This window comes from Malania oleifera, chromosome 12 (genome assembly GCF_029873635.1).
Source record: "Malania oleifera isolate guangnan ecotype guangnan chromosome 12, ASM2987363v1, whole genome shotgun sequence".
NCBI classification, from domain to species: domain Eukaryota; kingdom Viridiplantae; phylum Streptophyta; class Magnoliopsida; order Santalales; family Ximeniaceae; genus Malania; species Malania oleifera.
In genome coordinates, this window is record NC_080428.1 from 75,647,194 (window position 1) to 75,719,282 (window position 72,089).

The 72,089-nt window shown below is 34.6% G+C and overlaps 2 protein-coding genes across 2 annotated transcripts; both read left to right on the top strand.

Moving 5' to 3' along the window:
* Nucleotides 1-1,973: 1,973 nt before the first annotated feature.
* Nucleotides 1,974-30,409, top strand: LOC131144346 (U4/U6 small nuclear ribonucleoprotein Prp31 homolog). Its single transcript, XM_058092928.1, has 9 exons — nt 1,974-2,337; nt 7,625-7,685; nt 17,655-17,720; nt 17,879-18,016; nt 24,589-25,481; nt 25,577-25,647; nt 28,557-28,659; nt 28,906-28,981; nt 29,913-30,409. The coding sequence occupies exons 2-9, from the start codon at nt 7,683-7,685 to the stop codon at nt 30,018-30,020; spliced, it is 1,458 nt and encodes a 485-aa protein (XP_057948911.1). The 5' UTR covers nt 1,974-2,337; nt 7,625-7,682; the 3' UTR covers nt 30,021-30,409.
* A 6,890-nt stretch (nt 30,410-37,299) lies between these two features.
* On the top strand, nt 37,300-52,986 carry LOC131144347 (ribosome production factor 2 homolog). The gene is made up of 7 exons (XM_058092929.1): nt 37,300-37,768; nt 46,863-46,937; nt 47,032-47,235; nt 51,401-51,646; nt 51,759-52,001; nt 52,177-52,242; nt 52,589-52,986. The coding sequence occupies exons 2-7, from the start codon at nt 46,869-46,871 to the stop codon at nt 52,718-52,720; spliced, it is 960 nt and encodes a 319-aa protein (XP_057948912.1). The 5' UTR covers nt 37,300-37,768; nt 46,863-46,868; the 3' UTR covers nt 52,721-52,986.
* The last annotated feature ends 19,103 nt before the right edge of the window (nt 52,987-72,089 follow it).

The window sequence follows — 72,089 nt, forward strand, 5'->3', positions numbered from 1 at the left end:
AAAAGTAATCTCATACTCACATAGTTCATACAAATGTTTACCAGCAAAGGCTCCCGAGAATGAGGAAATTTACCCGCTCATACAAGTAATTTCCCTTTACTCTAATATGTTATGCAGCCTACTACTACATCCGATACCTACTAGGGCACTCGCCTTTCTCAGCAAGCTCTCGGGCGAAGTGTAATGCTACGAACCCTTAAACCCGGGTCCGATGCGTTATACCTGATAAAATCCTGATAATCCTTAAATTAAAACATTTGTAGCGGAAAACATAAACATAATCTCTACATAACATTATACTGTAATACCATAATGTCGTAATACTAAAGTTTACTATTTTCTATCTATAGATCCTTAAAATCCAACTATCACCTACATTTCCATAGTTACATAATTCCCAAAACATTTTAGTATTTTCACAACCATTCTATACTCAACATCCTTTAAATCATAACAACATAAAACATAAAACACATACATCCCAAAAATATTATTAACATATACCCTTTCTCTTTACAATCCTCAAAAAGGCTAAAAACCCTCGAGCTCTCTAAGCCTAACCTCGAGGATGCCCTGAAAAAAAAATAATCATATTTGGGTGAGACACATCTCAGTATGGGAAGAAATATATATATTAAAACAGCGTGTGGCTAACGTGAGGTATAAAGATATCATTTTAAATACATTTACAAATAATTATCATAACATTGAAATCATTTTCTAAATCTAATCAATCACATGCAAAGATTTAACCCCCGAGATTACTTAAGGATAGGGGTGATTACCTGCTCATACAAGTAGCACCTCTCTGCCATGATACTTAGGTAACCATAAGGTCACAATTAAAGCATACCAGGACACTCACCTTACTCAGTAAGCCCTCAAGTATTAGATTAATCTTGTACTCACATAGTTCAACAATAATTTACCGGCAAAGGCCCTAAGGATAGGGAAATCTACCCGCCCATACAAGTAGGTTCCCTCTACCCTAATACATTATGCAACTACTGCCACATCTGAAACTATTAGTGCACTCGCCTTTTTCAGCAAGCCCTCAGGCGAAGAGTATGCCCTGCCCAAATGATAGCATATTCTACGTACATAAATACTTTTAATATCATAATACATCATTCTTTCTGTCTTTATTTAATCATATACATCCATTCATGTTCATAACTTAATATTGCATTACATTTCACTTTAAGTAACTCTTTCCCATTTGTATCATTCACGTTTCACATTTCATTTCATTGCATTATCATTTCATTGCATAATGTTTTCATTTCATTCCTTCGTACTATAGTTGGTCTTTAGCCATTATTAGTTAGTCTACATAGAAATGCGTTAGAATCTACTAACAGTTAGTCCACATAGAAATGCATTAGAATCTGTTAACATGACTATCTTTCAGTTGTTTTACATTTACATGATTGCATTTAACATATACAGGCAATATTGTCCATATCATATTTTATTTTCAATACTTTATTTGCTTAACTTGCATATTATATATTTAACATATATTTGCACAGAATCTCTTGCCATACAATTTAATAGTAAATTCATACATATTCTTATAAAGTAGGCCAACTAGACTTGACAAAATGGATAAAAATCCGTTAATTCGAACCGCATCTGACCCGTTTTAGCCGACTTATAATTATCCGTTTGCTAAACGAGTCGAATATGATTTTTCATTTTCATATCCGCCCCCTTAGCGGGTAATTATCCGTTTGCTAAACAAGTCAAATATAGTTTTTCATTTTTATATCTATTCCCTTAGCAGGTCGGGTTGGGTTTATCTAGCGGATATCCGTCAACCCGCTTACAAAATTAACCTAGGAAAGCCCAACATGCTACAGTCCAAACCCTTTAACCCAGTCAGCCCAATAAGCCCACTGCCCAAATGCCCACGCGGCCCACTAAGCACACGCCCCGCTCAGCGCCTCACTACTTCAGCCCTTCCCACTCGCAAGGCACTCATCTGAATCTTTTGATTCTTCTTTCATTCTCTGCGTTCTCACTTCCCAGTTCCCGTTCACTTTCGTTTAGGGTTTCATACTTCAATTTTTCGACGCCGTCGTCGATTGCCGCCTATCGCTCGCTCGCTCGCGGAGCCTTGTGAGTTTGACAACCCTCGCCTTGCGGTGTTGCCGTACTTTCGCCAGTTCGCTGCTTGCCCATCGCTCTCTCGCTCGAGTCGCTCGTCGTCTGATTCTTCTCTCATTCTCTGCGTTCTCACTTCTCATTCACTTTCGTTTAGGGTTTCGCTTTGGTCGTCGTCGACTGCCGCCCATCACTCGCTTGTTGCTTCGGCTTCACGAACCACGGAACCAGGTTCAATTCTCTCTCTTTTGGGGAAATTTGTCTTCTGAGTTCTGACTTCTGAGTCGTTTGTTGGTTTTTGATTTTTTGATTTTTCTTTTTCTGATTTTTAATTTTTATTTTTGATTTCGTTTCTGTAATTTTTGACAATAATACCAATCAGCCCATAAAATTTTGTCTTAAGTTGTATTTGAGGTAGTTGATTTCAAGCTTTGTACTTAGATGGTATTCAATATAATTTCACACTAAAAATATAATTCTACAACTTATTTGAAGAAAAGCAAATATGTGGGGAGAAAATTCAATCGTTGTTTAGAGTATGAGTTTTGAACTTATGATTTTAATTGTTGTGAATTTGAAAAAAAAAAAAAAAAGTCGGTGCAATTTGAGATATGTAATTTGAGCATTGCTTGGCTACTTTGTTGGTAGAGCAAGAGATGATGAGAAAATTCAATCGTTGTTAAGAGTATGAGTTTTGAACTTATAATTTTAATTGTTGTGAATTTGAAAAAAAAAAAAGTCAGTTTGAGATATGTAATTTGAGCATTGCTTGGCTACTTTGTTGGTAGAGCAAGAGATGATGAGAAAATTCAATTGTTGTTAAGAGTATGAGTTTTGAACTTATAATTTTAATTGTTGTGAATTTGAAAAAAAAAAAGTCAGTTTGAGATATGTAATTTGAGCATTGCTTGGCTACTTTGTTGGTAGAGCAAGAGATAATGAGATAATTTTTAAGAATTGAGGTTACCTTCCATTCAATCAATGTCTATTTTAAGGATATAAAATCATGATATAAGAAATTGATAGCTTAAAAAAATTAAAAGATGTTATCATAGTAATGTAAATAAGAATGCATCATAACATTGAATAGAGAATGATAATATCTTATTTTTAATATGGAAAATTGGGAATGTCTATTTTGAGAGATTCCTCGGATTTGAAAATAGCTGTGTTTAAAGAAATTCGCATGCTTTAAGAACAGTTGTAATGTTTAGATTTTAGAGAGACTCACACGAGTTGCACGGTTCGAGTTTCTATTTTGAGTTTAATTGAGACTAATTTATTATGTTTTAATGCTTATAGTTTTACTGACATGAATCATGAGTTGTTAATTTGTATAAAAGATTGAATGATTGATATAATTATTAGAAAAGTTAATACACAAACTAATTGCAAGTTGTTGTATACAACTTAAATTATTATGACACCATATAAATTATTAATAAAATTATATTTGAGAATAGCAGATTATCTGCCCATCTGCCATGAATTATCCGACCCGAAACCGCCTAATCTACCACTTAAATGAGTTGAATATGAATTATAATTTCTTTACTCGATAATCCGCATTATCCGCCACAGATTATCCGACCCGATCCGCTTTGCCAGGTCTAGCCAACTCGCATTTAACATTTATATGCTGAAAAATACATTTCATTTCTTACATAATTCCTCAAAAAATATCTTTCACTTTCATTCATTTACTTTCACATACATAGCTATATAAACATTCCTAGGCTCAGAAAACATATTTTTACATGGTTGGCATTTTAAACTCACATGAAACATATATATATATATATATATATATATATATATAAATAACACATAATCCATTTTAATTCATGAAAAATTCGATTTAATACATAAATTTCCCCCTTACCTGACTTTCGAGCTATGCTAATAGGATCCCTGAATTGATACCCACAGCGTTCATTGGACCCTGAATCAAAAAATCCTATTTAATTAAATAAATTTCAATTAACGCAAATCTTAAGAAAAACACCTATTTACTACTTCTCAAGCTCCAAATAACATTATTCATTAAGAAAATCCCAAAATAACTCGCTTACCTTGATTTTGGGATGTTTTTCAATCCTCTTAAACCAAGGATGAGCTCCTACAGCCTTGCAGAGAACAATCCTACGAACCTTGTGGTGGTTTCGGATTGTCAAACCGGGTCAAATCTGGCCTGAAATCGAAAAGAAAAGGTTGGTAGAGCCGTTTTTTAGAGAGAGGAGGCGAATTTTCCCAAGTTTTCTCGCTAAAAATGAAGAAAACTCTATTTATAGGTAGGACTTCGTCGACGAGACACGTGGATTCGTTGATGAGGCACTGTAGAGACTTCGTCGACGAGAAGATAACTTCGTTGACGAAATTCAGAGTTCCAAAATATACTCTCTCGGGATTCCTTCGTCGATGAGGAACTGATGTTCGTCGACGAGCTTTAGAAGGACACTCGTCGACGAGGACAAGACATTCATCGACGAGGCTTGCTGTTCCTCTTTTAATTTCTTTCCTTTTTCCTTATTACCCATTAATCCATTTCATTTATTATATTTCCTAATTATTTTAATCTCCGGGTCATTACACTAAGATTTGCCTCGCCCATCTAATACTAGCATGAATACTAATACTACAATAATACATTATTCTTTCTGTCATTTATTTTGTATTTCTCGTCTGTTCATGTTCTCAGCTTTGACATTTCGTAGCATTACAATTTATGTGGCGCTTTCCCATTATACATTGTTCACATTTCACATTTCATTTTCCTTTCATTTTATTTTTATTTCCATTTCATTCCCTGCATTGTAGTACTCCTTTTAGTTGTACATTAGTTAGTCCACATAGATATGCGCCATTCTGCTACTAGAGCTTCTTTTAGTTGTTCATCAGTTAGTCTACAACTCTTGTCAACAGTTCATATGTTTCCATGGTTACATTAACAATCACATGCAGCATAATTCATATAACATTTTCATTCTCAATGCATTTCCTGTATAACTTGTATTTCATACATATAACATAATTCAACACAAAATTTTCATTTGACTCATGCCACACAATTTAACAATATATATTTCAAACATTTTCTGTAAAATAAACCAACCCTTATTTATCATTCTTAAAAGAAAATATACTTTTAATTTCTTACACAATTATCTTGAAAAATCTTTCACTTTCATCAGTCCATTTTCACATATACATGTCTAATAAAACAACCTTAGGTTCAGAAATTATAATTTAAATGATTGACATTTTAAACCCATACCAAAACATATGCATATATACATAACATAATCCATTTATTCGTTTAATTCATAAAACTTGGTTTAATATATATTCTCCCTTGTTTTTTTGAACTACACCAATAAAAACCCAAAATGATGCATGTGACGCTCACTCGAACCCTGAAACAAAAACCCTAGTTTATTTAGATAATCCTCAAATAACCTACTATTTCTGCATTTCCTCGACCTATAAACCTCAAATAAGCATTTAAAACCCCAAAACTAAGAATCCTAACCCTTACTTCAACTTTGGAGCGTTTCCCGCAAAGCCCAGTTTAGAAATATGCTCCGCTAGATGTGTAGAGAATCTTCCATAGAACACTTTAGCGGTCTCCATTTGTCGATTCGGCCTGAATCCGGGCTGGATTTGAAGAGAGAAGACAGAGGAGATGATTTATAGAGAGAGGAAGCGGAGAAAAAGAGTTTTCTTTGCGAAGAAGCTTCCTTAAATCCTTTTATACGCGATCTTGCCACGTGGATTCGTCGACGAGAAAACAGGATTCGTTGACGAAACTTAAAATCTAAAATTCACTCATTCGGGATCTCTTCGTCGACGAGGGACTGAACTTCGTCATCGATCCTATGTAAACTACTCGTCAACGAGGACATGATATTCGTTGGCGAGATCTGCTATTTTCTTTCCAAAATTTTCCCCTTTTTCCCCTTATCATTTATTTATCTATTCCATTAACAACATACATCGAACTTTCTCTAGTAAAGTCCGATTTATGCGCTCTGTCACCCCATTCTACTATGGTGTATCTCTAACTGTGAAGTGTCGAGTAATACCTTCATCCTGACATACCTTCATAAATGGGTCACTCGTGTATTCACCGCCATTATCTGATCTGAGCCGTTTAATCTTTTTGTCAGTTTGAGTTTCAACTAATTTTTTCCACTTAAGGAAAATATCACACTTCATTTTTATGCTTCATAGAATACACCCAAACTCTTCTTAAAAAATCATCAACAAAAGTGACAAAATAATGCATACCACCCAATGAAGCCATTTTTGTGGGCCCCCGTACATCTGTATGGATGTAGTCTAAAATACCTTCAGTCTGGTGGATTGCAGTGCCAAATTTCACTCTAGTATGTTTTCCCATAATGCAATGTTCACAAAATTCAAGTTTGCACACCTTTGCACCCTTTAACAAATCTCGCTTAGCTAATTGTTGTAAAAAATTTTCTCTTGCATTTGCTAATTGCATATGCCATAACTTGGTTGCATATGAACCTGCATCTTTCTCAGAAACAATAGCTGCTGAGCCAATAACTATACAACCTTGTAAATAGTACAAGTTATTTTTCCTCATTCCTTTCATCACCACCAGCGCACCTGATTTAATCTTTTAGGTTTCATTTTTCAAAGTGATAATGAACCCTTTAGATTCCAAGACACCCAATGAAATCAAATTTTTTTTTAAACTTGGAACATACCTAATATCAGTCAAGGTTTTAATAGTTCCATCCTGACGTTTCAATTGTATCGATCATATTCTAGTTGTTTTACAAGTATTATCATTTCCTATAAAACAATCCCACCATCTAATTCTTCAAAATTAGAAAATCATTCCCTATTGGGACACATGTGATAGGAACAATCAGAATCCAAAATCCGCTCACCAAAACAATGTGACTAAAATGTTTCAACAAGAGAAAAATGTGACTCACTTCCATCATCATTGGCAATATTGTCGTTAGAATGTGTTTTGCCCTTATTCTTATGCTGTAATTTAGAACAATCTTTCTTCCAATGTCCTCTCAAAAGGCACATTCATCTTTAGCAGGTCTTCCATGAGATTTACTCCTTCTAAGCTTATGTCTCTGAGAATGTCCCCTTATTATTAGTGCTTCTCCGCGAACAGAGTCAATCCAAACCTTCAATGAGAGACTAATCATCTCCTTCTTTGTCTTTTGGATTGACTGGAGCAGGTTTTGGCTAAATTTTATTTTATTCATTTCTTACGTTTGAGTATTTTATTCATTTCTTACATTTGAGTAACTCCCCCCCCCCCCCCCCCAAGAAAAAAAAAAACACGCACACACACAAATGGACGGACTTTGTTTCTTTTGGTTTTTCAATGTGTTCCATACTTCCGTCGTGTTCATATTCTCATACATCGTTTCTAGAAAATATTTAGGGTTTGGTCTCTGCTACATTTGCCCAGTTGAATTCTGCAAGCAAGCCCTAAAGGACCTTTTATTGTGATTTTTGTGATCAGGATTTGTGGAGGTACTGTTTGGCGTCTTTGAGCTCAATTGTTTGAGGAAGTTGCAGATATGGTTAGTAATTTTCTCCCTATTATATGGCTGATTGGAATTCTTTATATTCTGGTAATCTACTTCGCTGTTTCTTGCATTTTCTTCAAGTTGTTTGCAATTGCAATTTCTATTCAACACACGCACATATTAATCTCCAACTTATCTTTTAATATCCTACTTGCTAATGAGTGCTAAGAGTGCTTATTGTAGAGCTTGCTTTTTATACCAATTTGATTTAACCTGGGAAGATAAAAATTAATTTTGAGAAACAAATTAGAGGAAAACGGCCAGAAAATTACTTAGTAGGAATGGGAACAAGGGGGAAAAATAGTATAACAAGAGAGTAACACTCAAACTAGGGTTTAAAAGAGAAGATAGAGAATAAGCGAGTGGAAGAGAGACATGTTGGAAACCAATGCATTCAATTCTTTAATAGCTTTAAATGATCATGATAGATAATAGTAGCAAAGGCTATTCAACTTGTAATCCAACTCTAATTTCTCATATTTGCATCATTCAACTTGAAAGTGCATATCAGTGTATCCATCACTTTAAGAAAACCTTCATCAACTTTAATGGAGCACAGATTGCGGGGAGTTGATGTGGATGCATGGGGCCAGGGGGGTTGAGCTTCCTTGAGTCAGACAAGGCACGCTGGAATCACTTGCAATGGGAGGATTTGTTCCTAAAAAATATCTGGTTGCTGAAGGAAGAGAAGGAGAAGGAATCTGCATTTTGGTGGCAGCAGTGAGATGCAAAAATATCACTAAATAGGATATTTGGAAGGGGTAGCAGCCAGAAATCCTTTAGTCAGCTCGTGAGACCACATGCTTGTTTGAATGATGAAGTTCTGGGGACAGGCCTTTTTGAGGGCTCTATTGACAATTGCTGTGGAGGTGTTGCAAAAAGTTCCCATCTATGTGAGGTTCGAAAACAAAGGACATGATTGTAAGTTTTTTCTTTGGTGTTGGACAGTGGAGCAATCTTTGCGGATGTGGTTTGAACCTGCTGTGAAACTTGATGTTTGACATTTCTGAAAAAGGAAGTAAGGAGGAGGAAGAAGAAGATAAAGTTGAAGAAGAAAGAGGGATTGCTCGTATAGAGAAGGGAGAGCAAAAACAAAGTGGATTTCTGAATCCAATTCTATTTGTAAACTACTCTACACACTTAATTACCAAGTACATATTTACCCCACAGTTAACCATAATGAATAAAATTACACAATAATCCCCCGAATAATGTAAAATACGCAACAAAAAAAACCTCTGTAGATGTGTCCTAAAGTATAAATTCTGATTAGATGGTCAAAATGGTGATAGTGATTCTCTGTCTCCCAGGTTCGTGAAATTCCTGGTTCAAGCATATAATCCGGACCAGCAACATGACTGATTCTTGTCCAACCTGTTCAGACTGGCAGGTCTCATAACCTACAAGAATTGTAGAAGGTTTGCAGTAACACCAAGTGTTATTGGAAGTTTGATCCTCACTGGTTGTGCTATATTGGTCTTCCTAGTTGTCTTGCTCATGGATGCTCGACCATGGAACCTCTTGTGTTGTGCCCTTTTCTTTGAAATCCTATTGGAGTTTGCTTCCATAATTTCTTAAGGTTGTTTATGTCTAGATTTTTTGCTTCCTTCCTATTCTTGTAATGCACAAAGGTGGTGGCAACACTTTTGGGTCTTTGATAGGATTCATCATGGATTACAACCATGTATTCTTAAGCATGTTTCTACGCCATAGCAATTACTCACATAATTTCCTTGTTGCACATTGTTGTGATCATGCTTCAAATGGCGTGGGCAAACACACTCTAATCAAGTTCCACCTCCTACACATGCAGCTATGAGACTCCATATCAACTGCATATTGTCCACTTCCTACGTACAACTGAAGCTGGGAACCACTGGACCAGACGGGGATACATCAAAGGGACTTTTCCTTGCATCAATCATGAATTTTTTAAAACGGTCACATAAATTATTTAACAGCATATTATACCTGGGGGAACTTGAGAAATGAAACCTTAAGCGTTTTACACAGCCAATCATGTCTTGGGTGATATTTTCTTAAGCTCACCCGTTCACAATGTAAATTCTTGCACATAGCTGGCCCTCTTAGCTGAATTCCACCACAACCTTTAAGAGTCTTGCGAGGAAAGTCCTTTATGAAGTTATGTACATGTGTCCAAAGCATAACCTATGTTCAACACTTGGAAACAACTCATTTAGAAATTCCTCCAATCCCTACATTTAAGAAAGGACAATGTCAGCACATAATTTACAAGGTCTATAACAATAAACACAATTTTTACTTAATTTGTGATGAAAATCCTCACTTACCTTCAATATGTTTGACACGAATGCCCATGCTTACTTGTCTCAATGTTGAAATTTTTAGGTAGCAGTGTGAGAAATCAGCCCAAGTATTTCTGTTGTTTCTTTGCACCATTGTATATGTAAAGGGGAAATGCATTCAATGGCATCTGTGCCCGCAGCAGCCAACATCTTGCCACTGTAAATTCACTCATCTTATGTTTGAGAGAGGGTCTGGATTTGACTTTGTATGGATTTGGAAAAGAATCAATGCAAAATTATATTAATTTTTTTTTTTCTAAATCCACTTAAATCCAAATACAAGGCTTGAAATCTATGCTCCCAAATGCAGGGTCAGAGAACAACTTGTTCAAGCTCACCAGGGGCGTACAGCCAGGGAAAAAACCCCTCTTTGAATTATCAAGGAAATGTAGCATTCTATAATCCAGCTGGGTCATAAATATTGAGCCAGGATTTATCCTTCTAATCTTAGCAGCTTAGCTGATGGGTTTAAGTGTTTAACATCTCCTTGTTTGCCTTCAGAACATCCAATGCAATCTTTCTTGCGGTCTAGCTCCAACTGGATCATAGATATTGAGCCAGGATTTGTCAGTCTAATCTCAGCAGCTTAGCTGATGGTTTAAGTGTTTAACATCTCCCTTTCGTTTGCCTTAAGAACATCCAATTGTAATCTTTCTTGCGGTCTGGCCATTGAAGCTTGTATACAGGTTATCTAATCTTCTGTACAGTTTATTTGGATATTTATCTGCGTATTAAAATCAGCCCTGAAAAATATACAAACTTTATGTTGGTTGTCCTATTTATCCTGCTGCACTGTGCAGACATGTTTCTAGTTAAAAATATTTTGGGATCTCAAGGCTTTGTTTGAAACTTGAAAAACATTAGGCTTTGGGTGGAACTTAGAAAGCATTAGGGAAATTATTAAAAAAAAGAAGAAAGAATCCATTTTTTTTGTTTTCAGTGTCAACACTGCCACATCAGTTACTGCTTGGGTGAACCATGGAAAGGATCGGGGTGGAGGAAGAAGAAAAAATAAATGTGGAGATGCCCCTTCATCTTCTGGAGAAGGGAGAAACGAAGAAAACCCCAATAGTCTACGAAAAGAGAGATGGGTTCAGCTGTTCAGGAGTTTGGTTATGTGTAAGAAAGGTGTTAGACACTTTACAACATTTGTTTTATGAATGGTTGCCATCAGTGGGTGGATGTTCGTCCTAATGGAAAGAAAATCAGAGGAAAATCAAAGGAAGAAAAAGGAATTTTCCGTTGTGTGCCCAAACCAAACACCAATAATGGTGTGATTTCGAGATGATAGGGATGGCCCAATGACCTTTATTGTAAAGCCTTGTGGCTTTTGAAAGGAGAATTTTGAAAAAAAAAAGAAAGAAAAAAAGAGGGAAAGAGGCCTCAAGAACCGTAATTTTGAAATTTGAAATGAAGAACAAAAAAGGGAAAGTTAATGTTTGTTTTTTTGAAATGATGGATTTGGAAAGAATAACAATTGAGTAGGATCATGTTGAAAGAAGGAAAGGTTTTTAATGTAAATTGAATGAAATGTTTTTTTGAAAAAAATCGGAGTTTTTGCAAGCATCTAAGGGCATCAAGATTTGCCAAATTGAAAGGGGGAAAGAAATTTGAGAAAGAAAAGGAAAGAAGAAAACCTAACTTTGTGAAAAAAGAAAAGATGAACAAAACCCTAAGGTTCATCTCCATGCATGATTTTTTGATTTTCTAATTTTCCCTATTTTTTGGTTTTCCTTTCTGTGTTTTTCTGTATTTTATGGGATTTTTTGGCAATATTCTAGTAAAAATAAGTAGAATAAAATAAAATAAAATGAAACAAACAAAACCTAAACTAAAATTATAATAATAACGATAACAAAGCAATAATAAAAAATAGTAATAATCTAAAAAAAGGAAATACACAAAAAACCCCATGTTGATTTTTTTATGAATTTTAATTTTGAGCATTTTTTGAAATGTTAGTTTTTTTTTTTATTTAATAAAACAAAGATGAAGAAGAAGAAAAAGAAGATGAAGAAGAATAAGAAGAATCACCCTGCCAAATCCTAAAATATCCTCAAAACCACAATGATAAGGTCCCAAAGAAAGAAAAATCGTGAACAAATCATTAGCACACCCACCCAAGAACACATGTATTTTATTCTTTTCATTAGCCAAAGAAAAAAATCTGTCATGCTTAAGCTTCACAATCTACATATACTTTATGAGCAAGCAATCTTACATTCAAAAACATTTTTTATCATTGCCAAGTTGTGATTTTTATCAAGCAAAGGTAGGCGATCATGCTAATAACATACTTTCATGGAAAAAATACAACTTTTATCATGCTTGGGTTATACCAATACGAACATAATCAAGCAAGAAAGCATGGTAAGATTGGAATCATACTATTGCATGTGCTAATGCACATTTTCATAGCAAAGTCAGGGTTTTATGAGATAAATTTGAGTACACAAAGAAGTCAATAGAATAATATAAAGATAAAGCAAAAGAGTCCTTAGATGGAGGAGAGAGAAAGCAAAGCCTTTCTTTTCACCAAAATTCTCCTATGATCGTTTCCCTCTTATCCCACGTCTAGCGCTCACTCCTTGGTGCTTTACATAGGCACCAAGGGTTGACTTGGGGGGAGGACATGTTAAATGCAAATTTTGTTTGCTAAACAAATCTCAAATTTCATGATTCTGTCCTATTTATTTGTAAAACTTGGGGATTGACCCTTAAGCACAATAAATGAGAGGATCTTTTCCTTTAAATCTCCCCCAACTATTTGTGCAAATGAGGGATTGACCCCCAAACACAATAAATGGGAGGATCTCCCTCTTTAATTCTTCCCCATCTATTTGAAAGAATTAGAGATTTATCCCCTAATCACATTAAATACAAAAATCTTTGCCTACTTTCGCAAAGTTGGGTCCCATAATTTTTAAAAGTCACCAATTGGCCTCAAATTTTCTAAAATAAAATGTAAATTGACCCACTTGGTGGCTAGGGGCATTTTGGTGAGAGTTTACTCTGTGAGTCAACGTGGACCGTGGATGGTGAGAGATCACTCTGTGAGCCAGCGGGGACCGTGGATGGTGAGAGTTCTCTATGAGCCAGTGGGGACCGTTGATGGTAATGGAGATGTGTCCTGAGAGTCGGGTTGGTTGAACGTCCAACTGATGCACAGAAGCTGTATCCGCATCCGGACTTTACCCTGATCAGCAAGACCTGGGGGCGGAGGACGCTGATTCGTAGGTTTGGTGCTGCACTAGGGGATTCGAAGGGCTCGTTCCTATGTAAATTAAAAAAGTAGAGGGAGGGAGCTCTAAGTATAAGGTTGGGCGAAATGGTCATCATTATTCTGTTATCAACTAAAGAAAAAAAGAAAAGAAAATATATAATATATTAATAAACAAAAAATTATTTTCACCCACGATTAGCATTTATTTATTTTTTCTTAATTTATAATATCATATTAGAGCAATTTTTTATTTAGTAAATTTTGACACGAAGAAAAGATAGTAGAAAATAAATTTCATTCTTATTATTATTTTTTATTTTTTAAACAAAGCCCTTAATTCAAACAAAATAATAAGAAAAATAAAAAGAGTTTGAATAATTTTTATGTCATTTCTAATATTATAAAGGAGATTCTCCCTTTGGTGTCATTTTTTTTTCAAATGTCAAATTTACCCTTATATAAATATTTTATTTTTAAAAAATTAATAATTAAGGAGATTAATGTGAAAAATAAAAAATTCAACACCATAAAATAGGGCAATTCGAATTTCAAATTTCTACCAAAAATACCCTTGTAACTATCCATAACAATCCTAAAATGCTCCTATAATTCATCATAAGTCATAGCTACTCTTTGTAAATTGTAATAAATTTAAATAACTTTCAACTCCTAATTAGTTTTTTATATTTATTTTTTAAAAATAAATATAAAATTTTATAAAAAGCACGCATAGTGTGTGTACCCATGGCTACTAATTATCAACAAAGAAAAATTAAAGTACATAAAAAACCAATACATAAAAATTGAATTTACATATAATTAATTTTTAATTTTTATTAATTTGTAATAATGTTGAAACAAAGTTTTATATTTTTAATTATATTTCCCTCTTATTTTTCTTAGTTTGACAATATTAAAATAATTGATTTTTCTTTTTTACCTCCCAAGGCTTTAGTGAATAAATTAGCAAGTTGGAATTCAGACCTCAAGAGTTGTAATTAGCTCCTGCACAAGTTTCTTTCAAACAAAGTGAATCACATTTCAATGCATTTCGTTTGTTCATGGAAGATTGGGTGCGATTGTGGAAAGCCAAATTTTTCTGGCCTATTCATTAGCCAAATAAGCTTTGACTCAGCACTCGATTGGGCCACTACATTTGTTTCTTACTTTTCTGCAATACCAAGTTACCACTAGCAAAAACACAATACTTAGTTGTGGATCTTTTATCGGAAGGTGACCCAACCTAAGCATCTATATATCTTAGAATAGAAATGTGATTTTGATCTTGATATAAGAGAGAAATCCCATGTTTACCTCTGAGGTATCTCAAGATACGAATAACTGCATCCTAATGACTTGTTCTTATATAATCAAGAAACTGGTTCATAACACTTGTTGTGAAAGATATATCGGGTCGAGTGACTATGAAATAGTTCAACTTTCCAATAAATCTTCAATATCTTGTACCAAGAGCAGCATCCTAGATGATAAAATACAAGAGAGGTTTATTACATGCCGCTGAGGACCAAACTCAAGTACTATGGCACCGAATCGGCCAAAGTCCATAGGCTGAGATTGTGGAAAGCCAAATAAGCTCACATGTAGTGGGCCATGGCCTAACATTTTGACTTAGCACTCGATCGGGCCACTACATTTGTTTCTTACTTTTCTAGAATACCAAGTTACCACTGGCAAAAACACGACTTGGTTGTGGATCTTCTATCAGAAGGTGACCAGCCTAAGCATCTATATATCTCTGAATATAAATGTGATTTTGGTCTTGATATAAGAGAGAAATCCCATGTTCACCTTTGAGGTATCTCAAGATGCGAATAACTGCATTCTAATGATTTGTTCTTATAGAATCAAGAAACTGACTCATAACACTTGTGAAAGATATATCAGTTCGAGTCACTGTGAAATAGTTTGATTTTCTAATAAATCTTCAATATCTTATAGGAACAACCAACAAATCACCCTCATCTTGTACTAATTTGTTGTTGTAATATAGGGGTGTATAGATTTGGATCCCAGTAGCCCTGTCTTATCTAAAAGGTCTATAACATACTTCTTTTGTGACAAAAGAGATCCTATATGAGATCTGGATACTTCTATGCCCTAGAAGTATTTTAATGGCCCTAAATTCTTTGTTTTGAAATTTAGTTTACAGGAAAATGCGTTGGGCTCTGGATACCTTGATCATCTCATCATCCCAGTAATCACAATATTGTCCAACAATATCATTTACATATACAATTAGTAGCATCCTACATGATAAAATATTGAGGGATCTACTACACACCGCTGAGGACCAAATTCAAGCACTATCCCACTGGATCCTGTAGCCCTGTCTTATCTAAAAGGTCTATAGCATACTTCTTTTGGACAAAAGAGACCCTATATGAGATCTGGATACTTCTATGCCCTAGAAGTATTTTAATGGCCCTAAATTCTTTGGTTTGAAATTTAGTTTACTGGAAAATGCCTTGGGCTCTGGATACCTTGATCATCCCATCATCCCAGTAAACACAATATCGTCCAACAATATCACTTACACATACAATTAGTAACATCCTACATGATAAAATATTGAGGGATCTACTACACACCGCTGAGGACCAAATTCCAGCACTATGGCACTGAATTTGCCAAACTGTCCTCTGAGAGATTGCTTCATAGCATACAAGAATTTCTTGAGTCGGCACACGAAATGTGACTTTCCCCCCAAAAAGGTCACCATGTAGGAAAGCATTCTTCACATCTAACTGATGTGGAGGCCAATGACATTTGGTGGTTAAGGAGATAAACTAAGGAACTGAAGCAAGGTTGGAAACTGGGGAGAATGTATCAGAATAACCCAAAATGTACACCTGAGTGTAATCCCTTAGCAACGAGATGGCCCATCAAACAAGCCCACAGAACATCTAGACTGAATTTCATGGTAGACATTCAGCAACAACCAACTACAAATTTATCGGTAGGAAGAGGTACGATTCCTAAATATCATTATCTTGTAATGCACACAGATTTTGACCATTATAATCCTCCACACGAACTGGGATATGATTTCGGAAATAAACTTTTGAAGAGGAACAAAAGACATCCTACTACAAAACATTAATATGAGGGTAATTATAGCAAACAAAATTACAGATTGGAAGTTGGGTACAAATGCATTTAGCTGTCCTAACAACAATAAGAAGATCAACATCTTGGGAAATATGATTATCCGATGGGGGAAGTAGAGGTGGAGTAGAAGTTGGAGGAGGCTGTCCTCCCTTGAGTTATTGGCTTGTGTGCACTTTCAAATTAGGATATCCTAGTAATGAGAAGGACTCAAACCAGATGAAGATTCCAGAGGACTGGGTCGAGATGAAAGGTTAGCCAGGTGAGGGACCATGGTCAACAAGACTCGAGGAATCAAAGTAGTTATGGTGGACTCAAAGAAGGTGACATTAGCATAGACAAAGAATTGATGCAAAGTAGGTCTATAGCCTCGGTATCCCTTTCGAGCACAAGGTTAGCCTAGAAAAATGCATTTGATAGCATGAGGCTACAACTTATCCATTCTTGGACTTAATTGGACAAAGAACAGACAACTAAATATATTAGTAGGAAGTAAGAATGAAGGAGCCTTAGGGAAGATAACTGAATTACCATGTTCAATTACCAATTTACCTAGAAGTTGAAGCTGTTAAGTTGTGGGCTAACAATGTATATCAAGCCTTAATACTCACCCGCATGTGCAGCCAATTGCACGACCAATGATAGATGACATTATTGCAAGGAATAAGATAATTATTAACAAAGAAACAAAAAATGCAGGCAACAAGATTAGAACCCAATACCTCATGGCAGTCATAGTGCTCATGTTGAAGAATTGGGTAAATTGGAAGACCTAATCACAATGATAGGTCTCTCTTTCTAGTTATAATGTATGCCAAGTACATTACAATGACGTTTACTAACTCACGCATGCACTCATGCTTACTTACACAGCAATAACAAATAGTAGTTACACTAAATAACTACAGTAACTAATAACAATGGCACTTGCAAACCCTCGTAGTGAACAAGCAATAGTGCTGCTGCACTGATAAGAGATCTAAACCTAATGCCCACATGAGCTGGAGTCAAATTAACCCTAATGGCCCTAAATGACATCCCAAAAGCCAAAACAGTCCCCAAATAATTATGGAATTTTTTATATAAACTTATCACAAAATATTACAAAAAATATAACTCCAAATGTGTGCATAAAAAATTCCATGTTACGTACAATAGTTGTTATGCCTCTTAATGGTGTGACCGTGTTAGCATTGCAGATTAAGCTTCTTTTTAATTCTTATATAATTGTTTTGATCAAATTTCTAACATATTTGCATTCTCATTATTATACTTTTGTGGTTTCAGGCAACTCTTGCTGATTCATTCCTGGCAGACCTTGATGAACTATCTGACAACGATGCTGATCTTCTTGTGAGTATTAGTGCTTACTATTTATTTTCTTCAAAGATTTCGCCATTCAGATGCTATATATTTTATTGTTCTCTCTGCCTATAATGTGTTTGTTTTTTCTTTTCTCATTTATATTTTGTTCTTATGATTATAAGTTATCTTCTTTCGTCTTCTTTCAGGATCAAGATGATGTGGATGCTGAAAACATGGAAGAAGATATTGATGGGGATTTGTTAGATTTAGAAACTCTTAAGTATGATGATTTGGATAGTGTTTCAAAATTGCAGAAATCTCAGCGGTACATTGATATTATGCAGGTTAGTTCATATCCTTTACCTGGATTTACTTTCACCAGGGTACACTCTGCAGATCTCCGTATTCACTTGCATCTAGTGCCAAGCTTTAATGCGACATTTATAAGCATAAATGCATGTATGCAGGTTGATGAATGGACATATGCATTCTTTGTTTATATTACTGCTAGGATTTGTTTGATTTAGTGTTTTAAAAGGCTCGATCGAGGCTCACCTTGTGGAAAAGCATGCCTATAACACCTTGAGGGTCAATCTAGATACCAAATTCCAAAAAGGGTAGCTGCTGAGGCTTGCACATTTTCTCAAAATGCACATCTTTTGCGCATAGCTGTCTCTTTTTATTTCATGTATTCAAGTTAGCAATTTTCCAACAAGTAGTTTGCAAAGTATACATGATTTTTCTTTTTTTACGTTATATTTGTGGTTTTCTTACTTTTTCCTTATGTTTAAAATATATACAATTTATTTGCATATTTTTATCTTAAAAAAAATTCTCAAAAGGCTTATGCTCCAACACCTTAAGGCTTATGCCTCACTTCTTAAGGGTTAAAATGTATTGCCTTAGACCTTCGCCTTTTAAAACATTTGTTTGATTTGTACTTACAGAACTTTCTTTTAGGAACTTAGCATTTTGGATGTCAGTTGTGTGTGTGTGAGAGAGAGAGAGAGAGAGGGGAAAAAAATTAAGACAATCAGTTAGGATTCAATTCTCAATGTCCCCAACATTGTTCACATTTGAGCCTTTGTATCATAGTATTAAAAATTGGTGCGTAGCGACTGTTACAGACATTACGTAACGGTATTGGTGTCTTCTAAGATTGTTTGGTATTGGTGTCTTCTAAGATTGTTTTGGGGCGATATCTCAGAGTTGCACCCATTGACAATTGTAAAGTCTGTTAGGGTATCATAATGGCCGTTACAGAATTTTATGGGCCCTTATAGTGCCAGACTGGTTGTGAAATACTAAACTGTTTTTTTAGTCCCTTTTTTGCATTTCCCCCTCTCGTTTCTTTTTAATGAAGCTTAGAAAATAAATTATAAGTTGATTTATTTAGTTGATGATTTTTCTATTAAAAAAATTCGTTGTTTGGGTTTATTTTTTGTGACATTTAGTATGCATTTTGATCTAGGACAAGAAGCGAGTATTTGGATGGATCATTTCAACCTAGTTAGGAGGCCTATGTTAGAGAATAGGGTGAATGGATTATTGAGTCGAAAACCCAAATGTGCTTGGTTAGTTAGTTGTTTAAGTATGTGTGTGTAGTTTGCTTGTATTAGGATTATGTATGTTGGGTGCTTGTTTGTAGTAATTGTGTATTCTAGGTGTATGTTTGTAATGCAATGTAGTTTTAGGGGTATGTGTTTAGAGGCTTTTTTATAAATAGTGTGCGAAAGCCATGATGTAGGCAGTTACGTAGTAGTCAGAGGCGCGAGGCGAGCCGAGGCGCAAATTGTCTTTGAAGCCGAGGTGTGAGGTGTGAGGCGCACAATTATTAAAATGGAGTAAAATGACTATATGGGGTAATTGATATATGAACATATGAATATCTAGTAATATTAAAATTTAAAATTCCAAAACATTCAATAACAAAATTGGAAATTCAATAAAATTGCCAGGACGAAGCCCAAAAGCATCAACAATTCAACATAGTTCAACATCAAAATAAAAGAGTACAATAAAAATTTCAAAGTCTAAAATCTAAAAACCCTCTTCAATCATCAGTCGTCACTCATAATTAACTAAGTCTGCGAAGATATCATCATCTTCTTCTTCATCATTAGAATTGTCTTCTCCAACATCTTTTTCCTCATCTGCCTCCTCTGCACTATCCACTTGGATTTCATCCTCATCTACAAGTTCCAACATTGCGGACCGGCCCCTAGCATTGGCTACACTGCTAGATGAAGCTCTTCCTCTAGACGACGATGACATATTTGCACTTATTCTTGATCTAGTGTGATGCGGGGGGTTATTTAGTCCAGCAGCTCTTGCAACGGAATCCCAAGTCAAAATATCATCTTCAGACACAAGTTCATCATCCTCATTGGAATCGCCATCCATCCTACCAATCAACCACTCATTACTATCATCAATGTCCTTTAGGAGGTTGGGATCTATGTAGTCATGCTTTTCGTATCAACGCCTCAGAGTTCGATTATATTTCACCAACACCAAATAATTCAAGCGTTGCTGGGCTAGCCTATTTCTCCTTTTGCTATGAAGCTGCAAAAAGTTTCAAGTAATATGGTAAATAATGATTCTAAAAAGCAATAGACTGGTAGTTCTTGTTCTTTAATAATTAATCCACGATATACTAATGACGTACATGTTGAAATATGCTCCAATTTCTTTTGCAGCCAGTAGCACTACACATGAGGCTAAGATTTCTCACAGCAAACTTTTGCAAGTTTGGAGCTGATGATCCAAATGACATCCACCATTGCGCTGTTATAAAATAAATTTTAAATGAAAACCTACTAGGTAAATAGCAAAAATAATTTTAAAATGAAAGAGGTAGTAAAAATGTCACTTTACTCGGTGCTTGTATCTTCAAATCTCACTGCCAAAGGATTCCAAAGACGCCACTAGCGCTATTGCATTTCGGCAACTCCTGTACAACTTTATCTTGCATTTCAAGGGTTGGCATCAACCTTGCAATACATTTGTACAAACCCGCCATAATTTCTTCATCTTGCAAAATGATGGGGTTTGAATAGAAAAAATCCGGGTTCAAGTAGTGTGCAGCTGCATGCAATGGTTAATGGAGTTGACTTCCCCATCCCATATCAATAACTTCAAATGCCTCCTTGAATTTATTCCTCTCTCTCACTGAAAGCCTTAGCTATGGCTTCCTTAGCCCTGTCCATTGCTTCATAAATGTATCCCAACGGACAAGTGGGCCTGTCATCTTAAGAGCATAGACGATGGTACTCCAAAAGGTAGGCATCAAAACAATACTAGCTGCTCTTTTGCCAGCTGCCTCCTTTGCCCATTTAGTAGTATTCCAATCTTCAGAAGTAAACATCTTCCTAAGTTGTTCTTTTGAAGGTGGATTGAACGAAGGGTGATGAAGGCAGTTTGCAAGTCTTGTAACTGCAGGCCTTAGCAACTCTTTTCCTCCAGTGAACTATCTCATCAAGTTCACCACACCAACAAGGTTATAGATATAATCATTTGAAAAAAATTGCCCTTTTTAAAGTTGAATGAATTGAAGGCATCTTTTCAATATCCTTCAAAATTAAATCAAGGCAATGCGTGGCACACGGTGTCCAATATAAATGTGGCCTCTTTGCTTCCAACAATCTCCCTGTTCAAAAATCAAGGAGTGAAGCCATTAAAATATTAAAATAAACAATATATACACTATAGAATATAGTTCTAGACATAAGTTCTTACCTGCTGCAACATAGCCTGAAGCATTGTCAGTTACTCCTTGAATCACATTTGATTCCCCAATTTTCTCTACCATCTCATCAAGTAATTTGTACATTCTATTTGTATTTTTGACAAGATTGGAAGCATCAATAGACTTGATGAACGCTAATCTCCTTGGAGAGTTCACTAAGAAGTTTATTATGTCCTTATTAGCAACCAAATCTCTCCAACCATCAAACATAATTGAGCAGCCATATTTTGCTCATTCCTCCTTATGGACCTTCAACAACTCTTTCATTCGACTAACTTCCTACTTTAGGAAAGGAACTCTCACTTCATGATAGCTAAGTGGCTTTATTCCAGGTCCATATTGTTCAATCGATTCAAGTGCCACTGCAAAGCTGTTCAGACGTACAACATTAAATGGTATTCCAGCATCATACATCCACCTAACAAAATCTCCCAATACCTTTTTTCTTAATTCTTTCCACCTCATTTATTGATGTTTGCTTCATCTTCCCTTCTTTCCTAGCTTGAACCGTTTTTTTTGGATTAGGAGTAAAAAACAAGTCTATAGGCCCCTTCTGTTTTGGTTTCTTCAAGTTGGATTGGTATGATCTTTTACTTCCATCACCATCAGTAAGCACTCTCTTGCCACGAGTGTCAATTTCTTGAACTTCATCTTTTTCATCTTCACCATAATGATTTGCATCATCAAAATCGTGCAATAACTCATTTTCCTCCTTTTCCATATCTTTCTTCAACATATACTCTTTAATCTCCTCACGTACATGAGCAGCGCACTTAAAGCATTCTTTCACATTTCGAAATCCTCCAACAATATGCTGCTTTGCCCGAAATATTCCTCCTCTTGTGACTTTGCCACAAAAATTGTAAGTCAAATTATTTCTATTTTTTTGATCATCCAAACGTGCATACTTCCATGCAGGATTTTTGTTTGCTGATGCCGCGTTTTCTAATCCAGAATCCATTTAAGATTTTAGACTTTGTATCCTAACTGAAAAATCAATGTATCATATATTCATATATTTCAGGCAAATTAGGCAATAACTTATTTTGTATTAGTAGCTAATAGCCTAATACAAACAATAACTCATTTAAAATTTAAGACTTATATGATGCATTTTCAAACAAATTAAAAAATAGTAGCTCAATTTCAGTCAAAAGAATTTTATGTATTATTTATAAACTTATAATTTATAAACTCACATTAAACTAAGTATTTAATTAGTAAATTACGTATAATATTATAAAAAGCAGGCAGCAGGCAGCAGAAAGAAGAAGAAGAAGAGGAGGAGGAGGAGGAGGAAGAGGAAGGGGAAGAAGAAGAACTGAAAAAGAAGAAGAAGGAGAAGAAGAGAAGCAGCAGGCAGCAGGACGCAGCATGCAGGCAGCAGAAAGAAGAAGAAGAAGAGAAGCAGCAGGCAGCAGGACGCAGCATGCAGGCAGCAGAAAGAAGAAGAAGAAGAGAAGCAGCAGGCAGCAGAAAAAAGAAGAAGAAGACTTACGAAGGTTCGAAGGCTCAAAGACGAGCTTGCTGCTGGTTCAAAATGGCGAAGATGATGTGACGAATTCACGGCTGGTTCGAACGCTGGCAGACGAACTCGTGAAGGCTCCTGCAGGTTCGAAACGAAGTCGTGAAGGGTCGTGCTTCTTCGAATGTCGAAGACGAACTCACAGTCCTGGTTCGAAGCTTTAAGATGAGGTCACGAAGGCTTTTGGCTGGTTCAAAGGCTCACATACGAACTCATGCTGCTGGTTCGAAGGATTGCGAAGGCTCCTGCTGGTTCGACTGTGCAAGACGAACTCGCGAAGGGTTGTGGGGCTTTGAAGGGCCGAAAGGGGCTAGGGCTTCTGTTTGTTTGAGTCGAATGAGGGCTATGGCTCTGGCTGTGGCTATTTCTCTCGTTTTAAAGGGTAAAAATTTACAAGGCGCGACTCACTGTGCCTCGTCTCACCTCGCGTCGCCTCTTGCAGGTCGCCTTACCCCTCATGGTTTGGGGCGCAAGCCTCTTTGCCTCACTGCGCCTTGCGCCTGAGGTGCGCTTTTAACTACTATGGGCAGTTATGGATGAATTTGAATTGGAATTGAATGTGGGTTCCCCCCTAGTATCTCCTCTTTCCTCCCTTCCCCTCCCTTCCTCTCTTATATTTCTTCTAATCCCTTCCATGGCTGCAGAACCTTGATGCTGACCCTGCATTACATTTTTTCAATAACTACCATTAAAATAAACCCAGATTTTTTTCTATCATTAAATTAAATATGTTTGTACTAAATTATTTCAATTTTATTTTATGTTTTTTGTTTTTCTTATAACTAGTTTGGAAACTAAATACGTTTTATCGTAGACATTTTTGTTCTTGTTTAGCATACGCCCATACTATATTTTATTTTTTGGAGAACAAAAAATTCATTAAAAGAGTACAAAAGATGGCATTCTGTATTTTATATTTTTTTATATATATGATTTCTTAGTTTGAATTTCACTTACAATTAGTAAAGTAGTGAAAAGTAGCAAATGCATGCTTCTTCTTGCCAATACCAGCTAAAACAATCAGGACGACTTCCAATACTTGTAATATAAGTGACACTTAAATTGATTAGAATTTACTAAAAATCATTTAAAGAATTGGCATATAGGATTTTAGGATCAAAACATGTGAATTATATGTTCTAAAGAAGTTCGCTAATGCAAAAAATGAATTCACGGATACTGTGACTGTCCATCTGTTATGGATGTGACTGTTACTGTTACACTGATCGATAACATTGCGTGGACTGTTTCCATTATTTAAAACCATGTTTTGTGTATAGGCTTCTCTCCTTGAACTAAATAAGGAAAAATAATAGCAAATTCCTAAATAAGGAAACATGATTTGGTAAAGAACATCAAACCCCTAATTAGTGAAACATTGTAGCAAATCCTTAATGCTGAAAATTACATAATCAAATGCAAATATTCTAAATATTGCCTACGCCTACTGTAAACACAAAATCTTCAAATATCTTAATCTTGCTCATACTTTACCTATTGACGCTCACCATATCCTTTTTTGTTGTATGGCTGGCTTGTAACTATCTTTCATTGTTTCTAGTTTAATAATTTACGTGGATGATATTTTTGTTGGCTATAATGCTTACATGGTCTGAATGAGTAATATGGTTTCTGAATTACAGAAAGTTGAAGATGCACTAGAGAAGGGGTCCGATATGTCAGATCATGGAATGGTTTTGGAAGATGATCCTGAATACCAGTTGATAGTTGATTGTAATGCATTGTCGGTTGACATTGAGAATGAAATCATCATCATCCATAACTTCATTCGTGATAACTACCGTTTGAAATTTCCTGAACTTGAATCACTTGTGAATCACCCTATTGATTATGCTCGAGTTGTTAAGAAGATTGGCAATGAAATGGATTTAACTCTTGTTGATTTGGAAGGGCTTGTACCTTCAGCTGCCATTATGGTTGTATCTGTAACAGCATCAACAACGAGTGGCAAACCGCTTCCTGAGGAAAATCTTAAAAAAACCATAGATGCGTGTGATCGTGCTCTTACTCTTGACTCAGCAAAGAAAAAAGTCCTTGACTTCGTAGAGAGTAGAATGGGATATATAGCACCGAATCTTTCTGCTATAGTTGGCAGTGCTGTTGCTGCTAAACTAATGGGGACAGCGGGTGGTCTCTCATCTTTATCTAAGATGCCTGCTTGTAATGTTCAGCTTCTTGGTGCCAAGAGGAAGAATTTAGCAGGATTTTCCACTGCAACTTCCCAATTTCGTGTAGGTTACCTGGAGCAAACAGAGATATTTCAGAGCACACCTCCATCATTAAGAATGCGTGCCTGCCGACTTTTAGCATCGAAATCAACACTTGCAGCACGAATTGATTCTTCCAGGGGAGATCCAACAGGGGGCAAAGGAAGAAGTTTCCGTGAGGAGATTCATAAGAAGATTGAAAAATGGCAAGAACCACCTCCTGCAAAGCAACCTAAACCTCTTCCAGTTCCTGATTCTGAACCTAAAAAAAAGAGAGGTGGGCGTCGGCTAAGGAAGATGAAGGAAAGGTAGTCTAGCTTTTCTAGTTTGCCATGGTAGAGGTGTAATTTCTGCTTTATGCTTTTTTGGTGTGTTTGCTGAACTTTCGTTTCTGACTTCCCAGATATGCTGTAACGGACATGAGGAAGCTGGCCAATAGGATGCAATTTGGTGTACCTGAGGAGAGTTCCTTAGGTAAATTTTACTGTCATCAACTTGTATAGTGTTTGAAATTATTTTATTGAAAATTCACTTGTATCGTGCTATTATTTACTTATTTATACCTCTGCATATGTGACCCAAAGTGTAAAATTTACTTGTTTTTTTAATTGTAGTCTAGCTTGATTCACACACTAAAATTTTTTTAGTGCATTTGTATTGAAAATTGTGTGTGTGGTTTCTATTAGTCGTAGGGTGTGATTTAGAAAATTGTTTATGTGAAAAAAAAAAAAATGCAAATGTGTATTTTACCCGTGTAATACAAATTCTTTGTACACATAGCTGAGCTCAAGTCCAGATAAAGGAGTAAGGTTGTGTTAGGTAGTTGACTCTCAAGGTTAAACTTTGTCAGATTTTATTATCATGAATTCTTCCCAAATTTACCTAGGTCAAGGGAATAGATTGGCTCAATATAAAAGGGAGAGGATAAATAAGTTAGCACAAGAAGCTAAGTTTAGATTAGCAACTCAGAATATATAAACTCTTACGGGAAAAAATAAAGAAATAGTGGACATAATGTTTAGGAGGAAAATTTACTTAATCTGTCTTCAAGAGACGAAATGGGTAGGAGAGAAAGCTAGAGAAATTGAAAAGTTAGGATTTAAATTTTGGTACATTGTTATGGAGAAATATAAAAACGGGGTAGGTATTATTGTGGACAAAGGCCTAAAAGGTAACAAAGTAGATGTTAAAAGAATAGGAGATAGGATCATTAAAATCAGGATAGCTTTAGGCTTGGAAATAGTGAATGTCATTAGTGCGTATGCTCCCTAAATAGGATTAGCAGGAGATCTTAAAAGACAATTTTGGGAAGATATGGATAGTACTTTACAAGGGATACCTATGTTTGAAAAGACATTCATAAAAGCTAATTTGAATGGTCACATTGGAAAGGATAATATAGGATATAAGAGAATACGTGGAGGTCACGGTTATGGAGATAAAAATGGGGCCGGTGACACAATGTTAGATTTTTCCATGTGTTACAATTTTGTTATATTGAATACTTACTTTATAAAAAGAGAAAAATGCTTAATAACTTTCAAGAGTTAGTATAATAAAAACCAAATAGATTTCTCCTTAACTATGAACGGGGATCGCCTATCTTGTAAGGATTGTAAAGTTATTCCAAGTGAAGGTTTGGTGACACTATAGTGACACTATAGTGACACAACATAGAGTCTTAGTATTAGATATACATATTTAAAAATGGATGAGAAGGAGTAGCATAATTCAATGCGAGAGAACTAGATGGTTGAATTTGAAGGGAGATAATATAGTAAAATTTAAAGATAAAATGAACGAAGAGTGTAATTGGACAGTAGAAGATAAGGTTGATGCAAATATTGTTTAGAGAATGAAAAATTCTATCATAAGGATATCAAAAGAGGTTTTAGGTGAGTCCAAAGGAAGATACTCGGGTAGTAAAGAAAGTTGATGGTGGGATCAAGAAGTCCAAAAAGCCATTAGGATAAAAAGAAATTGGTATAAAATATGGCAAAATTGTAGAAATATAGAAAATGTTGAAAAATATAAAGAAACAAGAAAAAATGCAAAATAAAATTATTAGTGAAGCTAAACATAGAGCTTATTTAGGTAATGTAAACTAAAAGCAAAACTAGATACAAAAATAGGAGAAAAAAACATTTATAAACTTGTTAGAGTTGGAGAAAGAAAATGCAAAGATTTAGGTGATGTAAAATATATAAAGGATGAGAATAGTAATGTCTTCATTAGAGAAGAAGACACAAAAGAGAGGTGGCGAAGATACTTTGATAAGGATTTTAATGAAAATCAAAATGAAAGATTGAACTCGGAAATGAAAAATGAGGAGAAAACTTAAAATAGAAGATTTATTCACAAAATTGGAATCTTTGAAAATGAGATGGCATTAAAAAAGTGAAAAGTGGGAAATTTATAGGATCACATAAAATACCAATTTGCAGTTTGGAAATGTTTAGGGGGATAAAGGAATTGTTTGGTTAACTAACCTATTCAACACTGTTATGAAAACCAAGAAAATGTCAGAAGAATGGTGGAAAAGTACATTAGTACTTATGTACAAAAATAAAGATGATATTTAAAACTGTAATATGACTATCGTAGAAATAAGATTACGAGTCATATAATGAAATTGTGGGAAAGGGTCATTGAATATAGAATAAGATTAGAATACCCTTAAAATTAAAAGGAAAGTTTTATAAGACCAGCTATAAGATAGACTATGCTTTATGGTTCAGAATGTTGGGCAAGTAAGGAAAAACATGTGCAAAAAATATAAGTTGTTGAGATGCAAATGTTTAGGTGGATGAATGGTTTAACATTAAAAGATAAAGCAAGAAATGAGTATATTCGCAATAATTTAGGCATAGGCACATGTTGAAAACAAGATAAAGGAGGGGCAGCGTAGATGGTTTGGGCATTTGAAATGTAGGCCTAGTAAAACACCTGTAAGGAGGAGTGTTAGTTATTGTGTTTGACATGAAAAGGGGTAGGGGTAGGCTTAAAATAACTTGGAATGAGGTAGTGAGGAAGGATTTATTAGCCCTTAATCTAAAAGAAGAAAATGCTTTTGATCGGGTGAATTGGCTGAAAAGGATTCATGTAGCCGATCTCACCTAGTGGGACTTAAGGCTTGTTGTTGTTGTTGTTGTTATTGTATATGTGACCTGAAGAGGCCATAATAAGATTTTAGGAAATATGCAAAGCATACTAGTTTTTTCACCTGCTGCATTTAAGAGCTTATTGTCACAGGTTCACAGCATATTTTAAAAAATTAGTGGAAAGTATCTTATCTACCTTTTCTTTTTCTTATAACAAAAACAATTGGAATGGGAAACCTATATGCTTTTATTTATTCTTCACATGTTTCTCTTTGATGACAGGGGATGGACTGGGGGAAGGATATGGAATGCTTGGTCAGGCTGGGAATGGCAAGTTACGTGTATCAGTTGGTCAGAGCAAACTGGCTGCCAAAGTTGCTAAGAAGTAAACTCTTTTGCTTTTTTTAATTAATTTTTTTTCCTTATTGTCCCTCTGTGCTGCATGTTTGCAAATTACCTCCTTATTAATTCTTGTGGTTGATGGTGGATAATCTGTCTTATTCTGTTTCAATTATGCTGTTCTATCAGTCAATTCTCAATGGCTTATTCTGTTTCAATTTTGCTGTTCTATCAATCAATTCCCAATGTCCACTTTGCCAGTATGTTCTCATGAGCCACATAATGGTTTCAGGTTCAAGGAAAAGAATTATGGAAGCAGTGGTGCTACATCTGGTTTGACGTCTAGTTTGGCGTTTACACCTGTGCAGGTTTGTTTTCCTTTAGCTTCCCAAGAACAATATCTATCTGTTTTTTGTTGCATTGTGTATCCCGAGATGCTCACATGATTGGTTGGAGGCCTCTTGGCAAGCATTTTGAGCTAAGAATGGGAAGTAAGATGGCCCAATTCAAAATTCTGTGGCTTATAATTGAGCAAACAGTGCTTTTACTACTTGTAATACTCATTTTTTGCAAAACACTTTCCTTTTTGTCTTAGCTCCTCTAGACTGAGGCCACTTGAAGTAGTACATTTTAATGTGCATGACTTCTACATACTGTTTAGCGGCACCATCATTGTTGGTATGACTAGAGGGCTGCAGTATTTTGTATTTAAGGCCTTTTTTTGAGCAGAAATTGCTGCACGTAAGTGAAGTTGGAATTTGGAATACCAGAATTGTTGGAAGTTTCTATAAGCTAGGAAATCTCTCTCTTTCACACATACATACACAACCACATGCCTATGATTATTCCAGACTTTAACCAAGTAGAACTCAAGCGGACTGTAATCCCTGCTAGGCACATTTTTTGCTTTGTCAAGGCGTATTCTCATTTTGTATGCTGGAAATAATGTCTTTTTTCCTTAATATGTATGAAAAAAAAAAACCTTCTATCTTCGTAAGTCATACCCTTGTTGGCATTCCTGTTGCCATTTTGGTACCTTCAACTGGAATCAAAATCGCAGCACAATCTTCTTAAAGGGTTGTCTCTATTTCATCAAAATTGTAAGCGAACTTGTCAGCTGCCCTCAGTCTTTCACCCAGAGCCATTCAAAGTGGAATTTCAGTCTGAGATGACTGATCATCATGGCTCATTCTTAAAGGAAACATTTAGAAGCTTTTGTGATGTTTATTTACCTATTATTTTATGGTGTTGCTGCAACTTTCATGCCATTGATTCCCCATTTCCATTCTGCATCTGCAGGGGATTGAACTCTCAAATCCACAGGCTCATGCAAATCAGCTTGGCAGTGGAACTCAGAGTACATACTTCTCTGAAGTAGGAACATTTTCAAAGATAAAAAGGACTTGAATTGCTCAAGCTTGATGTGCATCGCCTGCTTCTAATCAATCTGCACGTTTTAAAGTAGGAGCAAATTGTGTCAATTTGTTAAGAAAGCTGATTAGAGGAAGTTCTACTTTACATCTTGCCTCATCATGTATTAGGAGGTAGATTTCTAGCGGTGCTTTGGGCTTGATGGGTGGCCTTTTATAATGGTTTGCTTCTGCTTTTATTTGGAGGAAGCAATTGATCCTTGTATAATCATGCTGAGTTTCATTTGACTGAAGTTAAGAAGCTGCTTTGTAAATTTTTTTCTGTTGTTCATCCCTTCTGATGATATAAACAATTCAGTTGAGTTATTTAAATGCAGTATCATTTGAAGTAAGTAATTTAAATCATGAGGAAGAAGCTAAGCAAAACCCTAATGTGCATTGTTCTACTCTGCTTGCCTCCCATAGTTTGGCTCCATTTTTAAATCATAATTGAGGTAATTCTCAGCTTAATTTTAATTCATTATCCAGATTGCAATTTATTTTTAATTTCTGATTATTTTTGACGATTTAAATGGATTTAACTCCTGTTTTGGATAAGTGCTTAGCACTACTACTACAAAAAAGTGGTATATGATTCGTATTACTACAAACATTTGTTGCAAGAAGTATTTTTTTTAAATTAATTTTTTGAAAATTATTTAAGTGAATTTTAAAGACATTTAAGATACTTTTTGGCCACTTATAATGGCACTATTTATAAGTGTGATTAATTTTATAAATATAAGAAAATTTAGAAACTATTTTATAATTAAAAAAATGAATTAGAAGATAATCATATACTATTTTATTTTGTATTATAATATATTAATTATTAATGAAACATACTTCAATTTGGATTGAAGAAAAAGAATCATTTATAAATTTGAATTAATATTAACAAATTAAAAGTATTAATTTAACTAACAATATTACTTTAATATAAACTAATATAATAATCAGATGTTATAAATATAAATTAAGAACAAAATTATTGTTAATGAAAAAATAATATCAGATTATTTTTACTCAATAAAAATATTTAAATCTTAATTAAAGATAACAGTTAATATAATTAAATTGTTAAAAAAACTTAACCACATATTATTTTATTATACATTATAACCTATTAACTATTAATAAAAAATATAAATAAATTCTAAAATGAATAAAATTAGGCATCTATAAATTTAAATTAACATAAATAAACTAAAAATTTTAATTTGGTTACTAACACTATTTTAACATAAATTAATGTAATAATCATACGTTATAAATATACATTAATGACAAGAATATTGTTAATTAATGAATAATATTATATTATTTTAGATACTAGAAAATTCTAGATTTTAATTAGAAAATTGATATAACTATCATTTAAATTTATAATTATAAAATACTAAATTTTGTCATAATTTAATATGATAGTAATATATTATAAATATATATAAACAATGAGATTATTACTAATTAAAAATAATAAGCTCATGTTATTTTTAATAGAAATTTTTTATAATTATGTCAAATTTATTTGTATAACTACTCTTATAACCATCCACAACTATTTGAAATAGCTCAAATGCTATTTAATTTTCTATTATTTTCTTTATATTTTTTCAAAAACATTAAAAAATAAAAAGCCATAAGCATAGTGTTAGGGTGTGACAATGTAATGGGGAAAAGGGGGAGTGAGATACTGCTATAATTGTATTCTTCAGGGATTTGGAATGAATATATGATTATCTATGTTATCGTTGGTATGATTATTCTCGTGTTGTTGAATAATATAAGTAGTCCCTTTTATTGGGGTGTTTTGTTGCCTTGGATTGTGATGTCTCTGATTGTTATAGTCTTATTCGGTGTATAAGAATATATTGCTCGTGTGATATCCTATTGTTCCTTTGTTTTCTTGAGTAGTGAGACTCACCAGATGCTCGTGATTGTAGGCTTGAACGTGTGAGACTTGGCTGACTTGTCGAGGGAGAGCTCTCAACGAGTGCCACACGGCCCTTACTTGAGTCCCATTTTGGGGGTCCGTGACAGTTGGTATCAGAGCACAGTTTGTGCGAGCACCATGAGTGGTAATACGAGAAACAAGTCAAGAAAAGTGGAGCGCATTGAGGCGCTTGAGACACAACTTGTGACCCTGGAGAGAACGTGCGGTGAACTCCAAGGGTTGGTGGCAACATTGATAAAGGAGAAAAGCGTGCCAACAGAGCTTGAGGCCGCTAAAGAAAACCCTAGAGAATCTCTCTATGGGGTATCGAAAGTTGTGGAGAGACTAGAGGAACTTGAAAAATTCATTCCATGTGTGAAATTCCTGGAGAAACGGCCAAGAGAGCTTGAGGCCTTCCAGCTGGGATCGAGAAGTGGACCGGGTAAATCTGGCAACGATATACCTGGTAGGGGATGCAAAAGTGTGGTGGAGAACTAAATGGAATGATATTCAGCACAATAGATGTATTATCAACACATGGGAGGGGTTGAAACAGGCCTTGAAGACTCAATTCTATCCCGAAAATGTGGAGTACATAGCAAAGTGCAAAGTAATGGAATTGCAACAGACTGGCTCAATAAGAAGCTATGTACGAGAATACCAAGCCTTGATGTTGGACATTATAGACATGACCGAATCAGACAAACTAATTCATTTTCTTCGGGGCTTGAAGACATGGCCAAGGAATGAACTGCGTCGGCAGGGTGCTGGTGATCTCTCTTTTGCTCTCGCTGCGGCCGAACGGTTGGATGATTGTTCAGATAATTATGGGAAGCGAAATTTCCCTACGTCTGCCAATAATGATTCCAGGCCCAATAAAGTTTATAAGCCCACAAATGGGGGTAGGGATAGGGAGACAAATAATTCTTGGAAGGATAAAAGAGTGCCCATGGTTAAGGAGTGGAGGGGCGGACGAACGGGGGGTGGAGAGCGTCGACCGATGTCCTGTTTTCTTTGCATGGGACCACATCGAGTGGCGGAGTGCCCTGATCGTAAGGCTTTGAATGCTATGAAGGCCCTTCGAGGGGAAACCGAAATCCCGACAGCAACCCCAGAAGAACAACCGAATATGGTGGGAGCATTGAGATTTTTGGGAGCATTAGAGCGTCAAGTAATTAACAATAAGTCTCAGGAGAAGGGACTAATGTATGTTGATCTATTTTTGAATGGAAAGAAAATCAGAGCCATGATTGATACAGGAGCCACCCATAATTTCATTGCTGATTCTGAAGCTCAATGGTTAGAATTGCAAGTAGACAAGGATGTGGGCAAGATAAAAGCAGTGAATTCTCCAGTGTTAACCACGGTGGGGGTGGTACCTAAAGTGGCATGCCAGATGGGATCATGGTCTGGAACAATTGATTTCACTGTGGCACCCCTTGACGACTTTGATGTGGTATTGGGGATGGATTTTCTTAAAGTGACACGCTCAATGCCGATCCCAGCTGCGGATTGTCTTGTGATTATGGGAAGTACACCTTGTGCGGTCCCCGCAGCTTACAACAATTTCGATGAGAGGAAGTTGCTTTCAGCCATCCAATTCAAAAAGGGAATAAAAAGAGGAGAATCTTCTTTCGTGGTTCTACCGATAGTCTCATAAGATGTAGAGGTAGGGAAATATCCACGTGAGATTAAGGAAGTTTTAGAAGAGTTCAAGGAGGTGATCCCAAAACAGCTACCGAGGGTTTTACCACCTCGACAGCAGATTGACCATGAAATTGAACTTTTGCCAGGAGTAAAGCCATCAGCACGTGCCCCATATCGAATGGCGCCGCCAGAGTTAGCTGAACTTAGAAGACAACTGAATGATCTTATTGCAGCAGGGTTCATCCGTCCTTCAAAAGCACCTTTTGGGGCCCCAGTGTTATTTCAGAAGAAACAAGATGGTAGTTTGCGCTTGTGTGTAAATTATCGGGCTCTTAATAAGGTGACCGTGCGCAACAAGTATCCCATTCCACTGATTGCTGATATTTTTGACCAGTTAAGTACAGCTAGATATTTCACGAAACTGGACTTGAGGTCGGGATATCATCAAGTGCGCATTGTTGAGGGAGATGAACCGAAAACCACTTGTGTCACCCGGTATGGAGCATTTGAATTCCTTGTCATGCCTTTTGGGCTAACAAATGCACCCACTACCTTTTGTTCTCTAATGAATCAGGTTTTTCGGGACTACCTTGATCAGTTTGTTGTTGTTTACCTTGATGACATACTGGTTTTCAGCACATCCTTAGAAGAACATAAAGATCATCTTCGAAAGGTTTTGCAAAGACTCAAAGAAAATCAGTTATATGTAAAAGGGGAGAAGTGTGCTTTCGCTCAAAAGCGTATTAAATTCTTGGGGCATATCATCGAGGGGGGCCAGATTCAGATGGATTCAGCTAAAGTAAAAACTATCAAGGAGTGGCGAGCACCTACATCTGTTAGAGAACTGCGATCTTTCTTGGGTCTAGCCAACTACTACCGAAAGTTTATAGAGGGGTACTCTAGAAGAGTTGTATTGTTAACGAATTTACTGAGGAAGGGGGTACCATGGGGGTGGTCAGAAGAGTGCCAATCAGCATTTGTTGAATTAAAGGAAAAGATTGTAGGAGATCCAGTGCTAATCTTTCCTGATGTGACAAAACCGTTTGAAGTGCAAGTAGATGCCTCAGACTTTGCATTAGGGGGAGTTCTCTTGCAGGAAGGACATCCAGTTGCTTTTGAAAGTAGAAAATTGTCGGGTGTCGAACGGAACTATACAGCACAAGAAAAGGAGCTTCTCGCAGTGGTACACTGTCTTCGGGTGTGGAGGCACTATCTCTTGGGGTCCAAATTTGTGGTAAAAACCAATAATGTAGCAGTTACTCATTTTTTGTCACAACCTGGACTAACGTCAAAACAAGCCCGTTGGCAGGAGAAGCTAGCTGAATTTGATTTTGCTTTTGAATATAAAGTGGGGAAGACGAATGAAGTGGCCGACGCTTTAAGTAGAAAAACTGAATTGGCAGCATTGAAAATCATCAGTCATCTTTCAACTAGCAGGGTGGCGCTACCTTTGAAGAACCTTATCAAGGAACATTTAAGTACAGACCAGCAGGCGCAGTCACTAAGTAAATTAATAGACGAAGGGAAGACACGACAATTTTGGGTAGAAAATGGACTGATAATGACTAAAGGCAGGAGAGTCTATGTGCCTAAAGCTGGAAACTTGAGGAAAACCTTACTGAAAGAGTGTCATGATACGTTGTGGGTTGGTCATCCAGGATGGCGAAGAACTCATGCTTTGATTACACAGGGGTACTATTGGCCGAATATGCAAGATGATGTGATGAGTTATACTAAAACGTACTTGATCTGTCAACAAGACAAGGTAGAAAGAAAGAAGACCTCAGGTTTATTGGAGCCATTGTTAGTTCCTGCTAGGCCATGGGAGAGTGTCTCTTTGGATTTCATTTCCTCGTTGCCAAAAGTAGAGGAGTTTGACACAATTTTGGTGGTGATTGACCGATTCTCAAAGTATGCAACTTTCGTGCCAGTCTCGAAGCCGTGTTCAGCAGAGAAGACAGCGCAGTTATTCTTCAAGCATGTGGTGAAATATTGGGGTGTTCCAGAAAGCTTAATTAGTGATAGGGATGTTAGATTCACGGGGGGATTTTGGGGTGAACTCTTTCGCTTGATGGGTTCAAACCTTAATCTTTCCACGAGCTATCACCCACAGATAGATGGTCAAACTGAACGTTTTAATGGGATGCTGGAAGAATACTTACGACATTTTGTTCACTCCAATCAGAAGAATTGGGTTACTTTACTAGATACGGCACAATTTTGTTTTAACTCTATGAAATCTTCTGCAACTAATAAAAGCCCTTTTGAGATTGTGACAGGTCAACAACCGACTCTCCCACACACTCTGGATGGTCCATACAAAGGAAATTGCCCAAAAGCCTACCAATTCACGAAAAATTGGTTGCAAAACATCGAAGTCACCCGAGCTCAGTTAGAAAAAGCATCAAAGCGCATGAAGAAATGGGTTGACAAAGGGAGACGACCACAACAATTTGAAGCTGGAGATCTGGTTCTTGTAAAAGTGCCGCCGGAGACATTTCGCTTTCTTCGTGGCAATGATAAAAGGCTGTTACGTCGTTACGAAGGTCCAATCAAAGTAATCAAAAAGGTGGGACATGCATGTTATCGGCTTGAGCAACCCGAGTGGATGAAAAGCCACAGACGTCCAGTCCATCCCGTGTTTCATGTAAGCAATTTAAAGCCATTCCACACAGATGAAGCAAATCCGCACCGACAAAACTTAAGGAGAGCAACAATTTCCAGAAGGCATCCTGTCACCAAAGAGGTCCAGGAGATCATTGCAGACAGAGTCGTCAATCTAGAAGGTCGTCAACAACAACAATTTTTGGTTCAGTGGTTAGGACTGAGGGAAGAAGAGAATAGTTGGGAAACAGCAGACAACCTTCAGCATGCCATACAGAAGATTGAAGATTTCAGAAATTCGTAGTCAACGACATCTACATTGACATCAGAAGAGTGAGAAGGCCGTCTACAACACATCGACGAGGACGTCGATAAATTGAGTGTGGGAGGATGTTAGGGTGTGACAATGTAATGGGGAAAAGGGGGAGTGAGATACTGCTATAATTGTATTCTTCAGGGATTTGGAATGAATATATGATTATCTATGTTATCGTTGGTATGATTATTCTCGTGTTGTTGAATAATATAAGTAGTCCCTTTTATTGGGGTGTTTTGTTGCCTTGGATTGTGATGTCTCTGATTGTTATAGTCTTATTCGGTGTATAAGAATATATTGCTCGTGTGATATCCTATTGTTCCTTTGTTTTCTTGAGTAGTGAGACTCACCAGGTGCTCGTGATTGCAGGCTAGGTGTGAGACTTGGCTGACTTGTCGAGGGAGAGCTCTCAACGAGTGCCACACGGCCCTTACTTGAGTCCCATTTTGGGGGTCTGTGACACATAGCATGTGCCTATAATTAATAATAAGAATATATTGCTCGTGTGATATCCTATTGTTCCTTTGTTTTCATGAGTAGTGAGACTCACCAGGTGCTCGTGATTGCAGGCTACATGTGAGACTTGGCTGACTTGTCGAGGGAGAGCTCTCAACGAGTGCCACACGGCCCTTACTTGAATCCCATTTTGGGGGTCCGTGACACATAGCATGTGCCTATAATTAATAATAAGTTACATTTTCAACTTTTCGCACTAATGTACTCACAAGATAAAAGTATGAGGGTAAAAGAAGAGATAAGTTGTTTGAATCAACATCTCTCTTTGTTTTTTGTTTTTTATTTTTATTCTTTTTTTCTTTACTATGGATATGAATTTCTTACGATTTAGATGGTTTAAATACTAAGAATCTATGTCAGTATTATATAAAATATACAAATTTTATTTTAAAAAATTTATCAGTATTATATAAAAAATAAGCCAGTGAGCCCTAGTTTCGCTTGTGAGTTGTGAGTACTTAACATTCGAAGCTGCGGCACCCTCCCAGCCTCCGTTGCCGGCCAGCACAGCTTAGAAGGAGAAGACGGCGAGTTGCGACCTTCGAACCCTACTCTCGCGAGTTATTACCTTCGAATCTCCTCCCAGCCTTCGAACCTTCCTCCTAGCCTCCATCGCCTGACATTGCAGCCTTCGAATCCTCGCTGTCGCTGGACACTGCAACCGTGCGGCCTCCATCGCCGGGCATCGCTTCCTGGACGGCTCGAAGCCTCGAATCCTCTTTAAGAAGTGAGTACCCCTCTATCTCCTTGTTGGTCTTCTGGGTTTTGTTGCAGATTATTATTATAACTCTTATTGCTTTTGGCATTCTGTGTTTATTTAGTTATTTTCTATCGCTTGGTAACGTGTGTTGAAGTTGAATTCTTAGGATTTCTATTTTTTAAATGGGGTGCTCCTAACAGATAATAACGAAGATAAATTGTTGAAATTTAGAAAAATGTGATTGTTGTTGAATAATGAAAAGGTGTCGCTGAAAAATTTCGTCCTAAAATTGTTGCTCCTACTTTATTATACGATTTTGGCATGGATTGTTGTTGAGTAATGAAAAATTGTAAAGTTGTTGCTGAAATTTCATAATAGGATTGTCAAAAATAGATTCGCTGCTCTGAAAAAATTTCTGATATATTTACTTGTTTTGTATTATTTAATGAAAATATTTAATATGATATCTATCTAATTTTAATTACTTGAGTAGTATGGTTAAAATATAATATTTAATATGATTTCCTTTTCAATGGCAAAGCGAAGGGATTTCTTCCTCTCAAATATCCAAACCTTCTTTGCTTAAATCCCCAGGAACATCACTTAAACACTTCATTTTAACTTTTATTTATTTCTGAAGAATCAGAGGAAGAAAAACAAAGAAGTTATATGTCGATGCATAGAAGTCCACATTATTTGGTCAGTGTTTTTGGCTTTTGTTTGTTCCAATCTTTGTGCTGTCTAAGCTTTGATGTAGCAAGCTTTAATATAGTTTATCTACTGTTCTTTTATCACTCGTGGATGAAAAGGAATTGCATAAGTGTTAGGAATTAATGTTAGGGAGGTGCAAAATTATTGGAGTAATTTTTCAAGTTACCCCTAATATGCATTGTTCTACTCTGCCTCCCAAAGTTTGGATTCATTTTCAAATAACCCCCTAAAATCATGGTTGAGGTAAATATTCTGCTTTTTTTACATTCATTGTGAGATTGCATTTTATTTTTGGATTCTGATTAATTTTGACAGTTTAACTGGATTGAATTTTACTGTGTCTCTGCACATGATTTTAAGTCTTATTCCATTTTTTTAAAATAACATTGAAAATTGAGTAAATAAATGCTAAATAGTAAGTGAAAGCATTTTGGGTCCAGTAAGTTGTGGCTCATAATTTTTACTTTTCATTTTGATTTTTTAAAAGATTTTTTTTTGAATACAAAATTTAGTAGGTTAAAATTCAGTAATACTTAAATTGTAATTTTTGGAGCTATAGGCAAAAAAAAAAAAAATGAAATGCATGATCTCTTCCATCAATATAGTTAATGGGCTTTGTCTACCTACGTGTGATATGTGCTTGTGGGTCTTTGCATTTGATCTTCTATAAGGTAAAATTTATAACTACTATTCCTATTTGTTGAGCTAAATAGATGATAGTCATGTTGCTTTAAAAAATTTTGGAATTTTTTTTGTTTAACGAGGTACGAGACCTAATTTGAATGGTTGCTCATGTCAAGTACTTTTGTTTAAGATCACGTTCGGTTTGTAGAATGTCTATTTTTAGAAATATATTAGTTTTAGTACGTTAGTTAAAATTAGTTATATGAGAAATTATGTTGTTACTACAAATGAAATGACAATGTGAAACATTTTTCATGAGTCTCTGATAAGGAATAAATAAGAAATAATTATTCCCAAATTTTATCATAGGGATGTTTATTCTTTCTAATTACATGTTGAATGAAATAATTAAGAATATATGAGAAATCACTATTTCTTTGATTCCCAAAATTTAATCTATATTGCATCTTATTCCAATCAATAGCTATTCCGTGGAATTAAATAAACCGTAAGCCTATTAGAAGTCATTGAAAAGTCCGAGCATGAAATTTAAATTGTTTACCTTATGCTTGTTGTTGGTTCAAAAGAAGCAAAAGGTTACATTAATCCTAACCATACTTGTGACAGTCTAAGGGGTCATTTGGTCTCATTGTCAAAAATTAGAGAAACGAAAATCATAAATGAAAATCCAAAAGTAGAAACAAAACTAAAAACTAGAAACCGATAACTTGTTTGTTTAATTTGTATAACTAATACAAATTAAAGACTTAATTAAAAAATGCCCAAATGATATTATTAAAATATGGTAAAATAATAAAATTACAAATAATGCACATTAAAAAATTACTATAATAAAAATGAAATTTATTATAATTATTTTACTTTAAAATAAAAATTTTATTTGACATGAAAATTGAAAAATAGTGAAGCTATTTTGTTATTGGATTTATTATTATTTTTTGAAATTTATGTATATTTTTATTTTAATTATATTTAAATTCATATGACCATTTAATTTTGATTTTAATTTAAAAGTTTATAAAATGATTAATTTAATTTTAAAAAACTATTCTTGATATTAAAATTTCTGATAATAGGTTGCAAAAACGACTGAAAATCATAAAATTTGGTTTTCAGTGTTTTGGCTAACGACGGAAAATCGGCCAAAGAAACAGAAAATTGACAACGTAAACAAACGAGTTTTTATAATCTGTTTCTTCACTGTGGAGAAACAGAATCATAAAACAGAAAACAACAGCAATACTAAAAAGACCTTAAGTTAAGGGTCATTAAACTGAGGCAACAGGACTTACTATGTGATTTCTGGTGTTGTTTACTAAGAAACAAAGAATTTGTCTTCTAATAATAATTAATGTTATGTATTTAGTATTTTTTATTTTTTCCCTTTTATTGTGGAATGGTATTTAATATATGATATAATGTGTTGAAATTGGAATCCACGTATTTCACGGTTGTAATACACCATTCAAGCAAGAGATGAGTTAAATTTATTTACAATTGCGTACCACTTTTTGGAAATGGTTCTATCATACAGTGCCCATTGGTCATTTTAGCATAATGTTGTGGCTTTTATCTCCCCCCCCCCCCTCCTTTTCAATTTATTGAACAAGTGTGAAATTTAGAATTATTTTCAAAGTGTGTGTGTGTGTGTGTGTGTAATATTAAGTTTTCAATACTAGTGTTTACACTTGTTATTCGAAACCTATTAATTTTAGTAGATTTTAATGGATTCTTAGACCAGTGAAGTATTTTAAAATTTTAAATTTTCACATTCAGTGACAAATTTTTAAGCGTACATTTTTAATTATGTATTCAACTGTATATCTACAATTAGGATTAAATATTTTTCCAAATAACTGCTTAGAAATTTAAAATTTATTCATGAATCAAATATTTCAGGTTTGGTGCATGTGCATCCACTAGTATAGTAAAAAGTGCAAATAAATATCTAAAAGCTAAGCTGTAATCCTCAATATAAATTGTTGGATATTTTAATTAAAAAAAATTTATGGACATTTACTTAGAATGTTTTACATTATTTTGTCAAAGAAGATTAACTGGTTTATTATCATGTTTCCTTCCTATCCTTTTTATTATTATTATTTTTTTATTGTTTTTAAAGATCATTTTTCAATATTTTTCTTCCTTTGAAAATTTATCTATTTTTATTTTTATTTTAGAATAAAAGAGTAAGGGAAAAAATATTTTAACACAAGAAAAATAAAATAAGAATAAGGACAACATTATATGAAGTGAAACAAGGTAAATTTAAACATGAAATATAAAAAAATAGGGCTAAGAAAAATACTGCTCATCATTGGAGATGTGCATGAGAAAGTTGAGTTACACCATTCTTATAAAAAAATTTGGGGATTTACGAAACCAATCAAAATAAAATTCATTTTACTTTTATTTGAAATATTATATTTTACAATTTATTTTAAATTGTTTACAAACATATATATATGTTTACAGTTTATGCATACACATACATATATTTGTGTTTACAAACATATATATATGTAACCATTTTGTACGTCACGTTAAGAAATGCATGTGTATGTATAAAATGTAGTACTTTATTTTTACATATTCTTCATCAAATCTTTATTTCATTCTATTCCTATTTAGTAAAATAAAAATCAAACAGAAAGTTGAAATAAAGCCATCCGCATGCCCCCTCCAAGTAAGGGTGAAAAGTAACTATTAAAATCTTTTTTTGTGATCTTAAAGAATTTTAAATAATTTTTTTTTGTTAAACATAAATACTTAAGCATAAAGAATGACACAAAAAAAAAAAAAAAAAAAAAGTAGTAGGAACTATAAAAGTAATTTTGATAAAGGATCATTTCTTAAGATTTGACAAAAACTTGTAACTGCTCTTCAGGTTTCAAAAGAAGAACACTATGGAAATTGAGAATAGATAAATATATATAAATATTTATCTAACTTGTTATAAATTTAAAAATATTTGTAAGTTAGATATAACAATAACATCTCTATTATTAGAAAGGGGTTTCCCCCTTTCTTAGTTTGTTGTTTAAGATTCCAAAATTCTCAAATAGTCTAAGAATGTACCCACTAAAATTACCTAAAAACATTTCAGAAATATCCAATAACCACCTAGACCTGAGTTGTATTTGAAACTAACAGGTTGGGTTCTTATGGTTTGGTTACTTTGATAAGTTCACAAAAACTGGAAAACTTCAATAATTCGATTTTGGTTGGGTAAAAGTATTTCATGATTTTGGTTAATTAACTGATTTATAATATGGAATATAAATTATATAAAATATTTGAAATATGGTATACCGCTGTACTATTACTGTATACTCTTAACTTGATAATTTTCAGCTTTTCACTTTCTGATAGATAAAAGCCGAACCCTAAGCTTTCCCCTCTTGCCTTGTAGCCTCCTATAGACTTAGTCACGCAGACATAGATCCGCAATTGCCATTGCCAGGTGTCACGGTCCGCCTTTTACACACCGTTGTGAAGGGCCGTGCGGCGCTAGCTAAAGCACTCTTGCTTAACTAGCCAGCCTTTTGCTTACCAACATTCATCCACGGAACACTTTCATTAACATTCAATCAGATAGCAGCGGAAATAATAATCAATTCATGAAAGCCGTGGCAACCAAGCAGTAAATATTGAAGCAAACGTAATTCATTAACAAATCCTCCGTTGACATGTTGTACTTAGCGAGGGAGGCAAGTAGGCTAAGCACGTTGACAATTGCTAGTGAGTTTTACAATGATTGATGAACACTCACCCTCCCCTAAAGAGCTTTCTAGGCCATTCTCACTCTAGCACTAGGAAACATCAAAGTGACCGTGGAGTCATACTGCCTTATTTGGCTTACAATGAAATAAATACTAGAAAATAACCCTACACTAGTATTTACATGATGGAAACCCATCCCAAACACATGAGATAAGCGGTCATAGGCAAGCATAATGCCCTGAACAAGCTTAGCCCGTGACACCAGGGTAGGCTCATAGTGTCATGGCCTCGCACTCTTGCAGAGTCGTAGGCAGTTGTCTTTGAGCATCGAAGCTCAGAGGCATCTTCATCTTCGAACCATTGCAAATAGTACTTGACCAATGTGTCCTTGCCTTTGACTCTTTGCAAATCGCAGTCTGCTAAACCCTAGTCACAGCCTCGCAGAATACAGCCTTGTTGCCACAAGGTGATGATTTTCTCTTTGCTAGTTCCCTTTTTGTCTTTTGATGAATATAGACTACATTTCCCTTGTTACTGTGGGTCATTTACTTCAATTTGAGAGCTTCCTGTTCAGTTCAGTTGGAGATTAATTTGAGAGGGAAGTAAGGAAGCATTTTATTTGGGTAGTGGTAATTCAGTTTATCGAATTAACCAATTAGCTATTTGTTTAATTTGGTCTGGTTGGAGATTCAATAGACCAAATTTTTTTGATTAATTCAGTTAATATTCCGAATTGACTATACCAATTGAATTTACACCCCTATAACCACCCATAACTAATCTAAGATAATATTTTTCTTTAAATTAAGTCCTCTATTAATTTCATATATTGATGTATAAATATATTAGTTTTTAAAAGATTATTTATGTATTAATTTTTTTATTATGTTGTGTTTATATTTATAAGTAATAAACAATCATAACTTAAAGATCGCGGAACACCTGCATCGCATGTGTTAGTGGCTAGTAATTGTAATAACTATAACAATAATATAATTTTACTAATTATTATCAATGATAATAAAAAATATAATAATAAGATTAATTACCTTAATACTAACAATTAATTATGCTACAATAAATAGTTTACAATTCAAAATTAATAATATTATTATTTTTATATTATAAAATAGTATACTATGTATTACCACACAATGGTAATAATAATAGGATACAAATATTTATTATTAATTATTAGTTAAAATTATTATTAATCTTTATATATGTTGTTTCTGTCATTATTATTATTATATATCATATGTGTATGTTCTATACTTACATATATATATATATATATATTATTATTATAATTATACATTAACACTTTCCTCCCTAGTTAGTATTTGTCTCTACCTGGTGCCCCCCCTTGGAGTTTGGGGCAGGACAAAAGCTTTCACTTGGTTGGCGTTTTTGAGATGCGGATGAAAATCCGGCGAAAGAGTCCTGCCACCCGTGTGGGTCTCATTTTTATTCTTTATTATTATTATTATTATTAGCTGGTGTAAAAAACTGGGTTTTAGGGTTTCTATGGTTACAGAAAAAACTCTCTTTCTAGTTTCTCCTCAATCCCTTTCCCCTTCCACTTGCCCTCTGGTTGGTAGCAAAGCCCTGTTTATAGTTGGGATTTCTCTGCTCAATGACAAGTAAGAGCTTTTTCTTTCTCCCCAGATCTGATTCTTCTTCCATAAACTCCCAGGTACTTGGCTTAAACCCCTCAATTTCACTTTTAATGATTTCCAATGAGTCGAAGAAAAAATGGGCGCTGGGTTGTTTTTATAATTCATTATTGCTGCCTCAGCTGCCACCGTGTGCGCTTGCATAGCTCCTTCCCATATGCTTAATATTTTGTGGCGTGTTGATGTTCTGTGACTCAACTGTGTCTCTTTTTAACCTGGCTCGTGCAGCCTTTTTGGCATTTGTTTACCAAAATCTAGACAGTGAAGGAGTTCTGGAAGCTGACACTTCGAAGTTCATTTTCATTGCCCAATGCTTTTGGCATTTGATTGTTCCTGTTTGGATTGCTTGTATTTACTCTTAGTTGTAGTTTGTAAATTTACTTTTTCAAAAATCTGAGAACATAAATTTTCTTGTGAAATGGTCATCACATAGTTCAGTTGGATAACACATAGTTATGCTGGAATTTCAATTGTTCCACTGAACTGGAAGCTGACACTTTGAAGTTCATTTTCATTGCCCAATGCTTTTGGCATTTAATTTTTCCTGTTTGGATTGCTTGTATTTAATTTTAGGTGTAATTTGTAAATTTACCTTTTCAAAAATCTGAGAACATAAATTTACCAAATCCTCGGGTTTCCACATTATATGCTATTTTAATTGGGCTTCCGTTATAAATAGTATTAATGGCTTTTACTCTTTGATGGTTGACTTCGCAAGAATATATGTAATGATCTATGGTCAACACCTCTCACTGTCTAAAATCTAATAAACGGAGAGAATTTAGTTCTTAAAATTGTAAAAAATAGATGGAGTGAATTCAACTTTATAACATCATGAACTATGTGAAGATTGTTTTGGCCTATCAATATGGCTGATATGTTGAGAAGGTTATAATATTTTCTGATGAACGTTGGACACGCTGAAAACTTTGTGCTTTGTTTTGTGTCATGTTTGACATTCATAAACATTCTTCTGAAAAGAATGTGACATTGTGCTGTGATGATTTCGTGCAGAAATGGGAAAACAAAAGAAAATTCATCACTTCTCCATGCCGTGTAAATTTTATTATTCTATATTTCTGCTCATTTATCTGACTCAGTGAGTGAAACACCATTGGCCAGGTTTCAACCCCCCATCTCACTCACACATACAGAGAATTTGTTGGCTGTAACAAAATTTTCTGCTGTGTAGGCAATATATATATACTTGCACAAAGGTAGAAGGAAACATAAAAACGTGAGAATATTTTTTGCAAAATAAATTTCTTCCATCATGGCAAAGATTAAATTTTATTGTCTGATTAATTTTATCTTGAATGAATTTTTTAGTTCATTAAGAGGCCCATTAGCCCCGATAGCCAGGGGCTACACTAGTGAGACAGCCTAATTTTCTCTTCCTAAACCCGTCCCACCCCCATCCTAGGTTTGAAATTGAGATTTTGAGCATAGATGTCTCACATATGTCAATGTCAAGCCATTGGGGTGTTCCTTAAGGAACATTTTGATTTTCCTTTATTTCTTTTTTAATTAGCTACTTAAAAATTTGTGGAGGGCAGCCTTTGGTGCAATGGTAGGATTGTCGCTGTGTGACTTGGAGGCACAGGTTCGAGACGTGCAAACAGCTTCTTGCAAAAATTCAAGATAAGACTGCGTGCTATAGACCCATTGTGGTCCACCTATTCCTTGGATCCCTCATGCACGGGAGCTTTGTGCACTGGGCTGCCCTTTTACTTCAAAAATTTTTCTTCACTTTGGATCAATGTTGGCTAAGTTAAACGTATTTAAGCTAGGTTGCTAGTGCTAGCGCAATTCTTTATAATTAAGTATTAATCTTGTTTATAATTTTAGTGGGGCCATAAGCCATCCTTTTGACTTAGACATTCTTGTAATTTAGTGTAAGCTGTATTGTTTTCTAAACTGGCTATGGGCGCAAGTGCTTTCACTGGACTGAATTGGGTCCACCTCCACTGCTAATGGTACCTTAAAAATTGTGAGTTTTCATTAGCTTGTTATAAGATCTATGAAGTGAAGGACTGATATTGTTTCTTTTGGTTAATCAGTGTGTCCCATGATTGCTGCCCCGTTTTGGAATTAGGCTTCACCATTTTTTCTTTCTTCTGATTATTTTTTTTGTCAATTTATTTCTCGTGTTTCTCAATCAACAAACCTCTCTCTCTCTCTCTCTCTCTCTCTCTCTCTCTCTCTCTCTCTCTCTCTCCCCACAGGCACACATAAATTGGCGGAAAAGGATTCATATAGCCGACCCCACCTAGTGGGACTTAAGGCTGGGTTTTGGTTATCTCAATGCCATGCAACCATTCCATTGCTTACCAATGACATGTTTGTGTGTGTTTGTGTGGCTGCAGTTAGTCATGCTGAAGATAAAAACTCCCACAAAAGGAAAAGCCAAAAGGGCGCTAGAGAAACGAGCCCCCAAACTTGTGAGTCTTCCATGAAGTTCCTTTTTAAAGTCAATGACATCTTCATTTGGAAGAAACTTATTTCACTTGGACTGTTTTGAGATGGGTTTTGCAGGTTGAAAATGGGAGGAAAACGCTGATACTTCAGGGCACAAAAACCAGTAATGTGTTGAATGCTGTATTGACTGAAATCTATCATCTTAAGAAGGATAGAGCTGTAAGATATACACGCAAGAATGAAGGCATCAGACCATTTGAAAGTGGTGGTGAAACTTCTCTAGAGTTTTTTTCTCTCAAAACTGATTGCAGCCTCTTTGTGGTACACTTTCCAGCTTCTCCTTTTTTTTTTTTTTGCTTGTTTCTGCATTCTGTTATTTTGACTGTCTTTTCCTTGTCTACATGTATGCATTTGATTTTTTGGGAATTTGTGAAATAGTGAAGATGATGCATTGCCTGCAAATAGTAAGAAGTAAGAACTAAGAGCACTTGGTTGCCTGTTTAATAGATATCCATCAATTTTATATGTTTAAACTTGCAGAGAGTAAATGTCTAGAGGTTTCATATCATCTAATGGATATGCCAATATGCGCCTCTTTGTTTCATGCTGGATTTCTTAATTATTCATTGTTTGGGCTGTGCTTTGCATAAATTTTTCCTTCGTAGCAACTAGAAATTGTGAGGGCTATGTATGGTCAACTTTTGGCATGGTTGGTCTTTTCCCTTTTTGGGTTGGAATCATGGCTGAAACGGATCCTTGTACCAATGAAGTTCTATCACTAGAAATTATAACATTTCAGCGCATGTTTCAAATGTTGTATTTGCTTTATTGCACATTAGGCAAGGAAAATTCAAGTTTGGTAAATTTTGCAGATTCTACATTTAAACATTTTGTTTCAAGACACTAAATTCGAGTTGTGATTGCCATGACAATATGAGTTTAATGTGCATAATTATTCTGGGAAAAGTAAGAAAAATATCAATTGTGAATAGTTTTCTTTAGTTGGGAAATTTTGGCTAAAAATATGCTTCCGCGTGAGCTAAACATGAGGTGGTCAAAATGCCCATGATAATATGCTAATTTTTAAATGGTTAACTCTTGAAATATCTTAGATTGAGTATCTTTTCTTTGTAGTTTTTTTTTTTTTAAGTAAATTTAGTCACTTACATTAAAAAAAGCTTTTACTTGGTTTTTTTTATTAAAGATTGTAATCGCTCAAGCCACAGCAATGAAGCTTAACCTCTTAGAAATTAGTTCTTCCTGTGGCCCCGCGATACATACTAAGAATGTGCTAATCTCCAAGTGGTTCCTGCTGTTGCTTGAGCTAACTTTATGGTATTTTTTCAAAAGTAAATTTTAGCACTTGCATTGAATTTCTTTTTACTTGGATTTGATGAATTCGAGGAAGGAACTTGGGAAGAGTCATGAATGTTTTGGGGTGTTGCTTTCCTTTAGGCCTCCTGCTGAGAATATTAAGGGATTAATTAGTCACTGGTTGGAGTTATTGTTGATGCCAGTCTTTGTGTTGATTAACACATGTAGCCCTTATGGTGTTTGATGCTATACATTTGCCCAATTTTTTTCTTTTAAGTGAGTACTTACCAAAAGAGGAAAAGAAAAAGAGGGCAGAAGCAGGCAAAAGGTAAAGGCTCCCAACACCCCAATAAAGGTCAATTTATACCATCGTTTAAGCCTTCCCCTATAACCTTATATAATCGTATAATTGTATAACATTTTACTGTTAGCCCTTTTGTTGGATGTAAAGAAGGGAGTCAATGTGGGATGAATGGGGAACTTTGATGCAGGATAAACCTGGGAGAAATGCTGTTCATGCTACTGTAGCAGTCTGTTGCTTTAGGGTATAAAGGGTATTTGAGTATTTTGGTTTTTATTTTATTTTGTGTGAATTGAATTTTTCTGAGTTGAGGGTGGTAATTTGTTAGGATTTTTAGATTTTTTTTCATCCTTAAAATTCGAAGGAAAGTTTCATGGGACAGCTGTAAGACCAGCGATACTATATGGATTAGAATGTTGGGCAACTAAGAAGCAGCATATCCAAAAGGTAAAAGTTTCAAAGGTGAAAATGCTAAGATGGATGGTGGTATAATGTTGAAAGATAAATTAAAGAATGAACATATTCTCGGCATGGTTTTAAATAATGGCTGCGACTGTTATGTAACGGTTTTTTGGGTTATTGATACTGTTACACACTGTGAAATTGGTGTGAATAAAAATCACGGCTGTAGTGGCCTTTACGTAAAGGCCGTTATGTAACTGCTACAGGACTGTTATGCAAAAAAAATTATTTTATTTTTTACTTTTTCTTGTCACTTTTTCCCTCTCTTTCATAAATCATTCTCAATATACCATGTGGCAAGAGGGGGAAAAGATTATAATGAGGATGACAATGATTCAAAAATTACTATTTCTTTAAATACTCACAAGAGATGCATTAATTAAAAATTTAAAATACTAATTTGTTAGGAAAATATTTTAATATTAGTAATTTTGATATTTATGTTCTATATTTTTCAACTTCAACCTTCTTCCTTTCTAGTTATTTTATATTTGTGTTATTCGTATATATTATGTGTCTAATAGATTAATGGAGTGTATAATGTATTTTATTTTATTAATAAAGCACACATAAGAATTTATGAGAGATAAGAACAATGAGAAGTATATATGTGCACACACATGTAATTTTCTATCAATGGTGGTTTAAAACAAATGTAAAATTGTTGCCCTTACCAAATAACTTAGTCGAACTAAATGATCTAAAGACTAAAATACACAAACTCTTTCTAAGAAGGGTTAAAAGCTTAAAACATGTAAATACGCTAATATGTACAAGGTTGTGCGTGCTTAAAAAAATTCATGGCTGTTACGCCCACTTTTATGTAACATACGCTACTACCACTTCCTGTTACACCCATTACCGTTAAGGTACGCTACTCACTACCGCGATTTAAAACCATGATTCACGGTAAGTTAAGCATGGCTCCTATAGAAGATAAGATAATTTGGACGCATTCAACGTAGGCCACATAGTGCGCCATTGAGGAATAGTGAGTTGGTTACTGTGAGGGTCAGTAGAAGGGGTTGTGATAGATCTAAAATAACTTGGAATGAGATAGTTTGTAAGGATTTAATAGCCCTGAATTTGTTGAAGGAAATTGTCCATTATTGCAGAAATTGGCGGAAAAGGATTCATTTAGCCTATAGCATCGAGTGGGGCTTAAGGGTTTGTTGTTTGTTGTAGGTTTTTTAGGTTTTGGTCCTATTATAAGTAGAAGCTTGTATATCACTGTACGCAGGTTAATTTCTATTATTAATAGAGATTCAGATTTTGGCCTTTGAGGCAGAGTTTGACCTCTCTGTGACGGATGGAAATCAACTTTTAAAAAGAAATTGGTGTAAAAATTGTTTGTTCCATGTGAAATAGGAGCTGTTAGAAAGAAAAAATTGATCCTTGATGTTTGGGTAAAAAGTTTAAAAAGTTATGAAGTGTTTGAAATGTTTAAAATGAACAAAATGGACATGTCATTTTAAGAAACATGATTAAGTTGTAGATATTTTGTACTATTTGCAAAAAAATAAGGTTAACCATGCAATAGAATAATTTGAGGTAAAAAAGATAGCTTTTAGCTTTTAAAAGTTAGAACTGCAATTTTGTAAGTTTTAAAAGTTCTTCAAAAGGCTAAAAGCTGGCTTTTTAGAAGCTGGAAAAAACTGTTCACCAAATGCATTATATTCAGCCTTTACTTTTTTAAACATCTAAAAATGGCGGGCAAACTCACCGTATTTTCCCCTAGAACTTTATGTTTGGGAACATGGAGTTTAAAACTTGGATTTGGTTATTGTGTGGAATTTGGAAACAATACAGTTTTTGTATTATATTTTGTCCATAGACACACTCCAAATCCAATATTTGAACTTCATACTCTCATACACTGCTGTAGTGTGTGTGATTGCAAACCCAAGAAGACATTTTTTCCTTTGTTTCCCTCCATAAACATAGGCTTTGATAGAACAAAATAACTGTGTCTCACCACATTGCTGACTGCATTTGAGTTTATAAACAGTATCCAAGGAGTGGATAGGGCTTGAAGTTATCATAGTTTTATGATGAGAGAGAGAGAGAGAGAGTATTTTAGTCTTTTATTGTTTCCTAAAGTTGATGAATAATATGATTCTGATTGGAGTTTTTCTGGCCTTTTCATCCTCTTGTGTGTTTGGGGTTTAAACAAATGTCACAATTATATAATAGATCTCAATTTTATTTCAACACAATCAGATTATTCAAACCTGCGCTTCCCTCATATTGTAGATTCATCTTCTGTTCAAACTTGAACTGCATTATCTCACTCTTTATAAAGATGGTGCATCAGCCATCAAGATAACATGTAATTGGGTCTTGTGTTGCTCTACTTGTCCTGGTGCTGACTCATCTATCCCAGTGCATTTTATGGCTTTTGTTTTGTAGTTTGGATCTCACTCGAAGAAGCGGCCGGACAATCTTGTCTTGGGTAGAACTTATGATAACCACATTTATGATCTCGTAGAAGTTGGGGTTGAAAATTTCAAAAGCAGGGAGCGATTCACATATGATAAGAAGCTAGCTCCACAAGTGGGGTCAAAACCTTTCATTATTTTCATTGGAGAAGGTTTTGAGACCATAGATGAGTTGAAACATCTGAAGGAAGTTCTACTTGAACTCCTCCGTGGAGAGGTCTGTCTTTTCAGTCCTTTGCCTTTTTCTTAATTTGAATTAGAAAAAAGTATTAAGAGGAGCATGTATTTTTTTTGTCTGTTCAAGAGGACCATGGGTATTTTTTTCGCAGGTTGTGGAGAATTTGAATCTTGCTGGGTTAGACCGTGCTTATGTATGCACAGCTGTGTCTTCAAATAGAGTGTTCTTCACTCACTGTGCACTGCAGTTGAAAAAGTCTGGCACAGTTGTTCCAAGGACCGAGCTTGTAGAAGTTGGTCCCTCTATGGATTTGGTAGTTCGTCGGCATCGTCTCCCTAATGACATGCTGAGGAAAGAGGCAATGAAAACAGCTCCTGAACAGACTAAGAAGAAGGTTTACTGAATTAGTTTTCACTGGACAATACCACCCACACCAACACACAAACACACCAAAACCGCCCCCAACGACCCCCCCACCCCCCCCCCCTCTCTCTCTCTCATCCTCTCCCCCATTTTATGATAAATGAAAATGAGCTTTCTATAATGCCAAGTCCCATTTATTGCTGCAGGTGAAAAATGTTAGCCAAGATGCAGTACAAGGGAAAATTGGGAAGATCTATATTCCAGATCAACAGGTAAAACCGATACAAAGTATCTTTTGGCAGTGAGCCACCCTTATGGGTTGTCTGACCAGTTTGGCTGTGGAATCTGTGGAATTTGATTGTTGAACACTTGCCAACACTACCATGTCTTGTGGATGCCTTTATTTTTGTTTTTTAATTTTTTATTTCTTACCATTGATGTTGTTGTGCCTCTTTGGTGAGGGACGTTGTGACATTCACTATGTGCTATAAAGTAGTTTTTGCTGTTTTCTTTTTTTTTTGGTATTAATTTTTATGTTGATTAAAATATCCCATATGCAGCTTTGGTGACCTGCCATGCTTGTGTTTGGCTTTAATTATTCATCTTTTCACATTTTAGGTTGGAAGTATGGCATTGCCTTACAAAGCAAAGGGATTGAAGAGGGAACGGCGTGAAGGAAAGCTGAAAAATGATAAAAATGAGGCAGATGAACAGGTATCCAAAAAACAGAAAGAAGAGTCCAGTCAATGATATTGAAATGTTGGACTGCTGTGACATTGCCCTTTCTGATCCGCCCATTTTCTTTGAGGCTCAACACAACTTGTTATTAATGGGCTTTAAAGTTGCAATAGATCTCTAGGACAGCAATTTTATTGTGCTTTATCTTTTTCTTTTTAACACTTGCCCTCTCTTCTGAGACCCCAGAGGCTATTGTAATTATATGAGAAATTTTGTCTGAATACTCTCTCTGCCCATTTCCTTGCCTTGGTATTTATGAATCACATAAATTTTTATCATTATGTGCATTTGGAGATTAACCCAGTCATACTATGTCAACTTCTTGGAACTAATGTGTACACGCTCATGTATGGAAGGGATATAATGGTTATTTTGAAATATTTTTTGTTTTCTTGAAAATTCCCCCCCACCCCCCCCCCCCCCCCATCCAAACAAGGTATGCTAGTATGTTCGAAGCGCCTAGGCCAGTAAAATTATGCTTGGTGGTGAGATGACTACATGTCGAGGGCAAGTCTTCACTCAATAGAAGGGTGTTATATTCGAAACATAGAAGTCTTAAAAGTGGAATTCATTGTATTTGTACGTGTGGGGTTCATATTCACTCTTTGAATCAATTTTATTGGTCACGTCGGGTTGGGTTCTTTCGAGAATGTAATTTTTCTAGGGATAAGATTTCATCTTTTTTTAGGTCTTTGATCAATGTGGTCTTCTAGGTTATACACTTAATATGCTGAATTTTATTAAATTATATGTGGCTTTGATGGTCATGAGAGAAGTGTTCTTTCTACGAGACATGTATTTTTTGGTTCTCCGGATGACATTTGCAGCTGCATGCTATAATATAGGGAGGACTAAATAATGCTTGAAAGGATTGGTAAGTTACTATTTTTGTGTCAACGAGCGCTGTATGCTTCATTGAATTTTTCCCTCTATTATTTTTTGGGTACCATTTGAGGTGACTTGTGAAAAGAATTTTGCATGATATAACACTCTTCCCCATTAGTTCGATGACTTAACCATATTGCCTATGCACGGTCTAGGTATAATTTTTGACTTATAAAATCATTTTGTGACTTTGTGCTCCATCTGGACCGACAGAAAATATTTTTTAATAAAAATAATAAATTTTATCGACAAAAAAATTAATTTCTGGAGTTTGTTTCAGTAATTCAAAATAATTTTTATTTTCTTAATTTTTTTAAGAATTTAAAAAATGTCACTTATTTTTTTCTTGGTCCATAAAAATGCTCCCTCATGTGGGATATGCTCTCTTAAGGTTTTTTGTAAAATGATGTGAGGTTTCAAAAATGTTATAAGCCTTTTCTGAGATTTATAAAAAAAAAACAGATCTCTTCTAAAATTTTTTATTTTTTTTTAAAAATATAATGAGTGGCCTGAGAGTATTATTGGGCTCGGCACTCTAGAAAACATTATTGACACTTTATTTTTACTTTTTAATGTAACAAATTACTTTTAACATTTATTTTTATTCCTCGATTTTTATTTTATAATAAAAAAAGCAAAAAAAAAAAAAAGGAGAGAGGATAAACTCGTTGTTTCATTACAACAAAAATAAATAAATAAATAAAGTATCAATAGTACTTTTTTAAAATACCGAACACTTTACAACTAATTAAATTTGACTTATTCGATGATTAATGGAAACTTTATTTATATACAATAATAACATGTGTAACAGTGTTATATTTTTCTTTATATTTAAAAATTGTGATTAAATAATATTTTAAATATTCCCCATATACGCACACTACAAATTAAAATAATATTTTTTGATGTATCGCACATTACAAATTAAAATATTACTGTGGCAGCATCATGAGCAGACTTTAGTATCAATTTAACAAAAAAATTAATATTTTTTATAATTTTATTTTCATATTTAAAATAAACCTCTTTCAATCTTTACAAAATAATCATTTATTAATAACAATGACAAATTACCATTTGATAACATTGTTTTATGAAAGAACAAAATTAATTTTAAATATCAGGGCGAGTGAGGAGTAAGACTCTCAAATATTATATATTCTAATTTTTTAAAGTTATAATATTAATATTTCTTTATTATCCATTTATAACCATAAACTATTATAATATCAACTCAAACATAAAATTATTGAACTGAAAAACAAAAAGTCAAGGTTTCACCCACAATTTGACTCCTCCAAAGGCTTAAACTCCATTTAGTAGTATTAAGCCTAGTTATAAAATGTATGTAATTTTGGTCAATTAAGTCGAGCTTATTGTCTACACCAAGCTTATTCAAATGTACATAGTTTATCCTTAATTATGATTCAATCGAGAATTTAATCTCATATCTATTGAATTAGATGAAGGAAGAAATTAAGGGAGTGTCGATCAGATCTTATATATTATAGATATTTAAAATTGAACCTTCTTTCTAAAATATTATAAAGACAACTTGGTGCCTTAGCTACAGTTTGTCAATCTTTATATGATGAGCCTTTAATATATATATATATATTGATTCTGAGTCGGGAGAACTCACTCGGGTGTTGAAATGCTACGCCCATTTTTTATTTTTTTTTTGCATTTGTTTCTCCCTCTCTACTACCTAAGCCCCGTGAGAACTTCATTTCCAACTCTGATGTCTCCTAAAACTCGCTGAATGGTCTACCGAGTTTTGCATCGTAAGAGAGAGAGAGAGAGAAGGGGGGAAGCAAGCAAAAGTGAAAAAGGTGATTAGAAATGAGAGACATGACACTTATATATATAAGTAAATAAAATATAATATAAAGATTAGGCATGAGAGACATGACATTTTTATATATATCTAAATAAATAAAATATAAAACTATATTAATTTTTTTTAAAAATGTACACACAATTAAATTTATACTTGTAAACACTATATTAATTTTTTTTTGTGAGAAATTTTAGATTTTGAATTAATAAAAATTTGAATTTTGTGTTATATAAAATTATATTGAAACTTATTCAAATTTACACAAATTTAAATTCAAAATTCAAAATCTTATAAACTTCCGTACATATCAAGATTTGAAACTCTTACAACTCTCAAAAAATTTATTTTATTTTTAGTAAATATAAAATAAAATATTTGTATTTTTGACAAATTTCGTGAGGTCTGTAAAATTTGTAAAGTCATGATTTTTAAAATCTAAAAAAAGTCATACTTTTTTTTTTGTTAAATTTGAAAAGTGGTCTACCTCTTTTACTCTTAAAGAAAAGATCACTATTTTTTTTTTCTTATCTTAAGACAATATTTATAATAATCATCATTTCCAAGTTATTCTATATACTTTCATCATATCTGTTCTTGTCATTCTAATGTGAAGAATGATTCGAACTTATTTTTCAGTCTATTTGCAAAATTTGTATTTAAAATTGTGAAAACATAATAATTATTTTTTGGCATTATGCGCTTGTCGACAATAGTTTTTATTTTTCATTTTCAAATAATTACAAAAAAAAAAAGATATCTTGTTTTTTAATTTTTTAAATTTTCAAAGGTGCTAAGGGTTTGAAAGATTAGAGAATGCTCATGGGGATAAAATGGTGGAAGGAGTCCTAATACAATATTTTGAATTTAAATCTGTGTAAATTTGAATAAGTTTTAATACAACTTTATATAACACAAAATTCAAATTTTTTATTAATTCAAATTTTAAAATTTATAACAAAAAAATTTAATATAGTGTTTACAAGTATAAATTTTAGTATTTAAATTTAACTTTGTGTAAATTTTTTAAAATAATATAATTTTATTTTATATTTTATTTACATATATATAAAAGTGTCATGTCTCCCATGCCTAATCCTTATATTATATTTTATTAACATACATACAAAAATATCTTGTTTTTCGTGTCTAATCACCTTTTTACTTTTGCTTGCTTGCCTGCCTTTCTCTCTCATCCGTGTCACCCATTTTGTTTATTTATTTATTTGATCTCTCTCTCTCTCTCTCTCTCTCTCTCTCTCTCACAGCCATATCTCTTCCAACATCTTTATATTATATTTACACAAATTGAAATTATAATGAACTAATATAAATTATTGATCCCCTCTTTTTTTATCCTATATATTGTTTACATATCTAAATTTATAAAATTAATTCAAATCTAAATTATTAAAAAATATAAATAAATATATATACCATATTATATTTGCGTATGCATGCCGCCGGTGAACTTTTAAGATGTAGTGTGCATTCATTCGGTAACAAAAAGAAATGGAAGGAGAATTTATAGAAGAAGAATTCCGGAAAAGAATAGAAAAATATAGTAACTACCTATATCGCATGAAAAGACATTATTACCCTTTGTATACAACTTAACAAAAGAAGAGGAAAAATAACTAACGGAATCATAAAGGAATTCTGAAAACAGAATTGGTAGACTTCATTCTTGTGCATCCACGATTTCCTTTCCTTTCTTTCCGTGTTGTGCCGTGTGTTGCTCTGATTTATTTTCCAATCAACGAGCAGTAATCGTACCTAAATAATATAAGGTTAGTGGCGATTCCATCGAACATTTACTATTATCATTCCTTACCATTCCAAACCTTTATTTCACACAACGAAAAATGCACAATTTTAAATTTAAGACTCAAATGTGCAATGTCGAGAAATTATGTTGAAATCTTAACAAGTAAATTAAGTAAAGGTAGAATTAAGACAACACATGTTTTTTATTAAAGGAATAATATAATAGTGAGATGACTAGATTATCCTTTCTTTTAAAATAAAGTATTTTCCTAGAATAATTAAAATTAAAAACTTTAAAAATAAACCCACCAAATGTTTGACATTTGCCAAATGTAACATCCCAAGTCAAGATTTGTTGTACTTACTTTATTTTATCCAAGCACAAAATATTGCATTATTCCTAAAAGAAAAACTTAGAATGCTTTTCCCATGACTAATAAATATTTTTCCTAAAGAAATTGGTGTCATTACATTGTAATGATTGCATAAAATTATTAATCACCGAATAAGTAAATAATTAATTTTGAAATAAGATTAGTGACATATCATTGGAGTTATCTTTTTTTCACCCTTCACTGTCCCCTTCCATTAAAGAACATAATCCACATTAAAATTTCAAAGAAATATAATTTTTTATAATGATTTTAATTTTCATATTTATTTATCACAGGAGGATGAAAAAGACCCGGCGTAAGCTTAGATCATAGATTAAATAAAATAAAAAAAATTAAACAGCACTTTGTGTGGTTTAACCGCAAAATAAAGAGTCATCCCGTAATTTTATTGTCATTACTGAGCCCTATTATGATTTAAAAAATTATAAAAAATTATTATGCTGCTAGTTTTATTGATGGAAATCAATATTAGATGCAGGCACTATTTTATAAAGTAAAAATATCTTTAAATGGTAATATTTATTTTTTAAGGAGGATTTTATATTTGTAAATTATCTTAACTTTAACGATTGTCGCGACGTTCTTTTGCGCGCGGCGGAAAAACAAAAATGTGTGTTACCTCGGGGTACGCGAACTAAAAAAGGTGAATTTTTGAAATAATATTTTCGTGAAAAAAAACAAAGTGCATGAAGTCATTACTAATCTTTTAGTGTGGTTACAATATATGATTACTATCCAATTAAATGGTAGAACAGGGCCGACCTAACCATTAGGCGGTTGAAGTGTTCGCCTAATTTTTGAGACCCCAAAATTTTTTTTAATATAATAATATATTTTTGAGGTTTCAAATTTTTTTTAATTAAATAATGTTAACATTATTTATTATGCTCTCTTCTCATACATTGACTTCCCAACTAACAAATAAATGAAATTGTATTTTAAAATGTAAAATAAATGCAATTTAATTCTTTTTTTTTTTTTTTAAAATCTCATTGACTTCTCAACTAATAACTTTATTATATTTATAACTATCTATTACACTTATTTCTTTCTCTTAGTCTTTCTAAAAAAATCTTTCCATCTCTCATATTCTCTCACTCTCATTTCTCAGTCTCTCTATGATTTTTGCTCCGGCTCTTGTGTTCATCATCTTTGGGTCTCCGATTCTCTATAATTTTCGTTAACTCTAATTTTGATCTCAATGTTTGTGCATTATTTTTCTATTATTTTCACTCTATTTTTTTTTTCTATTTTTTCTTAGATTTTGGAAGCTTTGAAATTAGAGTGTTGTATCCGACAAGAATCCGATATTTCTAAAGTCTCGCTCACCGATCGATTTGTAATAATAATAATAATCAGATTATACTGTTTCAATCTATTATTTTTATAAATTTATTAAATTTATTTTTATTTGTTTACATAATTTGTCAATTTATAATTAGTGTTAATTTTGAAATTTAATTATGTCAACGAGAAAATATGAATCCGGATATGAAAAATGAAGAAAGAAAAAAAGAAGAAGAAGAAATAGTGTCATCTCAAAATGGAGCTTTTGATAAATTTATTTTTAGTTCTAAACAAAATATAAATGAGTAAGATGAAAATCCTCCAAGAAACGAGCAATCAATTCCAGAGATGGAATTAGAATCTCATATAATAATAACAATAATAATAATAATAGTGATAAAGATAACATTGATTAGTGATTTTGCATCTCAAAAAGTTGGAAAAATTAATTTTAAATAAAAATAAAAATTAAACAAAATATTAAGGGTTCTTGATTAAATCATTCGCTTAAGGCCCCAATTGTGAAGAGCCGACCCTGGGGTAAAATCGATCTACATTACCAGAGTCGGATTCGAGAGTTCGATTACGCAAGGAGAACGTATTAGCACCCTCTACACGCTTGTTCTTACGAACAATATCTAATTAATTAAAAATTATCCCAAAATAAATTTAACAAGCCTTAGAAAATTACTCCCTATCAAAAAGTGTAAAAAAATGCGCGAAATAAAATATTATATAAGTATTCCCTCAAAATCGGGATATACCATACTCCGAAGAGGTCAATGCCTCTCATTACAATCATCGAGATTAAAAATTCGAGAAAATACTTTACCAAAATACGCTCCTAGGTTTTTTAAAATTTGTAAGATTTTGCTAAGCCAATCACATTAACTGTAGAAGCCAATCACCCACATTTCATGCATATGTAGAATCCTCATGAGTCCCAGATTTAATATCTAAACCATAACTCCTGTTAACTCCATTAGAAAGCCAACTCACAGAAGTTTCCACTTTGCCTGCTACTCGCCCATGGTTATCCCATCGAAAACTCCATGATGGTGAGTATCGAACATTTCTATGGACAGTTTCACTGCTCAGTCTGTTTGGTATAGAAAACCAACAAGCAGATCCCATGCTCACTCATATACACAGGTGAATGGCTAAAACTTTCTAACAACTATCACTCAATAAGGTTTAAACTGTGCAAACAATCCAAATGCAATGACAACAAATGAAAAGCCCAAAGCCAATTCTTCTTTTGTGACAGATCCGACCGATCCGTACCTCCGTAAGGCCAACACGCCCCAGCACAGAGAGATAAAGTGAGCGAACCAGACACAGAAAGATATAGAGATGGCAAAAGAGACATAGAGAGTTCATGCAAAGAAAGAAAGGATAGAGTTATGTGAAGAGAGAGAACTTCTAAAGAGAGGAGGGAGAAGGCGGAGAGGAGGCGAAAATAGAGGGTGAAGAGGCGGGTCATGAGGTGAGGGAGACGGCACCGGAGACCGCGAAAGAGAGAACCGAATTCTCAACCACAGAAATAGAAAAACACAGAGAAACGAAATCTACATTATCAAAACACAAATGAAAACAGATCTAAATAAGGGAAGAAGAAAAGGAAAGAAAAAAGGTTACTTGATCGAAGATCCAGGTAGAAGGGTCATGGAGATCCAATTGACGATTCGAAGCTCTGTTTTAATCTCGAGTCCAAGTTCCGGCTGAGAGACTTTGACATGGTTGAGCGGATCTTGGTTTCCGGTGAAGAGAAGCACAGGCGCGAGGAGGAGGAGTCGGAGGCTAGAACGGAGAAAGCCGTGAGTGATCTTCTGGTCGAGGACGACGAGGAAGATGCAGGGGCGGCTGGGTCAGAGTTCGGATCAAGTATAATCTCTGGTTCTGAAAGTTGTTTGCCGGAAAGAGAGATGATGGTGCCAAAAGGGTTTGACGCCGACATGCCAGACAGAGAGAGCTGATAGTGAAAGGGAGGGAGACGAGCAAACGGTGACGGCGTGTGGTGATGGTGGGGAGGACGATGGTGAGGATGTCGGGTGAAAGTAAGGCTTGTGCAGGTAGTTAAGGATATGTTGAGAGCTGATGGACCATGGGGATGGTGAGGTTAGAAGGTCCCGGAGGGTCACTGTGAGGATGGTGGAAGCGGTGACGACGGTGAGATTAGTGTGGAAATGATGGGGGTGCTGGGATGCTCACGACCGGGAGGTGAAGGACAAGACAAAGTAGGCTGGAGGGAGAGTGGGGCAGGTTTAGATGGAACGATGAGATGAGAATGGAGAGTGACTCGAGGGTGGCGAGGACGATGAAGGAGGCTGTAGGAGAATGCCAGAAAAAAAAGGTGATGCGTGAATAGTAAGAATGGTGCCCCTGCGTGCATGAACAGTGATGAAGACCCCCCCTCTCTGTGTGCGACTCCTCATTTATAGGTCTGTGTTAGAAAATTTTTATAGATATATTGCAATCAAGATCTTCAATTATCATAACTTTACATCAATTACTTTACATGAAAAATAAATAAATTATAAATTGTATACTTTACATACCAGAATCGGTCATATCGAACCTATCGAGAAGAACATCTGGAGAATCCGAAAAAATCGTTTCTCCCACTTCTCCTCTTTCTCTTTTATTTCTTCACCAGATCTATGAGATCTCCTGATGATTAGAGAAGTAGAGGCAGAGAGAGGACAATTCCTTTATTCCTATGTCCTTATAGCTACACCCATAATAGTAGTTAATATATTATATATATATATATATATATATATATATATATATATATATATATATAGTATTTATGTATAGAAGTCTTTTCATACTTCCACCATTAATTTCTCATATTAAATAAACTAACCTTTTAGTTAACCCATACAACCATTAATTCATATCCTTATCATATGGGACACATTCCCTATATGTGGGACCCACATAATTCATGTGGGACATATCCTTTGGGATATAAATCCTACATTCTTCCACTTGGCCCATATGAATGATATTAATATGGATTAACAAATATCCATAATGTGCACAAAACATTAGTTTATTTATACTTTTCAATGAGATTAACATAATATCATAATCAAGCAACCCATTAGTATGAGTCATGGCGGTAAATATCATTAGAGCGACATCTTCCCTTCCATGTACTACAAAACTAATAAACCACTTAACTATGATCTATAATAGGAAGTTACCATACTGTCCCTTTAATGTATTTGTCAAAGACTATTTCTGTTTAACAGTGAACCATCTCTATAATCACGTGATTTATGGTAAACAGAAATAATGTTCAGAAACACTTTTATTGATATCATTATACATATTATAGAACAAAACATAAAGATCCACTATTATACATCAAGGATTACAACAAAGACCCATGTGATTAGCATGTTCTTTAAATGCCTTTGGTGTCAATCCTTTCGTTAAAGGATCTGCTATCATGAGCTCACTCCTTATATGTTCTATAAGTATTGTCTGTTTCTGAACTTCCTCCTTAACGGCCAAATACTTGAGCTCCATATGTTTAGCGTCATTAGAGTATTTGTCGTTTTTGGAGAAAAAAACTACTGCGGAATTATCATAATAATTCTCAACGGCTTGGCTATACTGTCAACAATCCCAAGTCCTGAGATAAAGTTCCGCAACCACAAAGCCTGAATCGTGGCCTCAAAGCACGCCACAAATTCAGCTTCCATAGTAGATGCTGCTATGATAGTCTGTTTGGCACTCTTCCATGATATTGCTCCTCCAGCTAACAGGAACAAATAGCCATACGTTGACTTACGACTATCAATGCATCCAGCAAAATCTGAGTTAGAGTAGCCAACCACCTCCAATTGATCTATTCTCCTATATGTGAGCATACAGTATCTGGTTCCTTTTAAGTATCTCAAGACTTTCTTTGCAGCTTTCCAATGCTCCATTCTGGGATTACTTTGGTACCTCCCGAGCATCCCAACTACAAAACTAATATTTGGTCTCGTACAAGTCTGCACATATATCAAACTCCCAACAATAAATGCAAAAGGAATATTTTCCATACTTTTCTTTTCAAATTCATTCTGTGGACGATCTTTTAGACTGAACTTGTCCCCTTTACAAATAGGAGCAGGAGTTGGTTTACAATCAGCCATATGAAATCTTTCTAGAACTTTATTAATATATCCTTTCTGAGACAACCCTAATAGTCCAAGTGATCTGTCCCGGAATATTTCAATTCCAATCACATAAGTTGCCTCACCCATATCTTTCATTTCAAAGTTCATAGAAAGAAATCTCTTGGTATCATTCAATAAGCCAAGATCATTACTGGCAAGTAAAACATCATCAACATATAGAATCAGAAAGATAAACTTGCTCCCACTGACCTTTAGATATATACGCCGATCAACAGTGTTTTCTTTAAAACAAAAGATCGTGATGGTATCATGAAATTTAAAATACCATTGTCTGGAAGCTTGTTTAAGTCCATATATAATTTGCAAACCATGTGCTCTTTTCCTTTAATCATTAAACCTTCAGGAAGATCTATATATACCTCTTCATCTGAATTCTCATTTAAAAAAGCAGTTTTCACATCCATTTGGTGTAACTATAAATCAAAATGAGCCACCAAAGTCATAATGATTCTAAGAGAGTCCTTTTTAGACACAGGAGAAAACGTCTCTTTATAATCAACACCCTCCCTCTGAGTGAAACCCTTTTTGCTACAAGTCTAGCTCTATATCATTCAATGTTGCCATTACAGTCTTGTTTGGTCTTAAAGACCCATTTACACCCAACTGTTTTAAACCCTTCAGGCAAATCAACGATGTCCCAGACTTTATTCTGTTCCATAGATTTCAACTCATCATTTATGACATTGATCCATTTTTCAGAATCATCACTTTCAATGGCTTGTGAAAACATAACTGGATCCTTACTAGTTCCTAAATCATAATCAGCCTCTTGCAGATATACTGAATAATCATCAGAAGTAGCTGGTTTCCTTACTCTTTGAGATCTCCTTAATGCTATTTCTTATGATTATTCTGCAATTGGCTCAATGGTGACATTTTCATTACCAAGTGATACATCATTAGACTGTTGTTAAGTGTTATCATGCCTTTCAACAACTAAAGGAACAACAATGTCTGTTAAAGGTCTAGATATTGGTATAGGAACCTGAATTTCTTTAATGACCACATTTCGCAATATATCACTCCCACTGATTTCACCATTTTTAAGGAACTTTGTATTACCAGATTCAACTATTCTCATACTATGATTAAGACAGTAAAACCTATACCCTTTAGACTTTTCTGGGTATCCAATAAAATACCCACTCACAGTCCTTGAATCCAATTTCCTTTCATTTGGATTATAGACTCTAATCTCTGCTGGACAACCCCACACATGAAAGTGCCTTAAACTCGATTTCCTTTCCGTCCACAATTCAAAAGGAGTTTTTTGAATTGCCTTACTAGGAACCCAATTTAGCATATACACTGATGTTTTAAGGGCTTCCATCCATAATGAAATGAGTACTGAGGAATTACTCAACATACTCCTAACCATTTCTATAAGAGTATGACTCCGCCTTTCAACCACACCATTCTGCTGAGGCGTACTAGGCATTGTGTATTGAGCACAAATACCATGTTGTTCTAGGAATTTAGCAAATGGTTCTGGACATTGTTTTATGCCATCATACCTACCATAATACTCACCACCTCTGTTAGATCTAATGATTTTCACTTTCCTATCTAATTGTCGCTCCACTTCAGCAACATATGCCTTTAAAGCATCTATTGCTTGAGACTTTTCATGCAACAAATAGATATAGCCATATCGTGAAAAATCATCAATAAAGGTGATAAAATACTTTTCTCAACCTAAAGGTGGTGAGTCAAAAGGTCCACATATACCAGTATGAACAATTTCCAATAGATTCTTACTTCTTGTGGCTCCTTTCTTTGTATGTTTAGTTTGCTTTCCTTTAATTCAATTAATACATACATCGAAATCAATAAAATCAAAGTTCGTGAGAACCCCATCCTTTACCAATCTCTCCATTCTTTCCCTGGATATATGACCCAGTCTTTTATGCCACAAGCAAGATGAATTCTCGTTTATTTTATTACGCTTAGTTCCAATATTATGATGCAGAGTGAGAAGTGTTTCAGCAAACTTTTCATTAAGATTAAATTTATACAACCTCTCATACAAAATACCAGAGCCAACACATAAGTCACCTTTCATAATACGAAAACCTTTATGTTCAAAATACAAACCATAACCGTCATTATCTAATCTAGACATGGAAATTAAGTTCCTAAAAATATTTGGAACATACAAAGTATCAAACAAGTCTAAAAAATGACTCGATTCAAGATACAACCGAACAGTTCCAACACCCATAACTGGCACTTGATTTCCATTCCCTAAGACTATCATGTGTTCATTTTCCTTTATGCTCTGGATTGTAAGGTATCCCTGCATCGAATTGGAAACATGAACAGTAGAACTAGAGTCAATCCACCAAGTGTTAGAAGGAACTTGTGTCATGTTTGATTTGAAACATACATAAGCTAAAGGCTTACCTTGCTTTTCGAACCATGCTTTGCGTTTCGGGCAATTTTTCTTTAAATGCCTATAACCACGACAAAAGTAACACTTGGGACCATAATGTTCCTTCTTGCGAGCCTCACCACCATACGAAGTATTTGCCACCTTCAATGGATCTTTCTTTAAACCTTTCTTTATTTTCTTTCCTTTACTTCCAGCTGCGTGACTTATGACATTTACTGAATATTGTCCCTGTTGTTTGAGTCTTGCCTCTTCTTGAACTAACATGCTTGCCAATTCATTTACATTCCATTTTTCTTTAATTGTGTTATAGTGAATCTGAAAAGGCCCGTACTGAGGAGACAAAGAGTTCAAAATAAATTGAACAAGGAAGTTTTCATTAACATTCATTCCCAAAGTATTAAGTCTAGCAGTTAGATTAGACATTTCTAGGACATGTTCATTCATTCCTTTGCTACCATCAAATTTCATTGTGGTTAGTTCAGCCATCAACCTTCTTGCAAGGGACTTATCAGCTGAACAAAATCTATCTTCCACTGCCTTAAGATATTTCTTTGCGTTATCTAGTTGAGGGAGTGTTGATTTAATATTATTTGCTATACACATTCGCATAAACATCATACTTAATCTATTCGACCTTTCCCATGACTTATACAAAGCTTGTTGTTCCGAACTGCTGGTTTCAGTAATAGCAGCCGATTTATCCATTCGCAGAGCTAAGTCCAGATCTAGAACACCAAGGTGAAACTGAATCTGTTCATTCCAGTCAGAGAAATTTGTCCCATTAAAGATTAGAACAGAAGAAGCCAACGAATGCAATGAAACAAGAACAGTCACTGCAATAACACAAAATGCTCACTACATTAATGCTTTGAGTTTAGAACATTTCATTAGTAAATTGCGTTCAATCTTTGGATCAACTTATGCAATATACTAATCCTTACACTTACTGGTAATTTTCATTCATCAAGACATAATTGATAACCTTTATAAAGTTTGATTGGGCTGTCACCTTTGGGCAGGCATCTCAATCTCACTATCATTCATTAATTATCCTGATTAAATGAATGATTATTTGAAAGTTGGTACACCTTTGGGTCAGCCATAATACTCAAATAATCATTCTGTAATAATTTTATCATGATTATTTCTCAATACAATGTTTATAATTTTTCTTAACGAAATCACTTTGGTGATAACAAGCTAATCATAATATAAACATTGATTGACTCCATACTCAGCAAAATTAATCCAAGTTTAAAGTAGATAATTAATTTCTCACAATGACAATTTTACTTGGATTAATATTTTATTTAATTTTATGTAAAATCTGGCAGCCCATGAATTAAAAACACTGCAGCTCATACTTTTAAAAACTGACAGCCCATATATTCAAAAACTGACAGCCCATACATTTAAAAACTAGCAGCCCATATATTCAAAACTGGCAGCCCATACATTTAAAAAAACTAGCAACCCATATATTCAAAACTGGCAGCCCATATGTTAAAAAACTAGCAGCCCATACATTTAAAAACTGTAGCCCATGTATTAAAAATAGCAGCCCATGTATTAAAAAAATTGCAGCCCATGTATTAAAAAAAAAAAAAACTATAGCCGATGTATTAAAAAATTGCAGCCCAATATTCATCTCAAAATACCAATCCATAATATACAACAGATAATCAATTCCCCAATATAAGAATTTTACTAACTTACTTTCATGTAAAATTCTCTAACTTATGCATGTGTAATATGTGAGTATTATATTATTAATAAAATTATTTGCATGCATATCATTCAGCAGCCCTACTTTAATATAACTATATAGGAAAAACCGTCAACGATCCACACGAAAGAAAATTTTCAAACCAACAAAAAACCCAATAAATCCATCAAATATCACATATATTTTCAGGAATCATTTATCATATAAATTCTTTAGTTCGATTCCAGAAAATATCATGAACATAAATTTTCACACAATCCCATAACAAGATTGTAAGGGGTTAAAAGAAACGATCTTTATCATGAAAGGAAGATCATGATAATTTCAAACCTTGGCTCTGATACCACGTGTTAGAAAATTTTCATAAATATATTGCAACCAAGGATCTTCAATTATCATGACTTCACATCAATTACTTTATGTGGAAAATAAATAAATCATAAACTGTAAACTTTACATACTGGAATCGGCCATATCGAACCTATCGAGAAGAACACCCGGAGAATTCGAAGAAATCTTTTCTCCCACTTCTCCTCTTTCTCTTTTCTCTCTTCACCAGATCTATGGGATCTCCTGATGATTAGAGAAATAGAGGCAGAGAGAGGACAATTCCTTTCTTCCTATGCCCTTATAGCTACACCCATAATAGTAGCTAATATATTTTATATATATATATATATATATATATATATATATATATATATATATATATATATCTATAGTATTTATGTATAGGAGTCTCTTCATACTTTTACCATTAATTTCTCATATTAAATAAGCTAACCTTTTAGTTAACCCATACAACCATTAATTCATATCCTTATCATATGGGACACATTCCCTATATGTGGGAACCACATCATTCATGTGGGACATATCCTTTGGGAAATAAATCCTATAGTCTGGGTATTGCAAAATGGCACGCAAGGCTTGCAGGCAGTAGCAAAAAAGTTCCAACAGAAAATATTCCTGCATGTGCTTTCTGTTAATGAGGTTTGGGAGGGAATCATTGCATATGCTTTTCTCTTTTCTCTTTTTATTTTTTTTTATTTTTTTATTTTTGAATTTATTGTTATTCTTCCAGCTCATTGATTGCCAATTCTATTGAGCAGTTCCTGCAGGTATGACGCATGCGACTTCGGATTTTTATTGTAACGCCTCGGCCCATTATACGACCCCAGAGTGCTACTACAATTGTATAATACACTTGTCTCTGGATGAACATACATATACCACCCACCCTTAATAGGGACACACAGGTGTTTCATACTAATATCTAATCTCATGCATAGCGAAAAACATAAACATTCATATTGATATCCATGCCTTAGCACCAAATCAAGGATTCCACAATCCACTATAATCGCTCCTTCCTCGGCGGAGCAAGCCTTACAAACTCGGGAACAAATCCCTACCGCTCATAAAGAGCCTTTACCGATTTGGTTCACAAAGAACCCTACAACTTGGTTCACAAAGAACATTTCACAAGAAGGTGGAAGATTACAAAGAATGCTCCTTACAATGAGCAAATATGATTTACAACTCAAACCTCACACTATTCTCTCAAGAATTGAATCAAACACAATAAGTGAGTAAGAGAGAATGAGTACATGTAATGAAGAACTAATATGCAATGTGTTAGGTTTTGTATAAAATGATGTTTTTTACTAAGAATGATCAAAGACCTTCAAAACCATGTTAATACAAGTCTAATAGCTTGTATTTATAACCCAAGAGTCTTAGGAGCTGTTAACTAGCCGTTAGAGGGAAGAAAAATTATTTTATTTGGTAAACTAATCATTTTTTGCCCGTTGGAGCGCTTCTGCCTATTGGACTTGTTGATGAGTGCAACTCATTGACGAATCCCCTGCATTCGTCTATGATTGCCCTAAATTAGAAAAAGTCATCAACGTGAAAGTTGTGGCATTTTGTCTTAGCTTTCTAGGGACACTAAGATCGTCCTTTTTGAAATTTTTTAGAGAAATTTATGCCTAAAATATTGAAAAGTATTCAAGACTCAAGGCTGCACTATGGTAGTGACGATTGCTTTGTTTTTCCTTGTCAAAAAGTGTTTTTAATGATTCAAAACATTCTTGGACAAAAGTATATGAAATATATTAAATCTAATGAAGATTAAAACTTGTCCAAATGAGTTTCCTTTTAAATATAAGATATCTAGATTAATAAAACACGTTTGAAAACTCATTTTGATGTCTTATATGCTTAGTTTGTCCTTTTATAAATATAATTGACTTTCTTTGAACTTTTAGGACATAAAACTTGTTTTAACACAATCAGGACTAAGTATAAAAATGTTCTTAAAACTAGGATGTTAAAAACTTGTCCATTTGAAAACATATTTGAGTTTTAGGATTCATTTGACAAACTATTGTTTTAACTTAGAAAACTATGAATATTGAGTTTGTGACTTTAGTGCAATCTTATATACTCATGTGTCCTAGTATGCATGCATTTGCTCAACTCTTGTTCAGAAATCATGCAAGAAACAAACTCGCAAGAGTTACTAAACATACTACCTCACACAACCCTTATTACAAATAATTCTACAATTAAGCTTCCTTTGGTTGTGCTTGAGTCCTTCCGAGTACGTGTTCATTTGATCTTTCCTTCTTGAAGTCTTGTAATGACCCGAATAAAATGGTATTCAAATAATAAAGAGAGGGAATTGGAGACCGAAAACAGAAGGAGGCCATCGACGAACGCTTTACGTTCGTCGACGACATTGAACTTTGGAAGGACAAAAGGGAAAAGGGGGTCAGTAGGGTTTCGTCGACGAAGGCTTTAAAGATTTCGTCGACGAACACAGGGCTTCGTCGACGAGAAAATACCGAGAGGGGTTTTTAGGTAACTTGAATTTCGTCGACGAATATAGGGTCTCGTTGACGAAATTTGTGAAGCACTCGTCGACGAATATAGGGTCTCGTCGACGAAATCCTATGTTTTATATATACGAAAATTCGGGGAAAATATCATTTTTAAGAAGCCTCTCTCTCTCTCTCTCTACGACTCTCTCTCACTTCTCTCTTTGTTTCCGGCCCCACCGGTCGTCGGATCGACGATTTGAAGCCACCACGACGCTCTTGGCGGAGTTCTCTCCAAATCTGCTAGAGCGGATCGTGGGAGAAAGTTAGTTGGAAATCATCCCAAAGTTGAGGTAAGGCTTTTTAAATCATATTTGGTCTTGCGCTAGTTATAAGAAATGTTGTGCGCATGAAAATACTGAAGTTTAATACTGGGAGTTTTCAGTTTCAGAGTATTGGTCAGGAAACCCCTCAGGTGTTAAACTTGAATGCTTTTAGGTAAAAACTTTCTACTCAATATGTGGGTTTTTGACAGTTGAGGAAAATATTGTACGCTTAGAAATACTAAACTTTAATTCTGAGATTTTTCATTTTCAGGGTGTTAAGTTAGGAACCCTGCGGGTGCGGGGCAGTTTTATTAATGGCTTTCCAGGAATCAAGTAAGGGGATAAACTAAGCTAGTTTTTATTTTTGAGAAAATGCTTATATATATACTTATCATTTGATTTATGAAAAATGTATATGTTTGCATATATATATATATATATATATATGTGTGTGTTTTATATTTGTAAAATATTGTGAAAATGATTGTATGTGGAATATGTGGAAAATCTACTATGTGGCATGAGTAAAAATGTTGTGAAATACTGTTCTTCTGGGAATGTGGAGGATATGGATTTTATGATGGAAAACCGGCATACGGGCCGAAATGTTTTTGTATATATATATATATATATATATATGTTTGTATGTTTGCTGGTGTACGAGTCGTGCTATGTGATTTGTCGGCGTATGGGCCGTGCTATGTGATTTACCGGCGTACGGGCCGTGCTATGTGATTTGCTAGTGTACGGGCTGTGCTATGTGTAGCTGGCGTACGGGCCGAGCTATGATAAATGTGTAATACCGGCGTATGGACAGATGATTTTCATGATATACGTATATATGTGAAATGATATGATTGATGTGAGAATAAATGATATGAGATATTTATGTACCACAGTTTCAATATATGTATATGATATCAGAATCTGGTTGGCTTGGTTTAGGCTAGCACTTGCACGGTACCATTGCTATGTGTCCATGGTCCTCGTAATCATGATATCTGTGTTAACGCAGCTGTACGGAGTGGTGTGAGATTGGATGATCGATGTGGCTATATTCAAGAAGTGTGCTGTTATCACCCCTGGTGTACGGACCAGTCTGGGTAGATCCATCGAACCTATAGACTAGACTATTGACTTGGCAGTGGTCGGCCAACTATTGTCAGGTCCCGCCTTCGGGCCACACAACCTAGTCATGTGGGGGTAATATATGACAACAACCAGCTAACCTACCAGGATTGTTTTATGATATTATTATTATGATATGAGATGAGATATGTTATGAAAATATAGTATGTTCTGCCATGTTGATTTATATAAATATGTTTTCCCAGATTTGATGAAACAATACTAACTGTGTTATATATGATATATGTTGAACACGAATTACTCATGTTGCCACACACTAGTATTTGTTTATTTTCCTTACTGAGAGGTGTCTCACCCCTAAATTTTATTAACTTTTCAGGAGCCTCGGATAGGAGAGCAGGAAAAGCCCCGCAGGATTAGTGTTTTTTATTTGCCCTCTGCGAAGGGTAAGTTTTTGGTAGGGACAGTTAGGTTTTTGTGGGAATTGTCCCTAGATTCCATTTTTGGGATGTGTATATATACTGAGAGTTAGTGTTTGTAGTACTCTGGTATGTGTTGTGCACATTATGATGAGAGGTATATAATTTTATACTTTCTACTGCGTAGGCTTCTGCTGTATGTTTTGTTATATCCCTGGTACCCACGGGTCCAGG

What these genes read in the sequence shown, in the direction of transcription:
- LOC131144347 (XM_058092929.1), top strand. Translation starts at nt 46,869, where the DNA reads ATGCTGAAGATAAAAACTCCCACAAAAGGAAAAGCCAAAAGGGCGCTA. An exon ending in AGAAACGAGCCCCCAAACTT is followed by an intron (nt 46,938 to 47,031) that starts GTGAGTCTTCCA and finishes TGGGTTTTGCAG; the next exon opens with GTTGAAAATGGGAGGAAAAC. An exon ending in TCTATATTCCAGATCAACAG is followed by an intron (nt 52,243 to 52,588) that starts GTAAAACCGATA and finishes TTCACATTTTAG; the next exon opens with GTTGGAAGTATGGCATTGCC.
- LOC131144346 (XM_058092928.1), top strand. An exon ending in ACAACGATGCTGATCTTCTT is followed by an intron (nt 17,721 to 17,878) that starts GTGAGTATTAGT and finishes GTCTTCTTTCAG; the next exon opens with GATCAAGATGATGTGGATGC. An exon ending in TGGCGTTTACACCTGTGCAG is followed by an intron (nt 28,982 to 29,912) that starts GTTTGTTTTCCT and finishes CTGCATCTGCAG; the next exon opens with GGGATTGAACTCTCAAATCC.